This window comes from Dermacentor silvarum, chromosome 4 (genome assembly GCF_013339745.2).
Source record: "Dermacentor silvarum isolate Dsil-2018 chromosome 4, BIME_Dsil_1.4, whole genome shotgun sequence".
Taxonomy (NCBI): Eukaryota; Metazoa; Arthropoda; class Arachnida; order Ixodida; family Ixodidae; genus Dermacentor; species Dermacentor silvarum.
This window is the reverse complement of record NC_051157.2, coordinates 65,391,711-65,459,902: the sequence shown is the minus strand read 5'-3', so window position 1 is coordinate 65,459,902 and position 68,192 is coordinate 65,391,711. Positions and strand designations below refer to the sequence as shown.

The 68,192-nt window shown below is 48.0% G+C and overlaps 1 protein-coding gene and 1 long non-coding RNA gene across 5 annotated transcripts; one reads left to right on the top strand and one right to left on the bottom strand.

Moving 5' to 3' along the window:
• Window positions 1-8,212: 8,212 nt before the first annotated feature.
• Window positions 8,213-13,413, bottom strand: LOC125944713 (uncharacterized). Of its 2 annotated transcripts, XR_007466384.1 has the most exons (5): window positions 12,968-13,410; window positions 12,292-12,629; window positions 11,205-11,280; window positions 9,345-10,193; window positions 8,213-9,002 (listed from the first exon to the last, which is right to left on the bottom strand). It is a non-coding gene; the product is annotated as an uncharacterized LOC125944713 (long non-coding RNA). The 2 variants fall into 2 exon arrangements; XR_007466383.1 differs by lacking the exon at window positions 8,213-9,002 and having other exon boundaries at window positions 9,255-10,193; window positions 12,968-13,413.
• A 551-nt stretch (window positions 13,414-13,964) lies between these two features.
• LOC119450173 (PHD and RING finger domain-containing protein 1) lies at window positions 13,965-66,213 on the top strand. 3 transcript variants are annotated; one of them, XM_049665681.1, is made up of 13 exons: window positions 13,965-14,070; window positions 16,047-16,139; window positions 19,418-19,495; window positions 23,023-23,311; window positions 29,490-29,740; window positions 36,258-36,561; window positions 38,864-39,051; window positions 44,224-44,460; window positions 44,992-45,233; window positions 46,381-46,494; window positions 49,580-54,275; window positions 61,459-61,587; window positions 65,465-66,213. In XM_049665681.1, the coding sequence occupies exons 4-13, from the start codon at window positions 23,077-23,079 to the stop codon at window positions 65,588-65,590; spliced, it is 6,522 nt and encodes a 2,173-aa protein (XP_049521638.1). In that variant the 5' UTR covers window positions 13,965-14,070; window positions 16,047-16,139; window positions 19,418-19,495; window positions 23,023-23,076; the 3' UTR covers window positions 65,591-66,213. The 3 variants fall into 3 exon arrangements, with proteins under 3 accessions (XP_049521638.1, XP_049521640.1, XP_049521639.1); XM_049665683.1 differs by lacking the exon at window positions 13,965-14,070 and adding an exon at window positions 14,095-14,290; XM_049665682.1 differs by lacking the exon at window positions 13,965-14,070 and adding an exon at window positions 14,095-14,665.
• Window positions 66,214-68,192: the final 1,979 nt, after the last annotated feature.

Sequence of the window (68,192 nt, the reverse complement as noted above, 5' to 3'; positions counted from 1 at the left end):
TGCTTGCTTGCTTGCTTGCTTGCTTGCTTGCTTGCTTGCTTGCTTGCTTGCTTGCTTGCTTGCTTGCTTGCTTGCTTGCTTGCTTGCTTGCTTGCTTGCTTGCTTGCTTGCTTGAAGCTTGCTTGCTGGATGCTGCTTGCTTGCTTGCTTGCTTGCTTGCTTGCTGCTTGCTTGCTTGCTTGCTTGCTTGCTTGCTTGCTTGCTTGCTTGCTTGCTGCTTGCTTGCTTGCTTGCTTGCTGTTTGCTTGCTTGCTTGCTTGCTTTGCTTGCTTGCTTTGCTTGCTTGTTGCTTGCTTGCTTGCTTGCTTGCTTGCTTGCTTGCTTGCTTGCTTGCTTGCTGCTGCTTGCTTTGCTTGCTTGCTTGCTTGCTTGCTTGCTTGCTGCTTGCTTGCTTGCTTGCTGCTTGTTTTTTTTTTGCTTGCTTGCTTGCTTGCTTGCTTGCTTGCTTGCTTGCTTGCTGCTTGCTTGCTTGCTTGCTTGCTTGCTTGCTTGCTTGTTTGTTTGTTTGTTTGTTTGTTTGCTTGCTTGCTTGCTTGCTTGCTTGTTTGTTTGTTTGTTTGTTTGTTTGTTTTTTGATATTGTGAAGCCACGTCTCTAGAATACAAATGTATGCTTGCAAAGGGTAAATGGAACTGATGTCTCTCGCTGCCGCGAAAAATGCGATGTCATCTGCATAGACATGCAGATACACATCCTGGCTCAGCGGAACTCAACTCATAAACAGGTTAAATAGTACAGGAGACAGAACTGCCCCCTGGGGCACTCCTCTTGTCTGGTTCAACTTCGTTGACGAAAAGCTGTTCTGAAAAGAATGAAATTCTCTTTGTTTCTAAGAAACTCAAAACTCATGCCGTTGGACTGTTGAAAATTGTAGGACTGTAATCTGTCCAGCAGTAGTGGGTACTCATAAGCTTTCATAAGCTTATGAGCTATCATATCATAAGCTTAAGCTATCATAAGCTTTCGCTATGTCAAGAGTCACTCGACTCTTGGCCAATGCCCGTGAGTGGGTATGTGCCAAAGACGTTAAGGTCATCATCATCATCACTAATGCACTAAATTCTTTCCTACGCCGAGCAAGTTGGGTGCGGCTTTCCAAGTCGACATGCGCGCATCAAATGGAGAGACCATGCCGGAAGCCTATTTGACTAGGGCTCAGCGACGCATTTTAAGATATATTATCCATCATGGGGCTATGTAAAATTATTTCAATAAGTTTTACCATATTTGGCGTAAAAGAAAAAGGCATAAAATTGGCAAGACTGTAGCCAGCTCCCTGCTTTTTTAGGTAGCGGAATTATTTTGGCTGTCCTCCATTCTGGAAGGATCCAAGCACTTTTTTAGAGACTAATTCACCGTGTTCAGAAAGTCTTGAAGAGACATTACTCAAAACATTTTTATCATCGCATTGGAAATGCCATGAGGACCTGGGGTTGAGGCAAGCAATGATCTAATGATATTGGAAAGCTCAGACACAGTGATCTTCACAAAGCCATCCGCGACGGGAGGCCTTAAGGGCCCATTCGGCAAAAGTGGTGTTAAGCGTTGTTCTAAAACCTTTCCGATTAATTCTAAAGAATCAGACGTGTCGCATGGTGAAAGAATTACAGACGTAATTTCCTCTGGTGTCGGTATGAACATTCTATACCGAAGGCATCTGAACAGAGATCTTTTGTTGCTCGGCTTAGAGCGCAAATCATGATGTTTATATATATACTCCTCTTTGGCATTCGATACTGTTCTTTCGAATGCATCAGCTGCGAACTTATAATCCCTTCAGTTGTTGTTGTTGCCTCAAAACATGGCTCGTACCCACGAGGGGGATTGGCCACACTGGATGGACTGAAACGTGCACCCAACAACATACCAAAACGGGTAAAGGAAGACATTCAAAACGAAGCATTTGGAAACTAAATGATAACACAACTTTCGAGAGGTCCTATACATAAACTTAGGAAAACATAAAACTCTCTTCAGTTAATATTGTCACGTAGTAGTGACGCTGAAGAAAACAGTCGTAAAACTGTGTACGACGAAACTGGTTGTTTATTGGGCGAACCTGTGCCCACAAAAGCAAGGTACACTCAAAGCACAACGATAGCGGCGAACACAGTCGGCGATCGTCGAAAATCTGATCAGCGGCGAAACGCGTCGGCTTTTATACCTGAGTCATCGAAGGTTCCAGATTAATCCCTGATGCCCGCGTGTCTTCCAGAAAGTTCTAGACAATTCGCGTCGCTCATACAATCAGATTACATGGGCGTCGGTGACCACAGACGATGGATAGAAGCATCGATAACGTCCGAGAAGCTTCCAATGCAGGCGCGTCCTGCGCCGAGCGATAACGTTTAACATTTGTCAGCCAATGTTGAAAGCGGCCACCAGTGAAAGATAAACATGTGTACGTGTCAATACCCTCCCCCTTAAAAAAGCATCGTCCCGATGCTACAAACAAACACAAAAGCGAAAACAAAACCATGCGTAATAAACAAAATAAAAAAAACAATAACAAAATAACAAAGTACCTAAGTTTGTCAGCGGGCGTAGAAAGGCTTAAGACGCACCACGTGGATGACTTCAGGTCGTGCCCGGCGCCGCTGTGATTGCGAAATGCCGTCTGGCACGACCTCATAGTCCAGTGCGCCAATACGTCGGGTGATCTTATATGGTCCCGAAATAGCGACGTAACAGCTTCTCGCTAAGTCCTCGTCGGCGTATCGGAGTCCAGACCCAAACACGGTCACCGGGCTGGTACTCGACGTAGCGTCGTCGAAGGTTGTAGTGTCGGCTGTCGGTCCTCTGCTGGTTCTTGATGCGCAGTCGGGCGAGCTGTCGACCTTCTTCGGCACGCTGCAAATAAGTGGCAACGTCGAGATTTTCTTCGTCAGCGACGTCTGGTAGCATGGCGTCAAGCGTCGTTGCCGGGTTCCTTCCGTAGACCAAGTTGAACGGCGCCATGTGCGTCGTTTCTTGCACGGCCGTGTTGTATGCGAAGGTCACGTACGGAAGGATGGCATCCCACGTCTTGTGTTCGACGTCGACGTACATTGCCAGCATGTCGGCGATGGTCTTATTTAGGCGCTCGGTGAGGCCATTCGTCTGCGGGTGGTAGGCGGTGGTGCGGCGATGGCTTGTCTGGCTGTACCGCAGGATGGCTTGAGTTAGTTCTGCCGTAAAGGCCGTGCCTCTGTCGGTGATGAGGACTTCTGGGGCACCGTGACGCAGGAGGATGTTCTCAACGAAGAATCGGGCTACCTCGGCGGCACTGCCTTTGGGCAAGGCTTTTGTTTCGGCGTAGCGGGTGAGGTAGTCCGTAGCGACGACGATCCATTTATTTCCGGACGTCGACGTCGGAAAAGGCCCCAGTAAGTCCACCCCGATCTGCTGGAACGGTCGGCGAGGTGGCTCGATTGGCTGTAGAAGTCCGGCTGGCCTTGTCGGCGGTGTTTTGCGTCGCTGACAGTCTCGGCATGTCCTTACGTAATGGGCGACGTCGGCAGAGAGGCGAGGCCAGTAGTATTTTTCTTGTATCCTCGCGAGAGTGCGTGAAAAACCGAGATGTCCAGCCGTTGGGTCGTCATGGAGAGCTTGCAGAACCTCTGGACGCAATGCTGAGGGTACCACGAGGAGGTAGTTGGCTCGGAGAGGCGAGAAGTTCTTCTTTAGGAGAATGTCGTTTTGCAAGAAAAACGACGCCAATCCTCGCCTGAACACCTTCGGCACAATGACGGTCTTGCCTTCCAGGTAGTCTACAAGGCTCCTTAGTTCCGGGTCGGCTCGCTGTTGTTCGGCGAATTCGTCGGCACTGATTGGTCCCAAGAAAGTGTCGTCATCCTGGTCGTCCTGTGGCGGCGGTTCGACGGGGGCGCGAGACAAGCAGTCGGCGTCAGAGTGCTTTCGCCCGGACTTGTAAACGACGGTGATGTCGAATTCTTGAAGTCTCAGACTCCATCGTGCGAGGCGACCTGAAGGATCCTTCAAGTTAGCTAGCCAACACAAGGCGTGGTGGTCGCTCACAACTTTAAAGGGCCTGCCATAGAGGTAGGGACGAAACTTTGATGTAGCCCAGATGATGGCGAGGCACTCCTTTTCTGTTGTGGAATAATTTGCTTCCGCCTTCGATAGCGACCGCTGGCGTAACTTACAACCCTTTCTAGTCCATCAGTCCTCTGCACAAGCACGGCGCCGAGTCCTACGCTGCTTGCGTCGGTGTGGACTTCGGTATCGGCGTTTTCGTCGAAATGCGCAAGTACTGGCGGCGATTGCAGGCGTCGCTTCAGTTCTTCAAATGCTTCGAGTTGCGGCGTCTCCCACTTGAACTCGACGTCGGCCTTCGTGAGATACGTCAGTGGCTCTGCGATCCGTGAAAAATCCTTGACGAAGCGCCTGTAATAGGCGCACAGTCCAAGAAATCTACGCACTGCCTTCTTGTAGGTACACTCAAAGCACAACGATAGCGGCGAACACAGTCGGCGATCGTCGAAAATCTGATCAGCGGCGAAACGCGTCGGCTTTTATACCTGAGTCATCGAAGGTTCCAGATTAATCCCTGATGCCCGCGTGTCTTCCAGAAAGTTCTAGACAATTCGCGTCGCTCATACAATCAGATTACATGGGCGTCGGTGACCACAGACGACGGATAGAAGCATCGATAACGTCCGAGAAGCTTCCAATGCAGGCGCGTCCTGCGCCGAGCGATAACGTTTAACATTTGTCAGCCAATGTTGAAAGCGGCCACCAGTGAAAGATAAACATGTGTACGTGTCAATATTGAAAATATTAAGCATAACTTCCCCGTCCTCTTGCTTCTGATAATGATGATGACGATGGCCCTATCCTATACAGTAATAATTATTTTCTGAGGTTTTACGTTCAAGAACCACGATATGATTATGAGGCACGCCGTAGCGGGGAACTCCCGGATAATTTTGACCACAGTTGTCTAACTTGCACCTAATGCACGGTACACCTTAGTAACAGCTCTTGGCAGATACAAGGGCACAGATTAGCATACATTCATCGGGAACACGCGAATAATCAGACGCGGCGTCGTCATATTATTCCATGCAGTGCTTTACAAAGCGGCAAAATGAAAGAACACACAGTGTGCAGATGGTGCGTGACAAAAGGCTCGGTGCATTCCATCCTAATGCTACGTGTCGCTTCAGAAAGGGAGAAAGAGAACGATGAAGGTACATCATTTCTTGGAAGCCACAACAAATCAATAAAATGACGGGTTTTAGTCTGATACGTGAGCATCAAAAATTAGAATTATGATGGCAGGAACTATAAGGTGTATAGTATAGCAAAAGACTTCGTCTTAGACTTGCAATGTTATATTCCCGCTCAACCGCAGGGGGAGGCTGGGAACTATAGTTTGCATGGCTAATTCCAAATTGACAAACGGATTAGACTTACTAAAGCTCCTTTTGACAGCTCGGATTGAAGCCGCGCAAATCCGCACTTATGTGCGCAGGGCATGGTCGACGTCCTCGCATGCTCTTGATCGAGAAACCACTGGTAAACAGTTATGCCGTGGATTAAATTGAAGCCGCTCCGGTTGCATTCAAGCAGAGCGAGTTCGCAAAAGCAAACAATTGTATACATATACGCATCGTAGCATCCTTGTGAGTCGTGAAACCATTGCACTGCTGGGCAGTGCTTTGCGACACGATACGATACTACTCGCTGGGCGCGAGTGCTCAATTGTCCATTTTTGTTCATCCCGTTTCTTTCAGCTGCCTGTGGTATCGGTAGCCAGTATATATAGTAATAGGCCAATACTGGTATACGCTTCGGGCTGCGGCCAGTGGTATTGGTAACCAGCGGTATCATCTGTAGATATCATCCGCCTCTGACCGCGGCCAGAAACCGATACCACTGCCTTGTTGAGGCAAATGACCATGAATTTCGTGTCGTTTATTGATATGAGTGTCCCAACGCAACGCTTCCGCAACGTGGCACTCTGCGGCAAGCAGCTATCGGTTAACTGCCATACTATGTGTCAGTGTTCTAGCGTTTCTGACAATGTTATTCTTCGAGTATTTCGGCGGCGCACGGGAGCGTTACTCGGCATAGGGTGGGGGTACATAAGCGTTCCGCGAATATTATTGTGATAGCAATTATATGGACACTTCAAGCGGATTTCTGCCGTCTCCGTCGCCGGGAGGCTCCGTATAGATTCCAAGGGTGATAAAACCGTCGCCGCGCGCCGTATGCGCGAGTGAAAGCGCGCGGGGGACGCGTGCTATCACGGAGAGCGAATGCACGGCGGAAAGCAAACGCGACCGTCGCGCGAAAGGTAGTGGGGGTATGGGAGGGAGGGAGGGAGGGAGGGAGGCGGTGATACGCCTTTGGTGCTCTGGCACCAAAGGCGTATCTTGCAATCGGGCGTAAGGGGCACTTGCCACTCAATCTCTCACGCGAAAGCAAGAAAGCGGGAAGGCAGCGCGGGAGGGAGGGGGGGGGGGCAGCCTCTCCTCTGCCAACAACTTCTCTGCACAACTCCTCTGCACGTTGCCCGGCGGTGGCGGTCGCCCGCACCGTCTCTTATCTCCACACGGCTCTGACCTTTGTATGCACTGTGCATTCGCCGCTCAGTTTCCGTTGAAGCGATTGACCGTGCGAACAATTCGCTCGCTGCGGCGGCTGCGCTTGCTGCCAGCGTTTTGACAGTCGTTGTCTGCGGTCATTCGGTGTGATCTATTCTTGTTTGCTTGTGCGCGCTGACACCGCGCTTGTTAATTCAGTTAGTCCAAATGTGTCCAAGAGCCGATAAAACTACTATCCCTACTCCGAATAGCTCTCTACTAATTTGCTATCGCAATTGATGCTTCGCTTTTCGGGTGAAACTGCGAAAATTTTTAATATGCACGCAAACGGGCTGGCGTTTGTTGCATTTTTTTACCCGCGTGATAATCAACATATATGCACGTCCCGTGACATGATGCAAAGCTTCTAACCTTCGAGGAGTTCTCGATCGTCAACCTGCGAAGTGCTGAGCACGCGGTGGTATTCGGAGCGCCTCACGTATACCTTTCTTTTTGTCCTGACTGCCAATAGGGTCCCGGTCAGAGATAACTTGTCGCCTTGCTCTGAACTCCACTCTCTCCGACGCTGAGTACATCTCGCCGAAGCGCATTTCTTTGATCCGAAGTTCAGAACATTTTCAGATCGCTCTCCAGGCTCAGAGAACCGAGATAACGATGCAGTAAACTGAGGCAGACCGCAAGACAAATACACCATGGTGGATTTTTCTGTCATTTCACTCGCGCTTCCTGAATGTGGAGACGCACATTTGAGCTTAGGTTCGAATGCAAATATTGTTACTTTGTCCTTGGAAATGAGGACCGGATTGCGGTTATATTGCATTTGATGAATTTCAAGATGAACTCGATCGATAGTTGTTTAACTTCGAATATGGTATACGCTTCCAATATGTTGTTGTTGTTGTTGTTGTTGTTGTTGTTGTTGTTGTTGTTGTTGTTGTTGTTGTTGCCTCAAAACATGTTTATTTACCACCTTCTTCTTCTTCTTCTGCTTCACACTTACGTAACAATGGCATGTATGGCTTAAGAAATTTAGTTTGTTGTATTTTTGTTAAACGTACACCCTGTCGCAAAAAAGCGAAGGCCAGTCGACCATTGGTCGGCTGACCTTTGCCTTTTTTGCGATAGGCTGTGCATCTCGCATCGTTACCTGATTCACTTTTCAAAACACCTATTGCCAATGTGTGCCGCGTGCTTGAAAACTTTGCATGCGCCACCCACAGGACGAAGATGAAGATCGCGAGGAAGCACGAATGCGACCCCAAAAGAAAGTTCCCCCTGCGAGAAACAGAACTTGGTCGTGGAAGGACCATGGTGCCTACGCTCTTCCATGCTTAAACAAACTTGTGACATGCAGCTCGAGCCATAAAAAGGTTTCAAGTGGGCTCATACAAACACCTGAGACAGCAGTGTCGTCTTGAGCGGAAGAGAAGATGATGGAGACGAAGACAGGCGACGAAGACGAAGCCAGAGGCTATAAAAGCGAGTCCGCGTTGGCCATTAGCACCAGCTGCCCGGGGGGCGCGGCCGGGACCTGATGGAGGCCACGTTGGCAAGTATGTCCTTCGACACGCAAGCTACTTTCACTAATGTCTGCCTTAATTTCCTTTCATTTAATCTGTGATGTCTCATCGCAAGCTCTCTTCCGCGATGCCCCCGCGAAGCATGCCAAAACGCGATCGAGCCAACCGGCCCTTCATACTTCGTGCAAGCCTCGGCGCAGCGTACGATGTCCCGGACGACGCCTGCTGGAGAATGAACAGTCCTCGCGGAACCAGCCCCGAGCATTGAGGAGGAGGCCCCGAAGACGAGCGGCTTCAGGTGGACTCCACCCGTCCGCTTCTGACATGGCTTATCAATTCCAAGGGCACCGCAACGAGAAAAGGCCACAGCCACAAAAGGATTTCTCCATGGTCCTCCAACCACCCGCTGACCCAGGCGAGCTTGAAGCACGATCCTGCTGAACGGACTAGCCGTGTGCTACCTGCTTGACAGTCCTGGACACTGTGACGTCTCCTGGAACGTGTTAGGGGCGTTAAAGGGCCCGGCAATCCGTGTTCTACCACACACCATCAATTTTTCGAGATGTTCATTGCAATCACCGTCATGTCGCTCCACTATAGCTGGAGTCTAATAGAACCTCTCGGGAAGGGGAGGCCCCGAAGACAGTTGAGCCGACTAGTTTGGCTGTTACCTGCCCATAGCAAAGACGGACCTGTGGCGCAGCTTAAAAGCCGTCGGGCGGCTACAAGGGGCTCTCCGGCAGGCCTGCACTCACTGGGACACCGCACCTTATCTATTTTCCGTCACGTGATGTTTCTACCGATCATATTCACTGCAGACTCCTGACGGCCCTCCAGCTGGAAGTCTGCTGGAACCTGTCAGGAGCGTAGAAAAAGCCCCGAAGAGCAAGTCAGTCCTGACGGCCCCTTACAGCTGGAAGTCTCCAGGAACCTGTCAGGGGCGTGGAAGGGGGAGGCCCTGAAGACGAGCCTAGCAGTGGCTTCACAATGGCTCTGCTCGTCCGCTTCTGTTCATGGCCGCATTCCAAGGGCGCTGCAACACAAAAGAGCCGCAGCAGTTGAGCCGACCAGTTTGGCTGTTACCTGCCCATAGCAAAGACGGACCTGTGGCGCATCTTAATCGCCGTCGGGCAGCTACAAGGGGCTCTCTGGCAGGCCTGCACTCACCGGGACACCGCACCGTATCTACTTTCCGTAACGTCATGTTTCTACCGATCGTATTCACTGCATGCAGACTCCTGACGGCCCTCCAAAGCTGGAAGTCTCCTGGAACCTGTCAGGGGCGTGGAAGGGGGAGGCCCCGAAGACGAGCCTAGCAGTGGCTTCACAATGGCTCTGCTCGTCCGCTTCTGTTCATGGCCGCATTCCAAGGGCGCTGCAACACAAAAGAGCCGCAGCAGTTGAGCCGACCAGTTTGGCTGTTACCTGCCCATAGCAAAGACGGACCTGTGGCGCATTTTAAGCGCCGTCGGGCAGCTACAAGGGGCTCTCTGGCAGGCCTGCACTCACAAGGACACCGCACCTTATCTACTTTCCGTCACGTGATGTTTCTACCGATCATATTCACTGCAGACTCCTGACGGCCCTCCAAAGCTGGAAGTCTCCTGGAACCTGTCAGGGGCGTGGAAGGGGGAGGCCCCGAAGACGAGCCTAGCAGTGGCTTCACAATGGCTCTGCTCGTCCGCTTCTGTTCATGGCCGCATTCCAAGGGCGCTGCAACACAAAAGAGCCGCAGCAGTTGAGCCGACCAGTTTGGCTGTTACCTGCCCATAGCAAAGACGGACCTGTGGCGCATTTTAAGCGCCGTCGGGCAGCTACAAGGGGCTCTCTGGCAGGCCTGCACTCACAAGGACACCGCACCTTATCTACTTTCCGTCACGTGATGTTTCTACCGATCATATTCACTGCAGACTCCTGACGGCCCTCCAAAGCTGGAAGTCTCCTGGAACCTGTCAGGGGCGTGGAAGGGGGAGGCCCCGAAGACGAGCCTAGCAGTGGCTTCACAATGGCTCTGCTCGTCCGCTTCTGTTCATGGCCGCATTCCAAGGGCGCTGCAACACAAAAGAGCCGCAGCAGTTGAGCCGACCAGTTTGGCTGTTACCTGCCCATAGCAAAGACGGACCTGTGGCGCATTTTAAGCGCCGTCGGGCAGCTACAAGGGGCTCTCTGGCAGGCCTGCACTCACAAGGACACCGCACCTTATCTACTTTCCGTCACGTGATGTTTCTACCGATCATATTCACTGCAGACTCCTGACGGCCCTCCAAAGCTGGAAGTCTCCTGGAACCTGTCAGGGGCGTGGAAGGGGGAGGCCCCGAAGACGAGCCTAGCAGTGGCTTCACAATGGCTCTGCTCGTCCGCTTCTGTTCATGGCCGCATTCCAAGGGCGCTGCAACACAAAAGAGCCGCAGCAGTTGAGCCGACCAGTTTGGCGGTTACCTGCCCATAGCAAAGACAGACCTGTGGCGCATTTTAAGCGCCGTCGGGCAGCTACAAGGGGCTCTCTGGCAGGTCTGCATTCACAAGGACACCGCACCTTATCTACTTTCAGTCACGTGATGTTTCTACCGACCATATTCACTGCAGACTCCTGACGGTCCTCCAAAGCTGGAAGTCTCCTGGAACCTGTCAGGGGCGTGGAAGGGGGAGGCCCCGAAGACGAGCCTAGCAGTGGCTTCACAATGGCTCTGCTCGTCCGCTTCTGTTCATGGCCGCATTCCAAGGGCGCTGCAACACAAAAGAGCCGCAGCAGTTGAGCCGACCAGTTTGGCTGTTACCTGCCCATAGCAAAGACGGACCTGTGGCGCATTTTGAGCGCCGTCGGGCAGCTACAAGGGGCTCTCTCGCAGGCCTGCACTCACAAGGACACTGCATATCTACTTTCCGTCACGTGATGTTTCTACCGATCATATTCACTGCAGACTCCTGACGGCCCTCCAAAGCTGGAAGTCTCCTGGAACCTGTCAGGGGCGTGGAAGGGGGAGGCCCCGAAGACGAGCCTAGCAGTGGCTTCACAATGGCTCTGCTCGTCCGCTTCTGTTCATGGCCGCATTCCAAGGGCGCTGCAACACAAAAGAGCCGCAGCAGTTGAGCCGACCAGTTTGGCTGTTACCTGCCCATAGCAAAGACAGACCTGTGGCGCATTTTAAGCGCCGTCGGGCAGCTACAAGGGGCTCTCTGGCAGGCCTGCATTCACAAGGACACCGCACCTTATCTACTTTCAGTCACGTGATGTTTCTACCGACCATATTCACTGCAGACTCCTGACGGTCCTCCAAAGCTGGAAGTCTCCTGGAACCTGTCAGGGGCGTGGAAGGGGGAGGCCCCGAAGACGAGCCTAGCAGTGGCTTCACAATGGCTCTGCTCGTCCGCTTCTGTTCATGGCCGCATTCCAAGGGCGCTGCAACACAAAAGAGCCGCAGCAGTTGAGCCGACCAGTTTGGCTGTTACCTGCCCAAAGCAAAGACGGACCTGGGGCGCATTTTAAGCGCCGTCGGGCAGCTACAAGGGGCTCTCTGGCAGGCCTGCACTCGCAAGGACACCGCACCTTATCTACTTTCCTTCACGTGATGTTTCTACCGATCATATTCACTGCAGACTCCTGACGGCCCTCCAAAGCTGGAAGTCTCCTGGAACCTGTCAGGGGCGTGGAAGGGGGAGGCCCCGAAGACGAGCCTAGCAGTGGCTTCACAGTGGCTCTGCTCGTCCGCTTCTGTTCATGGCAGCATTCCAAGGGCGCTGCAACACAAAAGAGCCGCAGCAGTTGAGCCGACCAGTTTGGCTGTTACCTGCCCATAGCAAAGACGGACCTGTGGCGCATTCTGAGCGCCGTCGGGCAGCTACAAGGGGCTCTCTCGCAGGCCTGCACTCACAAGGACACTACATATCTACTTTCCGTCACGTGATGTTTCTACCGATCATATTCACTGCAGACTCCTGACGGCCCTCCAAAGCTGGAAGTCTCCTGGAACCTGTCAGGGGCGTGGAAGGGGGAGGCCCCGAAGACGAGCCTAGCAGTGGCTTCACAATGGCTCTGCTCGTCCGCTTCTGTTCATGGCCGCATTCCAAGGGCGCTGCAACACAAAAGAGCCGCAGCAGTTGAGCCGACCAGTTTGGCTGTTACCTGCCCAAAGCAAAGACGGACCTGTGGCGCATTTTCAGCGCCGTCGGGCAGCTACAAGGGGCTCTCTGGCAGGCCTGCACTCGCAAGGACACCGCACCTTATCTACTTTCCGTCACGTGATGTTTCTACCGATCATATTCACTGCAGACTCCTGACGGCCCTCCAAAGCTGGAAGTCTCCTGGAACCTGTCAGGGGCGTGGAAGGGGGAGGCCCCGAAGACGAGCCTAGCAGTGGCTTCACAGTGGCTCTGCTCGTCCGCTTCTGTTCATGGCAGCATTCCAAGGGCGCTGCAACACAAAAGAGCCGCAGCAGTTGAGCCGACCAGTTTGGCTGTTACCTGCCCATAGCAAAGACGGACCTGTGGCGCATTTTAAGCGCCGTCGGGCAGCTACAAGGGGCTCTCTGGCAGGCCTGCACTCACAAGGACACCGCACCTTATCTGCTTTCCGTCACGTGATGTTTCTACCGATCATATTCACTGCAGACTCCTGACGGCCCTCCAAAGCTGGAAGTCTCCTGGAACCTGTCAGGGGCGTGGAAGGGGGAGGCCCCGAAGACGAGCCTAGCAGTGGCTTCACAATGGCTCTGCTCGTCCGCTTCTGTTCATGGCCGCATTCCAAGGGCGCTGCAACACAAAAGAGCCGCAGCAGTTGAGCCGACCAGTTTGGCTGTTACCTGCCCATAGCAAAGACGGACCTGTGGCGCATTTTAAGCGCCGTCGGGCAGCTACAAGGGGCTCTCTGGCAGGCCTGCACTCGCAAGGACACCGCACCTTATCTACTTTCCGTCACGTGATGTTTCTACCGATCATATTCACTGCAGACTCCTGACGGCCCTCCAAAGCTGGAAGTCTCCTGGAACCTGTCAGGGGCGTGGAAGGGGGAGGCCCCGAAGACGAGCCTAGCAGTGGCTTCACAGTGGCTCTGCTCGTCCGCTTCTGTTCATGGCCGCATTACAAGGGCGCTGCAACACAAAAGAGCCGCAGCAGTTGAGCCGACCAGTTTGGCTGTTACCTGCCCATAGCAAAGACGGACCTGTGGCGCTACTTAAACGCTGTCGGGCAGCTACATGGAGGTGCTCTCTCGACGTTCCTGCGCTTCATCGGAACACCTTGGTCATCGGAAAATGTCCTCGAGCGACAACGTGCCTTCCTTAGTCCTCACCGCGCCTCCCGGACAGCTGAATAAAATGTTAAATCACCTAATGTGCCTGTTCGTGTCACACTGCAGCGCCTGGTTTGGAAAACCGGCTGGAGCTGCTTTTAGATAAATCTGCTTAAAAATGAGGAGTTTCGCAGTTGCTGATGTAAGCAGGGTCGGGAAGCTTAAGGGGATCTATATTGCACACTTGGCATAATAAAGAACCAATCAAGACCTGTTGCACTTGTGACCTGGTCTAAATAAAGAACCAACCAAGGCCTGTTACACTTGTGAGCTGGTCTAAGCCATAGAATAAAGAACCAACTGTCTAAGCAGGGTCAGGCAGTTACAGGGGTTCTATATTAAAAAGCATGGTTTGGCTTGGCTAAACCACTTGGCTAAAAGCTAGTAGTTCTTTAGCACACCCATATAATAAAGAATCAACCAAGGCCTGTTGCATTCAGTCCTGTGCCAACGTTGCCTGTGCAAACAAAATTCGGCATCTCTTTAGCTCTTGTAAGCAGTGGTTTTGGTTCCGCTTTCCAATGCAAAACATTTGAAGTTCGAAGACTACTGGCGCTATCTATTGTCGCGAAACCCATCACATCCGGGTTTTTCTCGCAAGCGTTGCTGGGAAGGGCTGAAGTTATGGACAATAATGGCTGCCATCTCGGCAAGCAGTGAATGTCGCGCTCCGCATAAAGACTTCTGTCGCACCTTTGCCATGCGCTGTTTGGTAATCATTTATCAGTTTCTCTCGCAGCGTTACGCGCTCGCATGGATGCCTGTACTGCTAACCAGTGCTCTTTCTGTGGTGCTATATCGGGTGCTGACGGATCTCTTTTCCGAAGCTGCCGTTGGATGAGGTGCCGGGAGCTCCTGCGTGCTTGTCGTTTCCCTGTTGTTGCATCGCACAGTGCGAAACATCGGCCAAGATCTGCTCTCGGACGCATTCTGTAACTACAGCCTTCTCCTTTCTCATTGAACACGAGCATCTGGTTGGCCGAACGTCAGCAGAAAAAAACCCTTACTTTGCTTACCGTGTCCACGATAAGCCTAACAATCAGAAACTTCAACTCGCAATTTGACTCGCCACGAACATCTCATGTCCGATGTCTGCGGCTGTTTCAACCTTGGTGTGCTCTTCCAACAGTGGTTCCCGCTCTACTACAGCGCACGAATTGGCAGACGTATATTTTAACCTGTCGTGCTTCGACCGTCGTTTCCCACCTTTTTTAGATATTTGCTTTGCTTGGGGGAAGAGTGCTCTGCGTTGTGTCTGTCTAGGGAGCATTTTTGCGCCCCGTGAACTGTTTCGCCACTGCGATCAGGTATGTAATAAAGCTGCGTTCCATGCGATCTTCTAATGGCAGCCTTGAGGCCGTCGTATCATGTGCAGCACCGAACCCGTTTCCAGCACGTCTCCTCCGCGACATCGTATTGGGATCTTGTATCTCGGCACTTCTATAGCGGCATCGCTTCGCGCATGAGTTGCTGGTGCTCTGCGCTGCTACCTTGCTGGAAATAAGCTAGTCGGCGAAGCCGTCGTGAACTAACAGATCGTCAAAGCAGCGTGCGCGACACGTCAGTTCGCTGCTTCGCTTGGCGTGCTTATCGGCGGCAGCCGTTATCGCGATCGAACCGCGATTATTCAAGTCGCTCGGCGTAGTAACCCAGCGGTGAGTTTTCATTAACACGGGATAGCCAAATCGGGATCCTGTTTAGTTTAGTTAGCTGCTGCAGAGGCAGAGCTTTAATTGACTGGTCGGCTGGTAAAGTCAGTGGTGTGACCGCTGACCGAGCTTACGTGCTAGTCCAGTGGACCCCTTTCGTCCTTTTGAACTGGTCTGTTGGCTTTCATTATTCGGAGCTTTCCCTGCGAAACACGTCGTCACCGAGCTGTAGCCGTTGTCTAAGCCCTGCATACAGCGTGTTTAAGCATCCCAGCGCTAAGGCGATGTGGTCGTTATGTAAAGTGTTCTTCGCCGAATATGGTATATCGTTTAACAATCGCATACCCTATATTGATGCGAAAGAGTAGACAAAAGTCGCTTCTCGCACTGCACTCGAGTTTGTGCAACTCCTACCCGAGCTGTTGTTTTTCACATTGCAAACGTTGCACACTTGAACCAAATGCCACTGAGTAGTGATGATCCTCTGTTCTGATATTTATGCCCTACAACTGCTTTGCACACAGTGCTGCGAATGCTCAGTTCAAACACCCATAAGTGGGTATGAATAAAAGAGATGAGCATATATGTTGTACTGTGTACATTAAATGTTATGTATTGTCATACCTGGACAGCACACTGGTTATCTTGATTTCGATTTCTATATATTAAAAAGCATGGTTTATTACAATACACACTTGGCTAAAAGCTCTCTGTATAAATTAACAGCACGCCTGTTGCATTCAGTCCTGTGCAAAAAAAAAAAAAAAAAAAAACTCTCTGCATCTCTTTAGCAGCCACAAACTTTTGTGAATGATGCGTTTAGGTTCCATAAACTGCAAGGGTTTTGTCGCAACCCGCATTAAATGCATTAAGCTGTTAGCAGTACTGTTTTAAATGGTAGCTAAGGCATTCATGACAGATGCCTTAACCCTAGCCACCTTTTTAATTTTTAATGTCTCTCCTTAACAAAGGCCATGCAGAATGTAAGTGTACTTTGCTGTTGTATGAATGGTACAATGTTCCCTTATATTTTGTGCAGGCTTGTTCTGAAGACATGGTTTTTGGTTCATCTAGCGTGCTTGGCTGTTGACTACTGCTGAGATCAGCTAGGTTTCGTCGGCTGGTTCTCCAAGTGAGTGCCCTCTGCTTTTTGCGTCATAAACAGGTGTCATATTGTGCTGCGTTGAACTGGGATATTTTAGAATTTCCAGACTTTTCGTAAGCGTAACTTGACCTGTGTTGAAGCGGCCTTAGCAGCTATTGTTTTGTTGAGCACTAGACAATTTTAGGACAGTGCTTAAGCCATTTACGGGGATGCAGGCAACACAGCTATGACTCCACTGCACACGTGTGCTCAAGTATGTACCGTGCTTCCAGTACGAAGGTACGCACACAACAAGCATCAGTTGTACCTTCTCTTTCTGCTCCTTATTGTGTTGCACTAAAAACGCAATGCATTTTGAAACACTGCATCAGCCAGCCTGCTGATTTTTTGTTGAGGTTCTCTAGGAAGCTCTTGGTAGAGTGTTCCATGTTGGTTAGAGCAGTGAATTAAAATGCCGTGGCATTATCTGGTAAACAGAAGCAAAAGTGCTTTCATTTCTTCTTGGGCCTGACAGTGTCAAAGCAGGCAAGTTGTCCCGAAACTGGCAGCACACCACTGCTGATTTATTGCACTTAAGATGAACCGAAACCAAGCAAAAGCCTATTAATACCATATGCAAATGTTCTTGCAAATATGCAGAAAGAGCAAGAAGCCAAGGCGAATTCAAATAGAAGCTGGTGCCTCGAGTGCTGCCATGCTGTCAGATTAGCTACACAAGCTACGAAAGGTCACAGTGCTAAATCAAAAAGCAAGCTTACATACGTTACCTGCAAATCACCATTGCATTCTCATCTTTGCTTGCTCCCTCTCTGTTAGTTCCCCTAACCCAACACTGAGTAGCAAGCTAGAACATAGTAGTTTAAGCCAATCTCTCAGCTTTTCTCTCAATAAATCTCTCTTCATTCTTTTCTGTGCATGTGTACTTTAAACCCACTATTTTGTATAATTCACAACGGCCTTGTATATACCCTACTAAAGCTGCCTGGTACTACAGTCAAGTGCCTCTACAACGAAATGACCTGTATAATGAAGGCATAAATCTGCACCGGTTGTATTGTGAGCTGTACGGTGAGCAACCTTTACAATGAAGTAACCTGTATAACGAATGATCTCGGAGGCCCCAAGCACGTTCATGTAAAGGCGTTCAGCTGTACTAGTAGTACTTTCTAGGAACTTCCTAGTAGTTAGGTAGACTACTAAAGCTATCTACCTGCCAACTCTCTGATTATTTCTGTAAGCTGAGATTTTACGAATGTTTGGTCAAGTTTGACAAAAAATAAATTCAGCTTGCAAAAAGCTTCACCTTGTTGGACTCCTGACTTCACTATTGAATGACTTCTGATAGTGAAAGGGCAACATAAGGTACTTGCTTTGAGTAAGTTTATAAACAAGTCATTGTGATCTAAAAAACAGTGTTGCTTATCAGTTTTTGCAGTTGCAAGTTTGCTGCTGCCTGTGGGCTGCATATAGAGGTGTAAATCGTCGTTTTAGAAGCAGCGCACACATATCCCGCAAAAGGGGTTGGCTCAGGGCAAGCTTTAAAAAAAAGAGTGTGCCATTCCAACTTGCCATCTTCCGGTGTTGTATTCGCAGCATTTTTACAAATTTTAACGTTCACAGATTAGCAGGTATGCTAATAAGTACGTTCGACAGGCCACTTCCAAGCACTCTGTCCGTGCGCTTTAGATTCAACTGATAAAAATTGGGTGCACCGGCTACATTCAACTGGTTCATTTCGATGCCCCTCCTTAGTCTTGGAGTGCTCTGCCACACTCGGGACATTTCTGCTGGAGTGCCTGCGAGATCTGGCCAAATTCTGTTCACGGAAGTACCCCTCACTTTTCTCCACACCGCTGCATCAGTTCGAATGGCTTGTGTTGTACCTGCTTCATGCGTCTGTTTTGAGACTACATGACAAATTCGGCTTGTGTGGCAGTCCTCTAGCTTGATTTTCGAGTGAGTGTTTGATATGCTGATTCCGGGCCTGGACAAAACCTGGACCTCCTGGAGTATATAGCATTCCCCTACAGCTAAAGCTACCGTCAAGTCTTGGACAGGTACTCATATAACAGGGACTTGCGTAGCACAAGGTTGCAGGTTCAATTCCAGGCCACAGCATCTGCATTCTAATGGAGGACAAAAGCATCTGTGTATGTTAAAGGATCACTGGCATGACATTTATAACTTTTTTTTTTATTATATGAACATTGTAGACCTCAAAACGCTAGCAAAAATGACTGGCAAGCCTTCAAGTGCCCTAAATAATTTACTGTAGTGGCTTTTCTACGAACCAGTTTCAGTTTCATTTCGCAAGAGGTGTATGTGGAGAAGCACCTTTTTCTTCCTATTTCCTATCCTGCCTTTTGCTTATTACCACTGGCTCTGTTTGAGTTCTATCACATTGATACTGTTTTATGTACAAGCTGTAACCTCCTAAGGCCCACAGTTCACTTTGTGTCACGGAATTTTTCCATATTTATAGGTTATGCTATTTTGGCTGCCAAAAAAAAAAAAAAGTAAAACCACATTTTATAGTGTTTCGAATCTTTGGTAGTGAGCACAGCAATGTCCAATATACAGTATTGGACATAGCCGATATTGCAAGAAGCTTATTGCACTAAGTGCCCAAATATTAGTTTCTACATATTCCTTCAATCATAGGAAACACCAAGAAATTGTTGCTTACCTAAGTACTTATAAATCCTCTTACTTTTGCGGTGAGCGCCAAGATTTTGAAAGTTTCTGCTTTGGTGAGAAACAAGTGCACATGGATCATACCCTCCAGGTGGCAGCAAAGGTCCCAAAGCAAACAAAAAAAAAATCGTTTTTCATCAAGTGAGTGGTGTTTCTCTAGCTGCTGCACCCAGCCTTCTAATGTCCAATATAGTATTGTATAAATGCTTTGTTACTGGGTCTCAGGAGGGTAAAGTGTGGCATCAGGCAGTCATTGTGTCAGTCAATCCTAGCAGCCTGCAGTGTGACTGTGCTGTCCAGACATTCTTCAGCATCGGCAGGCTGGCTGACTTTTCTGACAGTTAAAGCAATGAATCTGCATTACTCTAGATGTTGCAGTATAGAAACTGATGTTTGCCATGGCGAAGTCAGGGGGCTCAAGTCTGGAAATTTGTCGCTTTTGATTCTCTGTATTGCAGGCTGCTCTGTTATACTCTGCTTGCGTTTAATGTGTTATTAAACCTTTTTTGATGCTAGTTGTATGCTTGAGTATATTTTAATATAAGAGTGTGAGACCTATCATGTATATGCTGGCGCAGTGTCTTAAGTCTATTCACATTTGTGTATTTCAGGAAGAAAACAGCATGCCCTCTTTGCTGACACTTTTCTGCAGAAGTCCATAAGGCCACTGCTTGATACAAGAAATGCTTGTGAGTGCAGAACTGCTTTCTTTGTTCTTAGAAAGATCTGCTACTATTAAGTGAATGAAAATGGGAACCTAGAGGCCCAATTTTTGTTAACCACAAGCATATGAAGCCAACAGACAATGAAACCAGGGAAAACTTAGGATTAATTTTTAATTGGAATGTAAAAAGATAAAGGACAATAAAAGTAAACTTAAATTAAAGCAACTTGCTGCAGGTCTGATCAGTACCCGCGTCCTCGCATTACATGTGTGATGCTCTTACCAATTGAGCTACCTTGGTGCTGTTTTCCCATCCATTTTCATGGGTATTATGCGAGTTCTTGATATAGGGGGGGGACCTCAGAGTGTTAGCCAGCGCAACAGCTCACGGCCATGGTAACTGATGTAGAACATCAGCCACCAGAAAAAGCAATTTGAATGAGAAAAAAATTCATTTTTTTTAATTTGAAAGTCAGCGACAAACAATACGGTTTCATGCTATGCCAATGTTATCTTCACATTGGCAGTACGAAGGGAAGCCAGCCACGCTTTCGAGTCCATTCTAGCCCATCGGCTTACATTGTTGCCTGTATAGTGGGACAACGCTAAAATGAAAAGCGCTAGCAGCAGGGCATGAATGCTTCGTCTGCTTCTTGCCTTCAACACGTCTCCGAAACTCGAGATTATGAACTTAGTACTAAACATATGGGAAGACAGCGCACATGATGCCATGCCGTCTCGGCATGCCCACTCTGCATGGGCAGCAGATTACCTCTGAAACGACACATGGGCTGTGTATGCGCCCAGGCGTGCTGAAAGCCATGAGCAGCCACAGCCACGTTAGAGAAGGAGACATGGAGACATGAGCATCACCAGAAATTCGTATCACTTGAAATGTTACAAAATCTGGAAATTAAGAGTGGACGTAGCCATGAAATGGCTGACTTGCTCAAAATTTCCAATTTTCAAAATTTTTTTCCCCCACAATCCTAACACCTTGCTTTGTCTCATGGTGAAATATTTTTAAAAAATGCACATGGGAATGAGAAAATTGCACTTTTTTAGCGTGTTGTCTTCTAAATCGCAAAGAAAATCGGGCTTTGGGACGTGCTATTACACCGTTTGTCGCACGAGTGCGGCTTCCCATCAACGCCGCGCCGCCATCTTTGTGTTGCCATAAGCACGAGATATCGGAGTTACAGATAGCCGCAGTGCAGTATTTCTCCACGCAGAAATAAAAACAACAAAAGCGAGCACAAGAAGGGAAAACTAGTGTCGCAATTCATTACCGCAAACACGTCGCACACAGGGAGTGCTCCTATTGGTTGACGCGAACTTGAATCACAGGTGCTCTTGTTTTGCGCACATTTTGGCAGCAGTGAGCTGCACATTTCATGCATTCCGAAGCCGTCATTTCCATTTCTGCCTCGTTATTTCGAGTTTCTGTCATAGGTGCATCCTAGCTGCCGCTTGATGGTGATAAAGATATCATTTGCACAAAGTAAAGGAATCTGCTTATGTTTCTTGGCGGCAGCGTAGCTACTTCGTATCGTGCGATCTGACAGATGCAAAGGTAGAAACATTTCGAATTGTCATTGGGCGTTGAAGATGACGGAAGGCTTGGAATACTAAGATACGTCTACCCATGGAAGTGCATGCTGCCGATTTCACTGACATGGCAAGACTGGGTCACGTGTGATTGCTGACTTTTGACAAAGTCACAAGGTGTTTGATAATGGCCAACAAGTTGCATAATCATGTAAGAGCAAAAGTTTTTTTGCTTCATGCATGACTGTGCCGGCTTACCAGCACCAGCTCAATTGTATCACCTGCTGCGGCGCTAAAAGCAGCTCGCAACATTAAAAATTTAGCACATTGTATGCGGCAAGGGCCGGGACTTGTGAAAAATACATTCGTATCCAACATGATCCTATCACAGTGATTCTACTGTATTGAAGTTCATTTTGTCGAGGTTTAACTGCGTTTGGTGAAACACACAGAATGGTTGATGCCATAACATGTGCAGCCTTTTCATGGTGGGATCTCAGTCACTACAAGATTCATTGGCTGGCAGACCCGATTGAAACGATAATGCAACACAGACAGAGTAAATGGCGACAAGAGCAGCGCCTACTTAGGAAAGCTCGAAAGCATATGGGAAGATTGGGCTGATTAGCCACTGGAAGACATGCAGATCATATGGGTTACGCACGTTCACACACATATTCATGCAGTTCAGAGCTTTCTGTCCACACTCAAGTTTAAGCGCACAGATGAACTTGGTATGAATGCCCGCAGACCTTAACGCCACTTCAACAGCCGTCAGTCAGCCTATTAAGTCTAATCAGTGCTGCTTTGTTGGAAGTTGGTAATTAAAGGTATATGTTGGTGCCAAATTGGTGCAGACGTATTCAGAGCCGCCTCACAATATCCAGAAAGACGACAAATTGCCTCATCAGCGAAACCAAGGGTATGAGATAGCACCAGTGTTGTTCACACATGGCTGCCAACTTTGTGACGTGCTGTACAGCGGCCTCTTGTTCCTGCCGACCTTTGTAGAGGCACATCGATATATTTTTGTAGCTTCAATCAGCCCATCACAAGCAAGCTTTGGATTTACACAGCAGGGGTGACAGTGTAATGTGACTAGTGTGCTGAGAACCTGGCTGCATGTATTTGCGCCGACGAAGAGGGAGGGGGGGGGGGGGGGGGCTGACGCACAAACTTGCTGTGATACTCCCAATTTCAGAATTTTTGACTGGTGGCAAATCACGCCGAACCGAACAATGAAAAGGCACCTGCTATTTACTGCAGGTGCCAACCGTGGTCAGCTATTTCATCTGTCATGTAGATTGGCCTTACGATAACCCACCTGCTGTAAAGATGGGAAACCGCCCATCTGTATATTAGAGGAAAATTGAAAAGTGAAACATTCTAAGCAAAATAAAAGATTGCAATAAAACATTAGTCCACTATTAAACTGAGAATCTCATAGATGTTCAATACATCGCTTACCTACTTCTTCAGCTTCAGAAGGCAGAACGGCACTTGTTCTATTGCTAAAAAAATATTTTCCAGACCTTCGTGTACTAGAACTGAGCTCTAATCAATGCTGGCACACTAATTTGGAGTTCCCTCTAATAAGACTAGACCGTACTGTACATTTTGATTTCTGTGTACCCAAGTTATTTATAGCTTGTTACCATAGCATGTTGTTATGCAATGCTAGGAGACCTGAGCATCTAAAGCACTGTCATTTCTTCCGCATTTGTAAGCATTAAATTTTGTGATAAATTTGCTGATATTCAGCTGTCTTTTATGATTCGATTTGATATTCAGTTTGAAATCTACTATTCGGTAATTGCACACCCCTACTATGAAGCCATTACTGAAGTTTATGCTGTGGAATGATGACCTAGCATTGTAACACTTGCCCACTTGGATGTCATTTGCAGTGAAGCATACGCAGACATGTGGCCATGCATGCCACATGTGTATAGTCTGTGCTGCCAGTACCCAAAGTCTGAACTGACTGTTCCTGATGCTTTCTAGGAGGCAGACTCTACCATGGCCAGCTGAAAAAATCCACGCCGAGGGGTGATTGCCATGAGCTCCGACGAGGAGGAGATTGTTCCGCAGCGCAAGCGCAACGCCAGGGTGATTGTTGACGAGGAGGAGGAGCAGTCGTCGTCTGACAGTGGCTCAGAGGGAGGCAGTGGCGACGAGGATGAGGATGACGAAGAGAGCAGTGGGGAGTCCGGGTCGTCCTCAGACGAGGCCGACTCTGCAGCAGAAGACGAAGGTGGTGGCGGCGAGTCGGAGTGGGAGGAGATTCCACAAGGTAGGCGTTGGTTTCTTCTATTGCGTAGCTGAGTTATGGGGAAGCTGTTAATATTTAATAGAGGAATTATTGCTGATGCCTTTGGGTCAAAACTTAACTGTAGTCAGTTCCACAGAAGTAATTTAGTGTTGCACTGGACCATACTGTGCATATAAATTGTGCAAATAGCCATGTACAACACCTAAATTAATATCTTAGTGGCCAAGCAAAATTACCTGCTAAAGCGCAGCTCAAGACAGAAATCTCTTCTGTATCTCTGTACCGCAATCTCTTTTGTATATTCTGTCATTGCCACTCTCATGTAGAATTGCGGTGTGTCTTCATGGCAGTGCGGGTTGTCGAATTTCTTGTGCAGATAATACACTAAAATAGGATGCATTCATCATGATCATCAGCATATATTTACGTCCACTGCAGGACGAAGGCTACTCCCTGCGATCTCCAATTACCCCTGTCTTGCGCTAGCTGACAGGGGTAATTCAGATTGTCAGTAAATTACAATTTTTATCTCTGATGTCAGCATGTATTAAATGTATGCTTATACAGTCAAATCTTGATAAGTCAAACTCGAAGGGGCCCGAAAATTTTTTCGAATTAAAGGAAGGGCTTATTCTTGAAGTATTCGTGCACCATAACATGGGGATGCATTAACGGTGCAAGTCGTGAAATATCGCAACGCGCAAGCACAGAGCGAGGGAGGACCATGTAACTGCCCATGCTGGCCAACGCTAGCTTCCCGATAACGACAGAAAACGAAACTTCAGGAAGCGGGCTAAGCTGGCGCCGGGCCGGCGGCGGGTGCGCGTAGAGACTGTTGAAGGTGTGGGAGGAGGGCGGGAGGAAAACAGATTTGGCCTCGGCAACCAACTCCGCCACTTTGGTGGCTCCCCTCGCCCTCCCTCTCAACCCCCTCACCTTTGACTGTCTACGTGCGTGCCGGCGCCAGCTTAGCCAGCTCCCTGAAGTTTCGTTTTCTGCTGTTATCGGGAAGCGAGCATTGGCCGCAGCGTGGGCAGTTTCGCTGGCCGGACTGGGCCTTCGCCGCAGCCGCAGCGTTTGTGGGTTCTTATTGTCTCACAGGAGACCGACCACTGTGGGTTCGAGCTTAATGAGCCACAGGGCCGCGTCAGCCGTCGCCTCCAGCACTGCTGCGCGCGCGTTCAGGCCGCGAGAGGCTACCGAGCGATGCATGCAAAAACACAGTAATGCCCTGAGTTAACGGAAACCGTTTATTGAATCCGTCGGCACCATACTGCACAAACGCCCGCGCGGCGAGGAACCAAAGGGCACCAAGGGCGAAAATGCATAAACGGGCGCCTATAGCACGTCGCTGCGTGAGCACAGGCTCAAGCTGGGACAGGCCGCTAGGAAAAGTCCCTGCGGCTATGCTACTTGCTCTGGCAATAACCAATGGGTCAACTCGCAAGAGCTCTGGCAATCTCCTTCGGCTTTGGCTTTCGTCAAGTGCAGCTCGGCGTGGTACGACCTCGTGCAAGCACTAGGCACCGCTCGTTGGCTTAGCGTCAGGAAAGGATCAGCACAAAGTACGCGCTCCCCGCACGGGCAAAGGCACCGTGCGCGAGCTCAATTCCTAGTCACAAAGGTGTCGGCGGACGAGAGGAGAGCATGTATGTACCCTGCGCTGGTCCCAGAGATAATAGACCCATGCTCAGTAACTCGCATCCGAAGGCAGCCACGCGTGATGTCAGCGCCCCGCTCTCATTGCAAACCACCGCGAGTGGAGCGCCACCGCTGAGACCGGTTGGGAATAGGCCCTCGTTGATCTCCTCTCCCATCGGTGGGCGCACCTCGTTGAGAAGCGTGCTCGCTACCGCCCTTGTCAGCGAGATTTTCCCGCCAAGCCACATTATAACCGGTATTTTGTCTCACGCGGCTGCAATGTAAGCGGTATGCGTATACATGGACTGAAAACGCGAGTCTGAAAAGGACGCGTTGTAGCCAGTTCTGCACTATGAACGATTGCATTATAAGTGGTCTAAAGTGCAGGACCGGATATAGTACGGTCTTTTCAGACTCCCGTTAATTTTCCCATAGCACTGCATGTATCCGCATACCGCTTACAGTGCAGCCGCGTGAGACGAAGTTATAATGCGGCTTCCGCGGGAAAATCTCGCCGACAAGGGCGGCAGCAAGCACGCTTCTGAACGAGGTGCGCGCTCCCGGCCGGCGCATGCATACATTATTCAATGTAATTAAACTCGTTAATGCGGACTTAATTGGCCGCACATCGGTTAATTCGGACTATTTTCGGAGCGTGGTGAGCGAGGAGCGCCGCAAATGTGCGACGCAAAAGAGCAAGAACGTCGCTTGCGTCCAACCGAAACGAAGCGGCGGAGTCCACATCGCCACAGCCATCAGTTGAACTCCTACGTAAATGACAGCAACGCCGGAACGCTACGAGCCTATTTGTGTCATTAAAGCCTATATTCTTGCGTTTACCACTGCGCATAACACCGCGTTGGCCGCGAGCTTTCATAACTGCGTAGTTGTCATCCACGATCGCGTCGATAGCGGCCGCGGTTTTACTCGGTACGCGCGTCGGCCGCTTGCCTAAAAAACTTCGTAGTTGCAATCGATGATCGCATAGATAGCACCGCGGTTTCGGCTGCAATTGTTGCAGCGAATGGTAGTTAATTCGCCCAGACTCGGTGCGTACGTCGGGCGCGTGCCTTCGGCACCGAAAAGTCGCCGTTCATAATCGCGTCGATAGCGGTCACGGTTTTTTCCGCAGCGGTTGCGGCAAACAGTAGTTTCGTTTTGACTTGGTGCAAAGCTGTCGAGCTTGAAGACCACCGGCTACATCGCGATTATGTTTTCGCCAGCTCACTGGCGAAAACGTGATCGCGATGTGCGCGCGATCGATAGTACAAAGCGTGTCTACATGCTTGGTCTACATGTTTTCCATACGTGCAGGGCTTGAAAATCATTGTTTTGGTTATAGTGCGGTACCGCTTATAGTGCAGATATTCGCGACTCCGCCGACTTACATTATAAACGGTCTACACTGTATACTGTAAATGCTTTTTACGTAGGTGTGCCTAAGTGAGTTCACTTCCGACTCTTTAATTTAGCTAGTTTTAATTGTGTTTCGATGATACGAATTTTGGCTAATACGAATCTTTTTCGTGACCCCGTGAGATTCGTATCATCGAGATTACACTGTAACCAGTAGAACATACACTTCAATGTCACTAAAGCATTGGCAGACTAAACTGTAGTTGATGTCTAAGCGTATTACAGCATGCGACGCTGACATGCACCGGTCTGGTGGGGCCCTAGCAGCTTAAGACATGCACTGTCGTTTCTGTGGCTTCGGTAAGCTTACAATCACGCTCCTCGATTTCAGCCTGGGTCAGCAGCTTCTGTAAGCGAAGCATCTTGCCGTGATGTTTTGGCGGTGGACATGGCTTTTGTACCATGAAAAATGTTCAAAAGAGAGATTTTTTTTAAATCGCATTTTTTATTTCTATAACCATTTTTTCTATCTGGTTCCAAAATATTATCACTGAAAAGCACGTTGAAGTGCTCTAAAGAATTTGTTCTATCAGCTAAGGTGGTAAGAACTCTCATGAAAATCACGAAAAGACAGCGTTTTTCAAGCCGCAATATCTCTAGAACGGCACAACCAAGTGCCGCCATCAAAGTCTCATCAGAAAGTGCATTTCTCCGTCTTCAAATTTGCTGCTTCAGCTGTCTCCTCCATACGGAAAGAAGTGCACAAAAAGCAAATACAGTATAGACCATTTATAACGTAACTGCTTATAGTGCAGGACCGGATATAGCGCGTTCTTTTCAGACTCCCGTTAATTTTCCCATAGCACTCTATGTATACACGTATCACTTATAGTGCAGTTGCGGGAAACGAAATACCGGTTACAGTGCGGCTGCCTGGGAGTACGGAAGTCATCGGAGATGGCGAACGCTCCCCTCAAACGGGCGCCCCAAGGAGTGCTCGAGGAAGAAAGAGACGAAGTGGAGGAGAAGGGCACGTGGTGCGAACGAACAGGCAGTGAGGCTGAAACCAGAATCTTGAGTGCAAGTCGTGAAATATCACAGCGCGCATAGCGAGCGAGGGCCACGAAACTGCCAAAGCCGGACAACACTCGCTTCGCGATAACGGCATTAAACAAAACTTCAGGGAGCGGGCGGCGCCGGCACGGCACGGGGAAGGGCGCACGCAGAGACTGGAATGTGAGGGAGGAGGGCGGCAACTCCGCCTCGGCAACTCCGTCGCTTCGGTGGCTCCCCTCACCCTCCCTCGTACCTCCCTCACTTTCGACTGTCACCGTGCGCGCCCGCCGCCGTGCAGGCGTCGCCCGCTATAGCCGGCCCGGCGCCAGCTCCCCGAAGTTTCGTTTTCTGCCGTTATCGGGAAGCGGGCGTTGGCCGGCCTGGGACAGCGCCGCTGCTTCCCTTTGCGCCGTAGCCGCAGCGTGCAAGGTCAACACGTGACTAGAAAGTAGAGGGAGCATAAAGGAGAAAGAAGGGTTCACTGCCATTTTCTACACATGGCTACGGTAGCGTGGCTGAGACGGTGGCACGTAGACGCATGTTCCGGCGCAACGCAGAATTGGCGACCTTGCCATTTGAGAGAGGGTGAAATTTCCGCCGCATTTTTTTTTTTTTTTTTTGTTCGCGCGTGAGGCGCCGCCGCGTGATTTGGTTCGAATTAACGAGATTCGACTGTAAATTGAATGCAAACGTTCTAGCCGCATTCCTGGACTATCGCATTCGCGTGGCGGCTCGGTGCACATGTTTTGCATATGTGCGGGCCTTGAAAATTGTTGCTTTGGTTATAGTGCGGTACCGCTTATAGTGCGGATATTCACGACTCCGGCGACTTACGTTATAAGCGGTCTACACTTTAACTGAAGGTCGTTCTGAAGTCTCCAATTGATCGCGCCCGTCACGGTACTCCAGCGCGGTTCACCATTGGTTCGCCGCTTGCTCCGTAGGGACGTCGTCTGCTCTTTGCACCTCGCGAGCTCTTGGCGAGTTTTGAAATGGGCGCGACGCAGACATTGCAGAAGCGCGGCAGACCCCTCCGTTAGTGGACGTCTCAGACCCACGGCTAAGCATAACGAGCATCAGCAACGCGCACATCGCGTCCGGAAGGCTTGGACGCACAGTTAAGCGTTTCGACCACTGGTGCTTCGGACTTCACTTCCAAGTTTACTTCCAAGCACATCGTGCAAGAAATGCTCGGACCCGCAGCTAAGCCTTTTGGCCATCGGTGCTTCATCAAGCACATCACACACGCAATCCTCGGGACCCTTCTTGACCATGCACATCTTGCGTACTCTTTGGACCCCCGGCTAGACACTTCGCGCATCGGCCTCTCGGACTCGGCGATCGAGCACATCATGCGTGGTCTCCTCAGACCCGCGGTTAAATTTAAGGTTTTTAACACAGTGATGGGAAGCTAAAACAAAATCAAGCTGGTGGGCAACGCTGGAATACGATGCCGCCAGAGTGAAACCCGACGCTGGCCGAAACCGCGCTGCCTGCAGTAGGGAATGGTGGTGTGTTTGGGTTTAGCGCATATTAACGCAGGCAGTACGTTTCCTGTGCCACACGTGCCATGAAACAGATGGGTGAAGATGCTTATCGCAATACAATAGGGTTGGTGGCGATAGCTGTGAATGGCGGCATGCAACAACCTATTAGGAGATTTTTGCTGGTATCGGAACGGGAAACCGTGTGTGTGGTGGCATTTGCACGTAACACGAGTGGGTGAGTACTGCGAAGAAGCTGCCGTTGCAGGCGCCGTTGCTCATGCCTCGCACCTTTTCTTGTTCACATGGGATTTAGCGGCCAGAAGACATACCATATGATCGCAGTCCAGCGATATACTGAATGTTGGTGCTGAAATACAGTGTTTTTCGGGAACATATTAGCCGGTAAAAAAGAAGCGTAACCATATTGGGTAATTTTTTGCGTTCTCAGTGGCAACGTTGGCATCGGGACATCATACGAAATTGGGTTGTATCAACAAGGTTCTACTGTGTTTTCGTGTCAGAAGCAACTTCACCGTGAGGTTTGACTGTATAATAATGTGTAATGACGTCTGCATGCCATCCCTCTAGAACGGTGCACTTTTGTGTCATTTGAGGGTTCCGATGGCTGCAGCTGCTCATTCGTGTGCGCTTTCTTCCAGAGCTGCTCTTGGAAGGTTGCCAGCAGCAGATGGTGGCCACAACATTGGAAGCAGCATCGGCCAAGAAGGCTGTCCATGCTGCTCTGCGCAAGGCAGCCGATGCTGCGGCCGAGGCTAGCGACAGCGACCTGAGCGACGCACAGGCAGAGCGATGCGCTGTTTGCCTCAACCGTTTCTTGGGACAGGAGGTGGGCACACCCGAGAGCTGTGACCACACCTTCTGCCTCGACTGCATACAAGAATGGGCCAAGGTGGGCATGGATGTCTGCATTCGCATTGTTTTTTTTTTTCCATTTGCTTGTTTCACATTAGTTTGGATGACAAAGCATTGTAGAGGGTGTGGATGTCAGTAAATCCTTATTTTGACTTGTCAGTTTGGAAAATCAAATAACTAGGACTCGCCGCCATTCACCATCTCCCTCCAAATGTGTGTTGCTCTGTGGCATTCAAATGGTATTTCGGTTCTACAGCAATTAATTCAAACAAGCCTCGGATCTTGGCAGCTGTAGAGCACTAGTAACAGGCATTGAAAAAATTATGCTAGAGACCAGTTTAAATGATGCAATGAAGAACACATTGCTATGTTCACAAGAACCATGGGAACGCTATGTGTATCCTTTCTGTATTTTGCACCATGTGTGTGTAGGTCTCACTTGCAGATAGCTTTAACCCTTTGAGGGTTTTTGCCATACATGTATGGCACTGCTGATCCGTTCCACACGGTTTTCGACGTACACTCGAACCTCATTATAACGAAGTGGGATATACCAAAATAATGAATATAACGAAGTACCATATTTTCCAGTCTATAAATTGCAGCGTTGTATAAAACAGCAGTTTTCTCGAGAAAAAAAATACGTTATGTAAGTCGCACCAGTGTATAAGATGCACCCGTTCATTTGGTAAGGGATTAAAAAAAAATTAAAGCGACGTTTCACTCCGTGAATGCGGGTCACGTGCAAGCTTATGGCGAAAAAAAAAAACGTATGTAAGTCGCACCAGTGTATAAAACGCACCTGTTCATTTGGTAAGCGATCTAAAAAAAATTAAAGCAACGTTTCACTGCGTGAATGCAGGACACGTGCAAGCATATGGGTGCCATATATTTCCACTCCAGGCACATTTCTGCCATCGTGGTTGCCGCTATGTTCCGTATAAAGTACAAGGGCACTAACATCGTCCCCCCACGCCGTATGCTATATGTGTGAGTGAAAGCGTGCGGCGGTGAGCCGAATCGCTCACAAGGGAGGAAGGGAGGGGTGAAGTGTGGAGCGGCTTGTACTCTGGTAGCAACTGCGTAGATTGCACAGCGTCGCGCGCCATATCTTGACAGCGATCTGCATATGCGACGACTTCAAGGTCAGTCGCCTTGCAGTTAGCCTGTCGTCACTTGCGTTGCTGCTCCGTCCTTCTCGCACGGCGCTCGGGAACTCGATCACAAAAAGAACCCGGCACCTCGATAGCACGCAGAGAACCTGTAGCAATTAAGTCAACCAGCGCGCTTCGTGTAGCCATAACATCGAATCCAATTATGACGGCAGTTTTTCCGGAGAAAAAAAAAACGTACATAAGTCCCACTCTTCTATAAGACGCACTGACGAAAAATTCAAAGAAAAAAACTGGTCTTATACACCAGAAAATATGATAAATGAAATTCCCCTTGAAATCCTCGTTTTAACGAAGTGACACTGTTCTTCCGATGGTTATAACAAACTAAATTGATCTCAGAAACCAAAAAATACCCGCCCGTTGCGTGCCAAGTGCATCACTTTCTGCGGGGTTCAGCACTTGTTCGCCGCGACAGTTCAAAACTCCTGCGCCCCGCGTCAAATACGTCGTTGAGCAACACTGGTCTTTCTCACTGCCGCGCGTAGCTGAGCACCTGCGCATAAGCCCTAACTCACTATCACACTTCTCCACTGACGTCCCTCTCTTGCGCGTGCCTGGCTGTGCCAGCCGCGCAGCATTGTGCAAGTTTAGTGTATTCACTTCTGCGCGCCGCGCAGGCAGGCGAAGCTGGGCGTGGCCTCCGAGATGTCCCTGGCGCAATCTTAGAGGGGGGGTCACACGCAAGCCTGTGCGAGTTGCACCATGCTACGCGCCGCAGTGCGAAAGATTAGTGCATTAACTTCTTTCTCTACGGCGCGCCACGCAAGCAGCCGCAGCTGGACCTGGCCTCGAAGACCTCCCAGGTGCAACCTCGCGGGTCAGGCCCAGGCCCTCGCTTCTTCCTCTACCTGCGGTGCGTCGCATTGGCATCAGTGCAATCTCGGAGGGCGCGGCGAAGTTCGCTTGCCTCCTCGATCACACTGCGGAGCACTGTGTTTTATGCCACGTGCTGCTGGACCGTGATGAGCCAAGTGGAAAGCGAACGTGAAAGACTGTCACAATGGAACAGAAGGCCGCTCTCTAAAGGCTGTCGTGTCAGGTGCTAAGTCGTGTGTTGCGCACTCCTAAGATTCTTTTGTTGTTTTATTCAAATTTCATCGCATGGCATGGCTGTGTAGCGGTCCAGACCGCAAGGCCGTCTTCTCATTTCCATGTTTACAATTGTGCACCCCCATTGGCCATATATTGCAGTAAGTGGTAATAATGGATATAACTAAGTACAGTAGAACCCCGCTGATACGTTTTACGTTTTTCACAGGACCGTTTAAAAAAAACGGAAGAGCCAGGAAACGCTAGAGCTGGGAAACAGGAAAAATTGAGAAATGGAGGGTAGTATTGAACTGTGCACAATTTTATTTTAATTCTTACGTGTGAAAAAAAAGTCGTCATTTCACCCGAAAGCCGAAGTATCGATTGCGATTGCAAATTACCATATTTTCGCGATTCTAAGCACCCCCCTCTATTTTCGCGAAAAAAAATTGGTAAAAAAGTTTGCATGCGAATCTATGCAGCTGCCTATTTGATAAGAAGAGCGCGTTTTCAAGGCCGCCAAGCGAGCTTGCTCACTGTCTTCGAGTCGGAGCGGTCAGAATCCCGAGGTGGCACGGCGTTCGCGGCGCGATCTCTCTGCAGAGGCGCGCAGACTCGTGATGCCCGCGCGTGACTCGTGACGCTCACACGCCGCGCATAGCCGGAGTCGTCGGAGTCTCGAGGTGGCACGGCATCTGCAGCGCGATCTCGTCGCACAGCCGGACTGCAGAGGTGCGTGGACTCATGACAACCGCTGACACCACGCTTAACAAGCATTGTGTCAGCGCTCACACGCAAACATGAACACATCACACTCTATAAGCGCGGACACACGCTGTCAACGCTGGCGTGAGGAAGCGCCGCTGCAGCAGTGAGCGAAGTGACCTTCGTGCTGTTGTCTATCGCTTCAACGCAAACTAAGCGCCAAGGACACACAGCACGCATAAAGCTACGAGCCGCCGACGCACCTACACTGCCTAGACTCTGCCCCCAACACAGATCGCTTTCAAGATACGGCCCGCACGCCGCCGCGGAGTCCGCAGTTGATGCTAGAGTACAACGTCACTCGCTATCCCTGCCTCCTTGCTCCCTCACCGGTGCCTCAAGCGCAACGGAAAAAGGCGCTCTCCCTCCCTGCTTTTCTTTCTTGCTTACGCAAGATTTAGACGTGGTTGTCAGCTCCCCTCGCACGCTTTCACTCGCACATACAGCATATGACGCGCGGCGACGACATTATCGCCCTTGGACTTTATACGAAAGATCTATGCGCCAAAACTAATTTTAGAGCCACAAGCGTCATAGACACCATCTTTAGATAGCAAGTATGGATCTCGAAGGCCGGAGACGGCCTTTGAGATCCGTACTTGCTATCTTTTGCTGACGGAAACCGAAAATATACGTCATAGGTGTCGCCTTCGGCACTTTGGACGGCCAATGCCATCGTCAAGCCACCAAGCCAAGCGACATGAAAAGTCAGAATGGCCGCTCGGGCCGGCGCAGGGTGGCAGTTCACAATGTGTGATGCGGGAATGCTCCCGCAGTTGCGACGCAACAGCGGGGTTACCAATGCATTGGGTTCTATGGGAGCTGGGCCGGGACTAGCCGAAAACGACGTAACAGCCGGGAAAATGCAGCACCCGGGAACGTAACAGCGGGGTTCTACTGTAACTGATATAACAAAGTAATTTCGGCTCCCCTTCAGCTTCGTTATAACGAGGTTCAAGTGTACATGTACGACGTGAATGTTATGTTTAGTGTTTTGCACGTATTCGACACCAATGGTTTTTGAGAGGTGTTGCCATCTCTATGGAGTCACCCAAGGTAATTTGAAGCTGTGTTTCTGCTTACCGGTGTGCATAACTTGTTTACTTTTGAGCACACGGTCAAGTGGTCGCGCACATGTCATCTGCTACCTCCAAGGCTTGCGTGGAGGAGATGCTGTCATTCTTTACAGCCGATCCCATCGCGTTTCCAGTAGTGCAGTGCAGCCAAAGTTCAGAGATACAAATCAGTTTTCATTTTCTTTGCCTTCAGTTGCAGTTCTCCTTTTGGTGGTTTGCATATTCCCGTACACTGGGGTGTGTGCAGTTGTGATTTCAGTATGGTCGCCTGCGGTGCCTCTTTTCGTGGCAACTGCTCAGACGGTTCTTCTTACAACTCACTTTTGATGCATTTCTTCTTGTGATCAAATGTGAACAGTAAATTCGGTGACAACAAATTCATAGCCATAAATTTTGTTACACTTTTCTTGATCTGTTGCAAGGTGTGGTCAATCAATAAAGTTCATTTCTCTCTCTTTTACTGTATAGTGCATTTGTGTGTATACTGTTGGTGCGAGTAAAGTGTTTTTCAGACAAAATATTGCTTGCAATAAATTTTTGCTGTATTCATGAGTTCTCAATCGTTTAATACTGGAATTTGCAATAAAAAGAAATATTGACCACAGGCACATGGTTTGTGTGAAAAAATTCCACCCCCAAAGGGGTATGTTAACGCAAAGTGATAAAACAACACAGGCGCAAAACAGACACGTCATTGTCTCTTAGTGTCTGTCTGGTATCCTACACTCTTAACGTGCCGTTATCAGAATGCAAGATCAGCTGGCCCAGCAGTTAGTCTTTCTGAAGTTGTTTTGGCTGCAAGGCATGCAGCGTGATAAATGCCGGAGACACCATTACTGCTGCAAGTAGAGGCTCTTGAGTGTGATCTGTAGGCTAATAATAAATTTGCTGACTACATTGCGATGGATGATTTCATTCTGGTTTGTTGTAGCCTAAGGTACCATTCGTCTATGGCCTGTCTTCGCTATGACCAGTGTCAATGGCAATGTAACTTGCTCACCAAAGCTAAAACTCCTGATTGTACACGTTTTCACATTTACAGTGGAACCTCGATGATACGATCACGGCTAATACGAATTTCCGGATGATACGAATTTTTCTGCGGTCCCGGCCGAGCCCCATTACTTTGCAACGTGCAAGAAAACGGTTGTTACAAATCGATTTTCGACCCGCGTCGGTTGATACGAATAAATGCCGCCCCACCGACGGCCACGAAAGAGAACAGCGCGCAGTCACGCGCTTTCTCCCTTTCTCTTTTGGTGCGGAGGCGCGGACGAGACGCCGGACAGCGCGGAGGCCGCGAATGGGCGCGAAGAGTTCGAAGTGGTGGCGCTTTTGTTGCTTTTGTGCTTTTCCTTCTTTTCCGCGTGCCATCGGGCGGAGTGGCTGCCGTGCTTCGGGCCGCGTTCTTTTTTGCGCCATTTTGCCTAGTCGCGGCAAGCTATGTCTACCGAGATACGATCTCAGCTGATTCGCGCGGCCGTACGCCGAGGCGCGGGAGCCTCCGTTGGCGCGTCTTCCGTCGGCTGCTTTATCGGTGCCGATGGCACAGGGCGATTGTAGGTTTCACTGCTGGAGTCACACGGTGCAAGATAACGCGGCACGTAATCCACAGTGCAAGGTTGCGCTCATTCAGTCGGGTGCGCCTCCGCTTCTCCCGCTAATTGCCGTATTTTTCTTGCCGTAGGAGCGCTTCCGTATTCCGAAGGCGTGCTTCGTCCAAAGTTTATTCGCCAACGAGCGACGATCCATCACTAACCTGGGAGTTCTCCGTAATCCGAATTCTGTGTGTCAAGTAAAGACGCCGGCGTGGTTTACGAAGCAGACAACTGCGGTTGCCATCTTGCCCCTGCCACAGCAGCAACCAATGGAGGCCCGCTTTTATCAGAGGGCCCGTGTGACTACCTATCGCAGACCCGCGCTTCTTTGGTCTTTGTGCGTTTGTTACAAGTTGGCGACGACGGACGAATTAAGAAGCGAAACGGCGAAACTTTGAGCTTTCGAACGATACCAAGATGGCGGCGCTCGGTGGCGGGAAATACGAGATATGGCTCCGTGTACTGCGGTGATTTTGCGCAATTTAAAGCTGTTTTCTCGCCCTGCGCACTGACGAATTAAACTTTTTCGGGCACTTTCAGTGCGTTTTCAGCCAAACCATTTTGATGCAGCGTAGATTAGGCGTTGCAGATACCCAACGCGTGGTTTTCAAAAATCGATTTTTCTCGGGATTTTCGCGATCTGATCCCTGCATCCCCCCTTAATTTAGCTAGTTTTAATTTTGTTTCGATGATACGAATTTCGGCTAATACGAATATTTTTCATGACCCCGTGAGATTTGTATCATCGAGATTCCACTGTATATTCATTTGTTCCAAATTCTTCGAAATTTGTAAATATTGTAATTTCAACTGAAGCTAACACCAAATATCAATATTTGATCAAATAATGTAACATATCAAACATTTGCGCAAGCCTAAATTCTTGTTCTGGGCCTGTTGCACATGCGCAGAACATGAACACATGCCCCGTGGACCGGTCTGTGTTTCGGCTCATCTTGGTGCGAAAGGGAGACCGAGTGGTCCACCAGATCTCGGTGCCAGTCCCTGGTGAGGGGGAAGCCCAGGAGCAGCAGGAAGAAGAGGACTTGACATACTGTGAAGTGTGTGGTCGGTGTGATCGCGAGGATCGGCTGCTTCTGTGTGATGCCTGTGACCTGGGGTACCACTGCGAGTGCCTGAGCCCCCCACTAGACTCTGTGCCCATAGAGGAGTGGTACTGCCCCGACTGTGCACCTGACCATGCCCCGCAGGAAGGTATGCCTTACACACATTATGTTGCACGTGTCAACACTTTCAGATCACTGTGTTAGGTCAGCTGACGTACCACGTGCGACCCTTTACTGTTACCTTTTGCACTTGCTCGGAAAAAATTGTAGGTTCCTCCATGCAGGAAACAGGCAGCAGTCAGTGTAGCCTCTAAGATTGTGCAGCCCTTTGAACCTTTCAGGCTAAGGAACAGTTAAACTTCAATATAATAAACGCACATAGTATAACAAATTATCCAATACAAAGAAGTAAATGTAAACGTTTCTTGCCAATATCAGCATGTAATGAATGCAGTAGAACTTCATTCATACATTTTGGTATAACACAAGAAAAAACGCAGTAACCAAGAATACGTGCGACCCGAAGTCACTGAAAAAATTGCCACGCTCAACTGTAATTGATATCTATATTGTAATGCAAAGGGTTTGAATTGTTGCAACACGAGACACCAACGTGGGCCTGTGGCATGAGATGCCAACGTGCGTCAAGCTAGTGGGGCACGAGTGGCCCGAGGTGCTTTCTTGTTTTCATATTGCACAATGTATTCAGCTGGCGATGGCAAACCAAAATGAAATCGACATGGTGGGTGACACCAGAATATGATGCTGCCAGAGCGAAACATTGCGCTGAGTTTGCACCGCCTGCAGCAGAGAATGGTGGCGCTTGTGGGTTATCGCCTAAAGGCGTGCAGTGCCACTTGCCAACGTCAACATGCCACAAGCACTGAAAAACATATAGGCGAAGATGCTTATCGCAATAGGATTGGTGGGCGGTAGCTGTGAATCCGACGACCAGTGAGAAAACTTAATGCTACCAAAGAGGAAACTGAGTGCACGCCTGCATTTTCATGTGACATGGGCGGGCGAGGACTGCAGCGAAGCTGCCATGCAGGCGCCTGCTACTCTGGAATGTGCATACCTTGCATCTTTTTGTTTTCACGTGCGATCTAGCAGCTGGATAACGTATCACAATTGCACTTTGGCAACATGTTAAACGTTAGTGCCGAAAGATCTCGTTTTCCGGGAACAGAATAACAAGGAGTGTGTGTGAATACAGAATAGTTGATTTCAAATCGAATATTAGAAAAGCTATCTCAAAATTTAATGCTTACAAATTTTGGCTATGAAAATGTGGTGGTGCAAAAGCTCTCCTAGCATTGCTATCAGTAACTTAAATACATAAGAATGAAGATATGCAGTGCAGTCTACTCTTAATAAAGGGAACACCAAATAAGTATGCCAGCACTGATTACAGCTCAGTTCTAGTATACGAAGGTCTGGAAAGTATTTTTTTTTTATCAATAGAAATTCTGTTGAATAGAATTAAGTGCTTTTTTTTTTTTCCTCTGAAAATAATGAATTAGTGACATTCTGTTGTACTGAATATCAATGAGGTTCTCAATATCAATGACATTCTCAGTAGTAGACAAGTGTTTTGCATCAATATTTTATTTGTTGCATAGAAAGTTTTGCTTTTCAGTTCCCTAAAATACAGAAGGGCTATCCCAACTCTACAGCAGGTGGGTTATAGGGGAGGCCAATCTATGTGACAGGCGAAAGTACCACGTATCGGCTGACTCAATCACAGCTCCGTACAAAGCCGGTGCCGACGGTTATAAGCACACACCGTCCGTGCTGTTTCATTGTCAGGTTAGGCGTGACTTGCCTCCGGTCAAAGATCCTAAAATCTGAAGGGTTGAAGGGTCACGGCAAATTCGCATGATGCTTATCGCCGTCTGAGCAAATGCATTCAGCCAGCCATGACACTTTCGTGCCTGCCGTGTAAATCCAAAACTAGTTTTGTGACGGGTTGCATGTTACATTTCTGCTTTGTTTAGGAGCTTTAATGTCATTCCTACATTGGTTTTCTGCTTTAGACACATGTGCCGTTGTCCTATTACAGTATTGTGTGAGAAAGCTGTAATTTTTTCACTGCTACAAAAAAAATGGGTATGTTGGGTAACATTTACGGTGCCGTCGCATTTATTTCTTTGTTAGTAGCAGTGGTGCATGTCAAAGGGACGCAACCTTATACTTGGCGATTAGTGTGAAGTTAATGCCTAGTTTCTGCCAGATACGTGTTAACGAGCTTTCACTGTACTTAACATTTCATTAAAATTTATGTCATGAATATATTTTATCCCATTCAGTAAAGCATTTCATTGTACGATTTCCATTGCATCCTATCTGCTGATTTTTCTACTGCTGCACCTAGATGGAAAATTCAGGTATCCAACACTCCTCCAAGGGCTGTGGTGTAACTTTTTGTGCCTTCTTGTCTCTTGTCACAGATGAGCCGCTGACTGATGATATGATGGAGGAGTTCAGAGAAATGCTGGCATCACGGTTTCGGCCCGGCCAAGTGGGTGGTCTCCGCCGAGCCATTGCCCGCACACGTGCCAGTGAAATTGTGCGCATTCGCATTCAGCGCCGTCGTGCAGCCATTGACGGGGAAACTGCATCCTCACCTGAACCCTGTGTGAGTAGTAGGGCTCGTACACCTCCTTGAAATCCTTGAATTTTGAAAAAAGAGATTTAAGGGACCTTACAGTTTCTTGAAGTCAAATGTGCTCCTTGAATTTCTTTAAAACTGGAGTTGTGGGTGATTCAAGGTAACAAAACTCTGCATCAGCACTATGCCAGGAGCGCTATCGGGAAACGATCTTAGATATTTTAAATATGTTGCTACTCGATTCAGTGTGGCGTGCCCACAGGCACCAAGAAAGGCTTGTTAATGCGATTAGCATTGTTTAGATACCCAACACATTTTCTGGTGCGTGAGGTATCCCGTTTTCCCACCAAACTGGGTCACTGTGTAGTCCATGGTCTAACGGGTCGGACATCGCGCTGCTGTGTTGAGAGAACCGGGTTCGAAACCAACCGTCGGACCAACTTTGGTCACTGGGTATGAACCTTTTTGACAACAACTTGGGTCACTTGATATGTGCTGCTCTTCAGTGTACATCTATGACACTGGTTTGGGTGATGGGGTATGTGGCACTGGGAAGGCACCGTTCTTCAATGACAAAAAAAAAGAATTCTTTAAAATTCTCTGGTGCTTGACAGAATTGAGCGTGCATCATATATATTAAGCAGGCAATAGTCGTACAGGCGCCACGCACAAATTTTGCAGTGGGGGCGGGTGGCTAGATAGCGCAGTGTGTCTAGTGGGAAGCGCGAGAGAGGAGCCCAGCCGCATACACGCCTCATATGTAACATTTTTGGTGTTGCCAATACAGTATGTCACTGCATTGCTTCAGGTCCAATTGCATTAATGTCGACACTGATTGTGAGGTTGGTTCTGCCGGAATTTTCAAAATTACCATCGCGATTGTGCGGCTAGACGATGCTGGATCAAGTGACCAAGCTGAACCACTATTCTTATTGTTTTGTTAACTGGCTCACACTGCAGCCATCCATTTTCGAATCCTAGATTCTAGAAATGCTTGGTGGAACCTAAGTTTCAGCAATTTGGCTTTAACACAACGAGTATCTTTGGATGAAGCCTGAGACTACTAACCATCATGCTGGAAGGTGATTGACATCACTGCCGTGGGAAAGTGAACCTTGAAAAACCACCTGAAGAAATGTCTAGCTCAGGGGTTCTCAACTACGTTCATCCCAGGGAACCCTGCTAAGCTCCATAAAGTGCCAAGGAACCCCCCCCCCCCGCCGAATTAACCGAATGTCGTATTATCGAGGGTATCAAGAAAACAAGCAAATGCTTCACTACGTCAACACGCTTTTATTTACTCAATGAATCGTCAAATCTTGTTTCTATTTAGCACAAGACCAGTGCGGAAGCTGAAATTCTCTTCATTGCATGACTGATTAGCGCTAGCAGCGGCGAAGGCCTCGCGACATCCTTCGCGGCGCGCGTTTTCATCTGAGACGCGCTTTGCACCAACGGGCGCACATCCCGATTATTTTTTCGCCACTCAGCTGCTCGCCAACAAATTGTCCGTCCATCGCGATGTAGCCGGTGCTTTTTATCTTCGACAGCTTTGCACTGAGTCAAAGCGAAACTACTGCTTGCCGCAACCGCTGCGGACGAAAGCGCGGCCGCTATCGACGCGATCATGGACGGCGACTTTACTGTTAAGGCAGGCGGCTGACACACACACCAAGGCAAAACGAAACTATAATTCGCTGCAAGAAGTGCGGACGAAACTGCGGTCGCTATCGACGCTGCCATGGGAGGCGACGACGCAGTTGTGAAGGCACGCAGCCGACGCGCGCATCGAGTGAAAACGAAACTACTATTTGCCGCAACCGCTGCGGACGAAACTGCGGTGGTTATCGACGCGATCAGAGATAGCGACTACGCACTTACGGAGGCACGCGGCTAGCCGCCAACACGGTGTTACGCGCGGCGATAAACGCAAGAATAAAGGCTTTAAAGGCACAATTAGGCACGAAGCGCTTCGGCGTTGCTGTCAGTCACGTGCCGCGTACGATTGTCGCTGAGGACCACGGCGATGCGGACTGCGCCGCTTCGTTTCGGTTGGTCGCTACGCCGTTATTGCTCTTCTGCGGCGCGTATTTGCGGTGCTCCGCGGATTTTTTTTTTTTTTTTTTTTTTTTTCCGCCAACGTATACGTCAGTGCGCACGCTATCGGCACCTACCCTATCTACAAATAGGAGAAAGGCGGCAAGCTACGGCCTCCGAGATTCAAGTGCGAAAGCTTAGGCGCGCTGCCCGTTCTCAGAGGTTGGGTGGCTAAAAGCTGCTTGCGTATTTATTGCGCAGTTCGCGCGTTGCTGTTACGCGCTGTGATGTGCTTTTTGACACTCGGACATGGGTAATGGAGGTTCTTTGGATCAAGCGCACCTCGTGTTCGCCGTTTTAGACACTTGTCGGGAGCGGGACCAGGAAAAATTTATCAGTGGCTCGCGGAACCCCGAGCAGGGGCCTGCGGAACCCGTAGGTTCCGCGGAACCCACTTTGAGAACCCATGGTCTAGCTCATGAGCTGCTTAGCTGCAAGAAATTACAGCTGAGAAGGAGATTTCACTTTTTTCCAGTGAATGCTTACAAATAAGGTTTGTCTCTCCCTCCTAGAATTTTGGCCTTTCACATCCTTGAAGTCCATGAATTGTCCTTGAATTTTGATTGGAATGTTCTGTACGAACCCTGGTGTAGTGTTTGACCCCATTTCTTGTTGGTCTTGTATTGTGAGTAGGGGTGTGTCAATACCGAATAGTAGATTTCGAATCGAATATCTAATTGAATCAAGAAATAAAATCCAAATATTCAATATCAGAAAATGTTACACAAAATTTAATGCTTACAAATTTTGGCCAACAAAATACGGTGCTGCGCATGCTGCGTAGTCTCCTAGCATTGCATAACAAGAATGTATAGCAGGCTATTAGTAATACCCCTGTCACACTGGACGTTTTATTTTAATTCGAACTGAATGTCATTAGCATCGAATGACATTATTCGGCTATTACACAGCGATACTTAATGCCATTAGAATCAAATTACTTCCGCAATCGAGTTCAAGAAACTCATTTGGTTTTGCACTTGAAGCTAATGTATAGACTTTACCCCAGAGACAAAGTAAAATGTGACATTGAGCATTTGTGATTTGAGAAACGTTTATGTAAGAAGGTAATTATATTGCGTGTTTCAAGGCGTCTGTCATTTTAACGGGAGAAAATCTGTACGGCAGGTTGTAACAATGTTTTTACTCTCCACCTCAGTGGAAAGAATTATTTGTTGGAAAGAATTATTTTATGCAACGATTACCAAGTGACGCTCCTAAGTGCGCTACACATGCTTGTGCGTGCTTGGGAGCAAGTGACAGCGCTAACAATAGCAGATTGCTATCGCCACTGTGGCTTCAGCAAGCAAGTTCTGCAAGCAAGTTCTGCAAGCTGACGAGCCACCTGTACTCGAACATGGCATCACCGCCCCCATGGCGGACGTTTTAGAAGACGTTTGCTTTGCGGACTACGTCGATGTGGACGCAAGTGCAGTGGTGTGTGGTGCGCTCACGGATGAAGACATAATTTGTCAGGTAAGAAGTTCAGGACCTGTCGCTGCCAGTAACGATGACGAGGAGGAGGAGGACAAAGCACCAGTGCAGCCCCCTGCTGTGGAAGTCTTGGCCGGATTGAGTGTCGCTCATCTCTTTCTAAGTTTTGAAGAAGGCGAAGAAGAGGCCTTTCGCCACATTCGCTCGTTAGAGCAAGAAGTGCTGGCTGTCACCTTCAAGGAAAAAAGGCAGACCGCGATCACCAAATTTTTCAAAAAATAAATTGCTGACATGCCCTACTGCTTTCCAATCGCAGTGTACTGTTGTTTTTCTTCACTTTCGTTAATTCTAACTGAGGCAGCTTCCCCTTTCGGTTTGAATTAACGCTTTTACTTTTTAATTGGTCATAATGTAACAAACATTTGCCTGTGTGCACATACAAAGCAAGGTACATAGCAACTAGCCGGTTCACCCGCTGCAAATTAGCGTCGTCGTTGAGTGCTGCCATGTCACAGTCATATTGTTTGTGGTCAATTGATCGGCTATGACTACTAAGCTGACTAAGCCTTGTCTTGGCTTATGGTGGCCAGACATTCTGAAATAGGTTTATATGCGTGTTATTTCAGGGAAGCGAAGCCCCATATTCACCATATTTATTCTATTATAAGGCGGTCATGAGTATGAGGCGAGGGTGCAATTGGGGACCCAAGAAAAAAAAAAACAAAAAAACTTGAGTATGCACACCAATATAAGGCGATATAAAGTAGCCAACGGTTTATGGAGATTCAGAGCGCGGATCGCCTGGAATAGTGAAATACTAACACAGCCAAAATGGAAAATGGTGACCTTGAAAAAGCGAGATGGGGGGGGGGGGGGGGGAAGGGGGGCTTCAACACGCAGAGTGCGGGTTATATGCAAATTTCGCCTTTAGGTGTGCCTTCACGGCAGTGCGAATTTCTCTTTATAGTGTGGCTTTGCGGCATCATGGCACGCGCTGCCGTAAAGCCACACCGAAAGGCAAAACTGAAGTATAAGGGGGGGGGGGTTGACTTAGAGGCTAAATATTATGGGAAAAAACCCCTCCTTATATTCGAATAAATATGGTATTTTAAAATAAATAGATTGACTTTTAAACACTCACACATACCGTGTTCTTCTTTTCTTGCAAATTTTTTTCACAATGATCGGCACTGATATCATGACCGAATGACATTAATTTTTCCTGCGTAGCACCACCATGGGTCGAATGGCATTCCTTGCACCGAATATCATTCGAATCTAATGACATTAAAATGCCCAATCTGACAGTGGTATAACATAGGTACATAGAAATGAAGATGTACAGTACAGTCTACTCTTAATAAAGAGAACCTCAAATTAGTATGCTATTACTGATTACAGCTATGCTCTTTGTATTAAGGTCTGGAAAAAATATATATTTTTTTTATCCATAGAGTTTCTGTTGAATAGAATCAAGTGCTTTTTTTCTCCTCTGAAACAAATGAATTAGTGACATTCTGTTGCACTGAATACTGATGAGGTTCTCAGTTTAATAGGGGACCTGTGACAGCATAGGCTGTGGTGCTTCACACATTAAGGTGATGTCATACTGGTGTTTCCCTTTAAGCTCTAAAATTCTCGTTCATTCTCCCATCTTGTCAATTGCAGCAACGGTCATCATCAGCCAAACAAGCACCAGCAAAGCGTTCCTCAGCACCCAGACGGCGGAAAGCGTCAAGTCGCAAAACGTCGAGCCGCAAGACGTCTAAGCGCAAGCGGCGCAGCACTGGCCACCGCCGCAAGCGCAAGACCAAGGGCAACTCAACCAAGCGGCGCAAGGCGACGACTGGCAGCAGCCGCAAGACTCACCGGAAGGGTAGCAAGCGCAAGAGCAGCCGACGCACTGTGAGTGCCCTGCTGTGTTATGTCTTCTCCTATGCGTTGATTTTGTCTTTGAGGCCATCATTTTGTTGCAGTCAGTAGCTCTTTGCTTTTAGCATCTGCTGGTTGTAAGAGCTAGAGAGAGGGTATGAACACCATCATAATCTTTAATATTATTGTCACATTGTAGTAACGATGAAGAGCCAAACACTTCAGTCTTAGCTTCCTTTAAAATGCAGTCTTATCTGTATTTATTGATGAACAGATAACTAACTTAAGCAGATGCTATCAAAATCTTGTGTCACGGAGGCTTGGCGAGGAATATTAAGGTTGCATAGCCTGCCATTTTCCTATTCATTCCCGACCTTACTGTCTTCCCCTACCCCATCGGGCTGATGATTGCATGTTTTCAATAGGGGTGTCTCACTTGCATTATACTGCTAGGTGATGCAACAAACTGGCCTACCTAACAAATTGACGTTAGCTAATTGCTGGCATTTTGCGATTACGCAAGCACAATAACCTTTCCGTTCCCTTTCGGTCATCTTATTGCAGACGCGCCGGTCGCGTCTGTCCTCACGACCTCTGGCCTGTCCCCCATCAGTGCGACAGCGGATTGCCGATCGCTTGGGACTTGCACGGCCCCCACCAGGCCAGAGCTTGCCGCTCATGCGCCGCGTCGACCTGGGCACTTCTTCCTCCACTTTTGCTGCGGGCTCACAGTATGTGGGCTCAACTTATGGCCCTTCCTTCTCCCTGTTTGGGGATCGAGATGAGCTGGTCTCGTTCGATGACAGGTGAGGGCTGCTGCTTATTTTAGAAGTTTCAGAATGCTAATCTTGGGCCAATATGATGTGCACCAGGTATGCATGTTAAAATTGGAGTTCCCTACTACGGCATGCCTCATAAGATGGTGGTTGTGGGACGTAAGACCCAATAATTTAATATTTTAAGAATCTTTGAAGGCAGAATTAGCAACAACTAAATGCTTGGAAAAGTGAGACATTGATGTTCATGTGGTCATTTGTATATCTGTAAATAAAATTGTAAAGTTCTCTGTCCGTGCTTGAAAATATAGACGTTGGGGGGGGGGGGGGGGTAGTAACTGACTGTAAATAACTGACTTATGTGTCATTCGAGCACCAAGTTTTTTTTCTTTGGTAGAATACCTCGTCCTGCCAGAAGCAGCCATATTTAAACTGCTGCTTACCGCGTAAAATGCCGTAAGTGTCTTTGCACTTCTTTTTGAATGAAAGCCTAGGCTGCCTGTTCAGAGTACAGAAAAATACTCGACTGGGCTGTTCATAAAAAGCATTGTGTAGCGCCTAAGTAGTTTTTTGCCAAGTTCAAAAAAGGGTTGTATGACAAGGAAGTCTAGCACGGCTGTGGACGACACGAAGGACGCCGACAGGAAGACACAGCAGCGTAGGTTTAGCCAGGCGCACCAGCAACAGCGTTGAGCCCGAGCCCCACTTCAGTAGCGCTGGCGATCCGGCTGCGGAGCTCTACACGACGCACTTCTTCTTCCTTACAGTTGCAAGACCCTTTGTATGACTTAATCAGCTTTTCGTTTGGATATCCTAGTGCAGGACAAAGATAGGCTTATTTGCATTGCTATTTATCCTACCTTGACAACAGTGCGAGAGTATTGCTGTTTAACTTTAATGGTCCCTCCTCAGGCATTTAATTTGCCTGCAATACTAAACCCCTTGTTTTTCAAGTTTTCAGCGTGTGTGTCTCACTTGTAAGCTTGCAGGTGTTCTTTGGGCCACACAAACAGCAATGTGACTCCCTTGTCACATGTGATGTAACATCTTGCTCCTGTGCTTTATGTTAACTGTACAGTTGTATAGTTTGTTACTGTCCCTAGTTTTGGCAGGAATTCCCAAGTGCGTCATTTTAGAATTTTGCCAGCCAACATATCCTGCTCTCTCCCGGTCTCAGCTACGACGAAGACAGCGGGGGTGACGTCATGGTTGCCCGACCAAGGTTACCACGACAATCCTTTACCCAAGTCAAGAAAGCCACCTCAAGACCTGCATCATCATCACTGAATCGGTAAGAAAACCTTTTCCCCCGGTATTTTCCTTTCCATAAACTTCCTTTCACTCTGTATTGTATTTTGCCACGTATAGGCCGCACCCCCACTTACGACAACCCAGAAAGAAATAAAAATCTGCATGTATAACTCGCGGAAATAACTGCATACAACAACGCTCACATCTTTTCAAAAACAGTCTCCATTCGCAAATGCACGACTCGTTCATGTCGTATCTTCGGCCAGTAGCTCTGTTGCCCCAAATAATCTGCAGCTACTGCTGCACTGTAAAAGAATGACCATTAAGTGCAACTCATTGTGATCCTAGTTCTAGTTCGCTGGCATTGCGTGCACTGTTCGCTATCTATTAAACGCAAAATAGCGGCCTGTAAAGAGGAGGAGAATGGCCGACCACGAAGGAGGGGAGAAAGGAGCTTCAACATGCAGGGATTGGGTGAAGGTGGGGCTACCTAGGAGTTGACAAAACTTTAAAGGGACACTAAAGAGAAACAGGAAGTTCAGCTGGAATAAAAGAGGGACCTTCAGGAATGCATGCAGTTTTTGTTGGGTGCAAAAATATGAGTTATTAGCGGAGAAATTCTTAAACAAAGACGAAATATCTCTTCCTCAATTTCTCTCACCCCAGATTTGGCGCTGAAGCAGTGTCGTCACAGATTGCATTGCTCTCAGCGAATCAGAATGTGCCATGATACGTCACCGCTTGCGTAAACGGCCGAGGCGCTGGATGCATCATGGCTGCATGCATGGTCGCTGCGTTTGCGTTCGCCGCGATGGATACCGTTGCTGCCGCTGAACCTTGCAACGAAGAGCTTGCCAGGGAAGCAGGACTGCATTTCAGCGATATTCACTGAAACGGAGCGCAAAACGATCCTCCGTGCTTGAGCGGTAGGTGTTTGCGCGTGCGATGGCGGTGAGAAAGCAGAGCTTTGTTTTCGTCGATGGAAGGCGAAGCGTGCGGTCCGCCAGGCGACGATGTTCCCGACAGAACAAGCGTAGAAAGTTGTGCACGTACTCAGTATGGTTATTTCGTGGCTTTATTTAATGACATTCAGCACGCACCGAGCCGCCAGTTTGCTGCTGCAGGGGCACTGGTAGGGGGTTTGATGAAGGCCGCATTGAGCGAACAGCTGCTCGAGAAAGAACTGGCCTCTGGGGCACGCCAAGATACTTTCCGAGGGCAAGATTATACACATAATCCAAGGGCGAGAAACGCAGAGAGCACACCATGGGTTTCTCTGGCTCTTTTGCCGTTTTATCATCGGCAGAGCACTGAGCCATTGCGAACGCTGGGGAGCCGGGGCTCTCCGCGCGACACCACATGAAAGGACACAATCGAGTCAACACTGCCACTGCCCCTGAACAAGTGCCTTGGGCCATTTATACAGCCCTCAACACTACACACACAAGGCATTTTCTGGCTGTTTCCCGCGAAGTCAAGGTTTTGCGAGCCACGCAACACGCAACAAAACACCGTAGAGCGGAACAGGCGCGCGCGACGATGCATTGACCAAAAACGAAACTACGAAACTATCACGGCCGCATGTATTGCCATGCCATTTTTTCTTATTTAATTTTGTGCTAAACTTGTACTTTCTCGCTTGAAACGGTTTTAAAAGTTGGCAAATGCTGTTTATGTACGTTTAAGGTGTATTTCATTTTGCGTTTTATTAACAGCGATAAATCGCTCTCGACCAATCGCGACCGGCCTGCATTTGTAATCTCCGACGTCACGAACGTGTAGTGCAGGAATTTCGAAGGGGCGTCAGCACCTATCCTTCAGTTTTTCGCTATTTTCTCGCTTATTAAACATCTGTTTGCAGTAAGAATGGTATGGCTGTGATCGTGAAAGCATAATCTACCATTTAAGCTCAACTTCCGGTTTCTCTTTTGTGTCCCTTTAACGACGGAGAACCTTGCCTTGAGGTGTGGCTTCATAGCAGCACTGCGCTGCTGTGAAGCCACACCTCAAGGCAAGGTTCTTCGTCGTTCAGTTTTGTCATCTGCCTTGAGGTGTGGCTTCAGAGTGGCACATGCTGCGATGCTGTGAAGCCACACCTCAAGGTGAAATTTGCATATAACTCGCACCCTGACTTTACTGTTAAATTTGTGTAGTTTTTGGTGCGGGTTAGCGCACGAAAATACGGTACTTATGGCTCACTGTATTGAATGCAGAGGCCATACTTTGGAATGAGCATATCTTTTAACTCACCCAAATTTTCTGTAACGTTTACGAATTTGGACTTGCTTCATGAAAAATAAATAGTGTTTGCAAAAAAGTTTCGCTCATCAGTTGCTGAAACTTTCTTCTGAGTGTTGCAGAATCAAGATCACATAGCCGTATCTGCATGTCACAAATGACCTGTGATGCACATGAAACTGCTTGAGGGGTGAACCCAAAACCTGCTGATGTCCTCGGCCGTTACGAAATTTTAAGTAAATATTCATTTTAAATGGAGCAGGACAGAGAGCAAAAGTCTGCCATAGAATTTTCTGCTTTGCTGGTGACCTAAAAAACAACGAAATCAAAGTACCATGTAGGGCTAGTTGGTGCATAGCTGTCGATGTTTGTTATGTCAAATGTTTGAATTGAAAAAAAAAATGAAATGGACAAGTAGAGCATCGCATCCTCCTTATGGCACTCTTTCTATTTGTTTAACATTCCCTAACATTTTGTGCCACAAATATTGACAGCAATGATGTAAATTTTACCATTGCAATTGATTTTTTTTACGGATGGGCTCGATTGTTCAGATATTTTCGCAATATTTTCCGTGTACGAAAAACGGTCGGCGTCTGTAAACCTGTTCATAGTTGGCTGCCAGTCATTGCTTTATTCTGCATGGCAGTCTGAGTGCAGTTTGAGGCTTCATTGAGCAGCCATAAGCCTGCCTCCTTTAAGGCCTGCATCCTGTAAGACATCAGGAAAAAAAGAAGGGTGGGCCTTACACGAGTAAACACGTAATTTTCCCATCAGATGTAGCTTCAATACATATAACGAGGTTCAACTGTACCCTGGCACATTCCCACTCGGGAAGTGCTGCTAAACCAGTTAATCACAAAGCTGCGTGTACCCACTGCTTGCAGGGTACGTGCAGCTCTGGCCAAAGTTTCTCCACCTCCAGCTTGCGGCGACCTACTGGGCAGCATCCTGGAGATGCAGTCTGTGTTCCATTCCAAAGGAGGTCTCGCGGGGGCTGTTGTGCAACGTGATGGCTCTCTTGACCTGCGCGCGGTGCCTTCATCAGCACGCAAGTGCCCCCGAAGTCCTCCTGGTTCCCCTGCTGAATCCCCAGCTTCTCCTCCGCCCTCAAGCATAGGTGGCCATTCAACAGGCTCAGCAAACCAGACTCCCAGCAGACGAGCATCAAGTGGGGGAGGCTACACTTCGAGCTATGATGGTGCGCCGGGGGGCAACGGCACAACACCTAGTCTGCATGATGACCATGCGCAACGGGAAGGCTGTGGTAGTTACCACAACTTGATGGTTCCATCTCCACCAGATGCGTATGTACGCAAGAATGGCCGGGACCGGACTAAAAATGGCCCAGTGGAGGAAGACGACGACATTGACATCTATAGTGACATTGACGATGGTGATGATAGTGGTGGTGGTGGTGGTGGTGGTGGGGGGGATGGTGTGAATCATAATGGAGATGATACAGAACCTTCAGTGAATGGTGAAAGCCCAACGAGAGTGTCTGCAGCAGCGTCCGTTGGCAGAGAGAGTGTGCCACGACGTGTCCCAGCAGGCATTGTGGACCATGATGAGGAAGCATCATCGAGTGAAAACGAGCTGGTCATTGATGAGCAAGAAAATGCTGCTGAGGTGCCGGAGGATGAAGTTGCAGATGATAATTCAAAAGCAGCTGATGAGAGTGAGGAGGAAGGGCCCATCCTGGAAACAGACAATGTGAGGAGTCCATCACCCGAGAATGACGGGGCCACGTCACAGGCATCAGATGAAGAGGGTGGCCTGGAAATAGTTGAGAATGGGAACTCAAGTGATGGTGACCAGCGTGAAGATGAAAGTAGTGGAGCCAAAGAGGGCGATGATGGTGGAGAAGAAGCAGGAGATGGTGAGGAGGAGGAAGAAGAAAAAGCAGAAGTGCAACCGTTAGCTGAAGAGGAAGAAAACTCACAGATGAACACTGAAGAGGAAGAAGCAGGTTCCATGCCAGTGGAAGACACTCCAGCGTCCCCCACAGAAGAGGGCCCCTCATTCGTGCGAGATGCGCCTGCATCTCCCCCAGCTGAAGACTGTCTGTCATCTCCACTAGAAGGAACGCCATCACCTCCCGCTCCTGTTGACATGCCGGCATCACCATCAGAAGATGTGGTTCCTGGCGCTTCACCAATTGAGAGTGGAGAGGAATCCTCAGCACCTGTCTCTCCTGAAGCAGCGCCAGCAGATGAGCAAATGGCAAAGCCTACAAGAGGAGGTGAAGACGGGCAAGAAAACGAAGACAGGCAAGAAAACGAAGACGGGCAAGAAAACGAAGATGGGCAAGAAAACGAAGACGGGCAAGAAAACGAAGATGGGCAAGAAAACGAAGAAAAGGTGATTGCAAGTGTCGATGAGGGTGAAGAAGACGACACCCAAGACAACTCATCCTCTCCAAAAGAAATTGAGAGCCCCGAAGCCGAGCCAGAAGAGGAGGAGAGGGAGGAGCAGGAAGAGAGCAGCTTGACGGTGGGTGGACCAGGCGAGGACATCGCTTCCCCGGTGCCGCAAGAATCAAAGGAGCAAGATGATGGTGGTGTCCTCCTTGGTGACCTCCTAGATACTGAGGATATCTCCTCATCCGAAGAAGAAGGCCTCATTGAGGATACCAGCAATGGCATGGAAGATATATCAGAGCCGGGTAGTACAGATGGCTTGGTGGACAACCTGGAGGCCATTGTCAGGGAGCAGGAGGAACCTTGGCGATGTGACCAGCCGGGGGAGGAGCAGCCGCAGCGTAAGGAGCGGAAGAGCAAGCACAAAAAGGAGACCTGTCATCACCGGAAGCACCGTCGTCACCGACGAACAAACAGCAGCAATGAGGACCGTGAAGAAGGTGAGATCATTGAGGAGAGCTCGCCATCCTCTTCGAGCCGGCGACGGAAAGATGTGGAGCCACCTGAAAATGACCCGGCTGAGTTGGCACCACGTATCAACATTTCTGAGTTGCCACGGATCCCCAAGATCAAGAGGGGCGACAAAGCGGCGAGTCATGCTGCTGATAGCGAATCTAGCGTTGGAGGTGATGGCAAAAGTGTGGTGGTGACATCGCATGCGGAAGTAAAGCGCACCAGTGTGTTGGGCCGGGTAGACTCGGGCAGTGATATCAGCTGGAAGAAACTGTCTAAGCACTCACGGGAGCGCAGCTATCGAGACGGAAAACAGCGGGATGACACGGTGTTGTTCAAGGAGCGCGACATCAAAAAACGTGAGAGAGAGAGTCGTGTTGAGCGCTCTGACAATCCAGCGCGGAAGGACACTGAGGCGAGGGCAAGCTCCCCCTCGCCACCGCCAAAAAAGAAGGAACGGCGCCCCGACCGGGAGCTCTACGTTCGCCCTGACAAGAAGCGCGACTGGAACAAAAAGGACAAAGAAAAGGAGAGGTCATCACACAAGGACGGCAAGTCGTCGTCATCGCACAAAGAACACAGAGACAAGTACAAGGAGAGAGACAAGCATAGTAGAAGTGGCAGCAGCAGCAAAGAACGGACCCGCCACAGTAGTAAGGACCGACGACGGAGCAACTCGAAAGAACGCCGTGAGCACAGCCACAGCAGTCGCCACCATAGAGACCACTCGGACGAGCGCTCGTCGGAGAAGTCCTCCAAGCACAAGGATTCACGTCGGGCAGATGACCGAGAGTCAAGACGCTATGATGACAGGGACAGTAGGGATTCAAGGGAAAAACGAGACTCAAGAGAAGCACGGAGCTCTCGGGAAACACGGGATTCAAGGGATGATGGTAGTAGAGGAAGAGAGTCGAGAGATGTGAGAGATTCTAGGGATACGAGGGAGTCAAGGGAGTCAAGAGACAACAGGGAATCAAGAGATGTGACGAGGGACAGCAGAGAATCGAGAGAGAGCAGGGAATCGAGAGAGAGCAGGGAATCAAGGGAAGGCAGAGAAACGAGGGAGTCACGAGAAGTAATTAGGGAGCCACGGCGAACTGAAGAAAAGATTAAGGTGGTTGTTGAGAAGGACTACTGGCGTGATAAGCACGAGCGGCGGAAAGAACGGTCACCCAGCCCTTATTTGGAAGAGGCAGAAGAGCACACACCCATCGAGTCAAAAGAGGTGATTGCCAAGGGTGACAGCATCATAATCAATGTAAATTTCAACCGCAGCAAGAAGGAAACAAAATTGGCGACTGTGCCATTGAAAGATACCGATGCACTTCCTAAACCTAGTGTCAGGGACTCAAGGTCACGTAAACGTGAGGCCTCACCTGCCACACCGCAGTATGGAAGTGACAGTGACGCTAACGAGAGTTCGTCCAAAAGGAGACGCCGCCATCATCGGATCGGCCATGACGGCGGCAGGGACGAAAGTGAAGCGAGTGAGCAGGACGACGACCAAGAGGCGATGGAGCGGTCACCAGCATCTCCTGCATATGACTTCGGCGATCAGGCATCAGCGTCTTCGCCATCAGGGAGTGATGGCTTTGCAGATAACAAGCCAAGCACACCCCCAGAGGTGCACGCGTCACCCCCATCGCCTGCTGCCGCGGACAAGTCGCCGACATCATCACAAGCGACTCCTCAGGCACCGGAGCCACCATCACCGCCATTACCCCAGCTGCCCATCCTGTCAAGCAGCTCCGCCATACAGCTGTCACCGCGGTCGCCCCCATCGCCACCAGAGGACAACAGCTATGACCCGTGTGAGCCGACCAAAAGCCCAAGCCCCCCGCCGCCGCCGATGGCCTCAGTTGCAACGGCTACTGAAACCGATCCTTGCCCACCCCCTGAGCCTGAGTTGCCACCACTTCCGCCAGAACCAGAGCCACCGGCACGCACTACCATGGCAACAGCAGCGTCCTTGCCACCGACTCTGCCCTTGCCGTCGGTGACAGTTGCAGCACCCGTGAGCGGCCCGCCAGTGCTCCCTACCATGGCGGGGCTGCAGTTGCAACCCCCGCCACCATTCTTGCCGGCAAGGCCTCTTACTACAGTGGTGGGAAGTCTGGCTGGTCCCTGGGCTCCAGCTGCGGCGCCCATGATCCTTGGCCTTAGGGCACCGTTCGTGCCACCGGCGCTCGGTGCACTTCTTCCCCCACCAATGGGCCTCATGCCACTGAGGCCACCACCTGCGCCAATCGTGCGGCTTACCGCCCCGCCCATAGTCACTGCTCCGACTACTCTCAGTCTGCCCCCTGAACCGGCGTTGCGGGGGACAGAGCAGACGGGTGTCGTGGACATGGATGTTTCGACACCACCGCTGTACTCCCCCACGGACGTTCCGATTTCCCCTCCGGAGCCTGCTGCGATGCCTCCTCAACCAGCACCTGTTGTGCAAAAAGCATCATTCGACTCCCTTCTGCCAGCTGAGCGGAAAAGTGGCAAAGGCAGTTCCAAGTCCAAGCGGCAGCACACCAGCAGTAGTTCACAGGATGCTAAGCATGTTGTGCACTTTGTGGTCGACAAGAGCAAGGGTGGTTCATCGAATGTGACCCGGAGCCGGTCGGAGTCCAAGTTTAGCAGTCGCAGCATGGACGAAAGCCAGCTCCAGATCCTCGACGAACTGCCCAGCTCTGCTGTTGAGATGCAGGTCAAGGACAAGGTGAGTGCAACGGCTGAAAAAGCTTTTGACCTGTCATATTCAACATTTGAAAGTTGGCATTCGTGAACTGTGAATTGGCATTTTCTGCTTCTTCTTCCCCCAAAAGTGTCTATAGAAAGAAATAAAAATACAGTAAAACCTTGTTAATTCGGCTTTCACAGGACCGAAAAAAATGTCCGAATTAACCAAATGTCGAATTATCGAGGGTATCAAGAAAACAATAAACAGATGCTTACTAAGTCAACACACCTTTATTTACTGAATGAATAAGAAATTCTGTTTCCATTTTGCGCAAAAGCAGTGCGGAAGCTGCAATTACCGCCATCTCGTGATTTATTGGCTTTCGTAGCGGTGACGGCCTCGCGACTTCCTTCACAGCCCGGCCGCGGCATGGGCCTTCATCTGAGACATGCTTTTCACTACGGTGCACACATCCCGATTATTTTTTCGCCAGTGAGCTGGTCCAGTCGCCATCCATGATTGCGTCGATAGTGGCTGCGTTACCGTCCGCAGTTATTGTGGCAAACGGTAGTTTCGTTTTAACTCGGTGCAAAGCTGTCGAGGATGATGAGCACCAGCTAAATCGTGGTGGACGGGCGGTCTGTTGATACGCAGTTATGGTGGCACGCGGCCAACGCAGTATTGCATTAAATAATGCATGCACCTGCCGGGACCAGAGAACAAGTCCGAGTTATCCAATTTTCCGAATTAATTGGGGTCAAATTAACGAGGTTTTACTGTATAATGAAATTCTCAACATAACAAAATGTTTTACATTTTATTACTTCTTCTCCATTGAACACCATGTACACAGAACCCCGCTGTTAGGTTCCCCGGTGCTGCGTTTTCCCAGCTGCTATGTCGTTTTTGCACATTCCCGGCATAGTGCACATAGAATCCTATGTATTTTTTTGAAAACCTCCACTGTTGCATCCTAACTGTGGAAACATTACCGTATAATACGTCGCAATCTGGCACCCCAAACCCGCCCAAGCAAAGAGCGCCAACTGCCATTTTGACTTTTGACGAGCCTTCGCCTGGCTTGACTATGGAACTGGCTGCACGGAGCGGCACATAAGTGGGAGTCGCCACCACTAGATGGCCATCTAGTGGTACTGCCGAAATTGGCATAGAGTTTCATGCAATAGTTACTAGAGGCAACTCTGGCGCTGCGATCGGTCAGCCACCATAGGAATGATGGGACGTACATGGATTTTTGTGATCCTGGTACTTGTGGATTCAGTTGCTGTTGTGGCTTTGTTTATTACGCTTTATCTGTCTTCATTGTCGTAAATTTCAAACCAATCTATACTTTTCTAAATGCAGAATACTCTCACTACTAGGTGTAGTGGCTCAACCTGTCGAGGTGGCCAAATTGAAATGCGCCCAGCGTCTCAAATGCCGACTCGCCCGCGAGAAATTTATACAGGCGTTTTATGCCACCTGTTGATGCATGCATCCGTGGCGTAATGGTTTCGATATCGGGCTTCTGTGCTAGAGGTCCTGTGTTCGAATCCTGCCGTTGGACAATTTTAATAATGTATACTTAATCATTTATTCACAGTACTTTGTTGAAAATGACGAACATACAAAGTCGTGGAGCCAGAAGAACAGAAGGACAAAGTTTAGGCAAATCCATGTACTTACGATAATTTCCATGCTGGCTGAATTGCAGCTCCTGCAGACACTTGCGCCAGAGTTCCCTCTAGTAATTACTGTATGAAACCCTGTGGAACTTGGAACCATGATCTTTGTCATGCCTTCTTGATGGCGTTGCAAAAGCGGAAGGTGCTTTAAAAGCCCCTTGAGGAAAAGCTCAGCGTACTCAACGCAGTTGACAAGGAACCAGCATGGAAAGGAGGAAAAGAGAACATTGCCAAGGGCCTCGGACCACCACCCTCGACACATCACGGCATCATCTCGAAGCGGGCCGAGATAGAAGGAAATGTCACACTTTTCGCCGGAAAAGCTAAGCAGGCTCATGGCGTCAAGTGTGGGAACCTCGACTAGGCACTACTGTCGTGGCTCAAGCAAGCTTGTGCTGCCAGTGTGAACTTCGACCGAAGCATTTTACGCGAGAAGGCCATGGAGAAAGCCGACAGGCTGCACATTGTGGACGTTGCGGCGTCATGTGGCTGGATTGACCATTCCTGAAAGAGGCACGGCATTGCTTATAAGGCAGTCAGCGGAGAAGTGGCGGTTGTAAACTTGGACTCGGTGGATGATTGGAAGGTCATACTTTCCTTGGTAATTGAGCGGTATGAGCCTCGCAACATGTATAATGCCGTCGAAACCGGCCTCTTCTTTTGGGTGCAGCCATCAAAGTCGCCAAGCCTGAAGGGCAAAGCGTTCCTCGGATGCAAATGCAGCAAAGACCAGTTGACCATGCTTCTTTGTTGCAATAATGACAGCTCGGACAAGCTAAAGCCGTCAGTGATCAGAAAGTATCGGAATCCACGGTGCTTGAAGAGCACTCGCCTACTGCCATGCCACTACAAAAGCAACAGTCATGCGTGGAGGACTTATTCTTTGTTCGAAGAATTTTTTCAGTACTTCGACAGTAAGATGGGTTTGCAATGCAGGAGTGTTCTCCTTTTTATTGACAACTGTGTAGCCCACCCGAGACCCGCTGTTTGTTCGGAACATCAAGCGTGTGTTTTTCCTGCCGAACACGAGATGCCATTTGCAGCTGTTGGATAAAGAAATTAAAGTCACAACCTGCCTTAGGTTCCCAGACGAGGGGACATCATAAAGAAATTAAAGCACTCTCATCGGAAGTATATCGTAAGGCTCTGTCTGGCACGTAGTGATCGTGGACGGAAGCCTGCGTCCATCTCCGTACTTGATGCAATGCACATCTACCGCACAGCACTGCTTTGCGAAGTATGGATTCTGCATGGACGGGGAGGTGGAAACGGCCACGGTGCAAGATAAATAGCCTGAGGAGTCAGCAGCAGCCGCTCATGACCAAGAGCTCAGTGGGGCACTGGATGCGCTAGGTGCCATCAGAGTCTCGTAAAACGCCTATGTCGCGGTGGATACCGCCGTCATGAGGTCAGAGTGCTAGTGCATTGCCGAGATCGTTGCGAACTCGGTCGCGAGCGACGACGCCCATGCCTGCAAGGATGACAATGAGCACGAGGCACAAGATTCCGGAGATTTAACAGATCCAAGCTTTCCAGAAGCTGTTGCAGCTCTGGACCTCATGCGCAGCTAGGTTGCACCTCAAAGCGACGCTGACAGCAATGCGGCTTTCCAGGTGATGGAGAAACGCGTGGTGCTGTCCAGTGAGCGAAAGAAACGTCAAGCCCCCATTCTCGATTTTTTAAGCCTTGAAAGGCAACTTAGTAGAAATAAATGGTTTCAAGTCAGAACTACACTGTTTTCATCCGTTTTTGGAGCTTTCCTCACTGCTGCATTTTCCTGGCTGTGAGGTTTGTTTCCTGTGGTTCACTGAAAAATGTATGAAAGGAGTGCCACTGTATATTGAACCTCAATGTAATGAAGTGCGTTTATACACGATTTCAATATAATGAAATTTTTCTATCGGCGCGAAGGAATACCGTAACAATGAATGTAAGCAGGTTGGCACACGTCTTTTTATAGCCTGGTCATAGCTGCTCATGACTGTCAACCCAGCCCACTCACCCTGTTTTAAAGGTAATCTGCCACGTATGCAAAGACTGTGCGAGCCGAAATGGTGTGACATCATGGTACATTGTCTTCTCGCGCGTTTAATGCTTGAGGTTGCATAATCTCGAGTTTCAGAGACACGTCGAAGTGAGACACAGACCAGTACACAGACCCGTCGACCAGACACAGACCCGCTGCTGGCACTTTTCTTGATAGCGTCGTCTCACTACAGGAGACATTATAAGCCGTGGGGGCTGAGTGGATGCGAAAGCATGGCTGGCTTCACTTCTTACCACCGATGTGAAGATATCGTCGACATGGCATAAAACCATATCTTTTGGCGCTGACTCTCAAATTCAACAGAATCAATTTCTTTCTAATTCAAATTTGTTTTTTCTGACTGCCTGATAATTAGGAAATTTTGCAGCCCCTTCCATGTAAGAAAGATTTATCAGTGACTGTACTTGTTTGCATAAAATGTCAAATCTCAATGTGCGACCGGTGCTTTCAGAACAAGTCCCATCCCTGTATGTAGAGTCGAATCAGTGGTCACTTCATCTCCAGCGATCGTATAGCAGTTTTACATATTATCTGAAAATACACGCGAACATCGATCATACTTCTTATTCAACAATAAACTATGTGACCACTGCCACACTCTTCCATAACTGAAAGCCATTCTCTTTGCGTGTGAGGAACCTCAGTGAGGAAATGGGTGTTCCAGTTCTTGAACAGTGCCCTATGGCTCCAGCGGAACTGTTACCTCCATGGCAGTGGCAACTCATAGATTGCGATACATCGTTTGTAGAGGTCACTAGACACGCACCAGAAGCATACATTAAAATGCATTTCCTAGAACTCCAATCTAAATACTCGTGTACAGAGTTTTCCACAGACGCTTCCAAGTCACATGCTGGGGTGTCTTATGCAGCCGTCGGCCCATCCTTCTCGGAATCCGGTGTACTCCACGCGGAAACGAGTATCCTTACGGCTGAGGCCCATGCACTGTTGTCGGCTGTGAAGCATATAAGGAAATCAAAACTTCAAAAAGCCATTATATCTACAGATTCCCAAAACGTCGTAAAAGCCGTGAAATCGCTCTGTAAGCACAAAAATCCTGTCCTCATTGAGCTGTATGCCGTTCTGTGTAGAGCGTACATAACTAACCAGCATGTCATTATATGCTGGGTGCCTGGCCATAGAGGCATCGAGGGCAATGTTCTAGCTGATGAAATGGCCACGTCAACTACATCGCGAGCGCTTAACCCTACCGCTTTAATCCCTGCCAGAGATCTCAAGCCCTACTTGAGAAAGAAACTTCAAAGCCACTGGCAGCGCTTGTGGGACGCCAAAACGAACAATAAGCTCTACTTTGTTAAGCCACAGATAGGTCCCTGGCATCCCGTTACGAAAATATGAAGAACTAATGTCCTATTCTCTCGTCTGAGAATAGGACATACGTACGGCACCCACAATTTTCTCTTAACAGGAAATGACCCGCCAACCTGTGGTAGATGTGGAGAAAGGCTTACCGTGCTCCACGTCCTCGTGGAGTGCAGGGAAGCCGAAAGAGAGAGAAAAAGGCACTTTCCTCTAGCGTACCGGTACCGTCTCCCTCTCCATCCCGCTATGATTCTTGACGACGAACCTCTCTTTAACGCTAAAGCTGTCCTGGATTTTCTAAGCGATGTAGTATTGCATGTTATTTGCCCAATAGTAGCGCATCCTCTCTCCAGAGGATGTCGCCGCGATAGCAGGTTTGCATAGCACGCGCCTTCAGGCCCTTGTGTTTCAAAGGGTCTGTCAAGGCAGTAGGGCGTTTTGAAAAGTTTTATCTGTGATATATATTCGTTTGTCTTATTATCTTGCAATTTGTCCTTTCGTGTTCATAGTGCACCTCATTAGCGATTGCCATAATTTTATTAGATATATATTTTACGCATTTTACAGCGATTGTTTTTTAGGCCCTTTTACAGCCACGACACATCTACCTTTCGCAATTCATTGCTCCATTGTCAACTCATGAACACTGGCCTGGCGCTCTTTGGCCATACCTGGCCCTTGCTTCATTAAACACCATACATCATCAAATCTCAATGTAACATAACGTAAGTAAATACAGTTGACTTCCGTTAATTCGACCCAGATGGGACTGACAAAATTCATCAAATTATCCGGTGGGTCAAATTAAGCAAAATGCAGAAAAACTGCCAGAACACACTGCTGATTCATTTGGAAATATTTTCCCATATCTAGCATGCCCCCAAATCAAATGCGTGCCCACTTTCTATGTGTTCAAGGTAGAAAACTAATGTAGAAATTACATTAAAGCTCCTAAACAAAGCAGAAATCGAAGCTCACTCAATGTTTAAGCAGGCAAACTTTGCTAGAGTCTGTATATGTGTTGCACAGTGGCTGCCCGTTAAGTCAGCTTTGCCGCATTATTTAAGTCAGCTTTGCCGCAATACATCTGTGTTATGCAATAAAGCATACAAAAGCTGCAAAGGCAGTTTTGGTATTGTGTCCAATTGCAATTTTCTGCCCAATTTTCTTGAAAGAAAAAGGGTTCATGTTAGAATTGGGTGAATACAGCCACGGTTATTGTTTGAAAAATCTTATAAAGGCAAGCCAAAAATAAGAGTTTTTGACGGGAGATTGATGTGTGTTCAATGCATTCACTGTCCGTCCCCTAAGCTCCACCGAGACAGATGCTACCATAAAGGGGTCACCAGAGGAGTCAGGCATGTGCGCGTGTGCTGGGTCAAGTGCAAATTATCTGGTGAATACCAATTTTAGGATCAAAATAACGGAAATTTGGTCCCATAGGAATTTATGGCCACCGACCGGGACCTTTAGCTTGGATTGAGTTAACCGAAAAATTGAATTAACCAGTCTAGTTAATGGAAGTCTACTGTATGCTGAAAAGAGAGGAGTGATGGCACCACTCAGTGTTGCCCGAATCCAAGGCAGTTTGAGCTAACAGCACCTCAATCTGGCACAGCATAGGTCATAACATACTGAGAGCAATTGCACAGCCAGCGTCGTATACAGTGCATATTTAATGCTGCATAGAGGTGATGCGTAATCAGCCTGTGCTGGTGGTTAGCATTATACTATGCTGGATGCTGCAAGGTATGTGGCAAATAAAGCCGTCAAATTCAGCTGTCTAATGGGAAAGTACATTTTTAACTGGCATTTCTGTAGTATGGTCTAAAGAGGTGCTTTCCCACAAGCCTTTTCGGAAAATTGATGGAGGACTGTAAGAGCAAAGGATAGACAATCCGAGTTCATTCTCTGAACACTGCTAAATTGATCATCTTTCAATAACTTGGGCCCTCTGTCTACCTTAGTAGCAGGCAGGGCTTAGTTTACTATTTTAATTATTGTTATTTTTACTAATTTTTATTGCCCAACACAATCCTTATGTCTACCTTAGTGCTTGATGTTGTGTGCCATTTCTTTGTAATTTTCTTGCTGGATAAACGAATCTTAAGCCTTTGGTAGGTCTTCTTCTTGTGCCTGGATTATAGGGTCTCCTCGTCTGTTGCAGTTCCTGAAGAAGCTTAACAGGCAGGAGCGTGTGGTGGACGAAGTGAAGCTGGCACTCAAGCCTTACTACAATCGCCGCGAAATCTCCAAGGAGGAGTACAAGGACATCCTAAGGAAATCTGTTCCAAAGGTAGGGGCCCAGACCTTTAGTTGCTGTGCTGCATTCAACTATCTCAGCCAGTTGCTGGCTGAGTGTCTGGCTCAGTGGCTATGACATTCTGCTGCACCACAGGTATAATCTCGAGACCCGCCACTACGTGTCTGATAGCGCACAAGTTGCTTTGGAATGTTCCCCCCCATGACTTGGTTTGTCTTGGCTGTAGTAGTTCAATGATGTTAAGGGTCTGCGAGAAAAAAAACTTAAAGGCTTAAAGAAAGAGGGTTGGCAAATGTCCTGTGCAGAGCTAACTTCAACGCCGGCCAACAGCTGAAGGACCTTGGCGTGAGTGCATTACAGGCCTTCAGAGTTTTAGACGCCAGCTCTTTTGTTGGCCCTGTATCCCTTGACTTTTGTGGTTTTTCATCGTATTGCCTCCCTTTTCACTAGCTTTCCCAAAACACAGATGGTTTTTCTCTGCTTCTCAGGGCATGGTGCACGCGTGCATATAAGTTAGAAATACGTACTAGGCCCCGCCCTGTTAATGGTCTCGTATATGAGACATGCATGGTGGACGAAGCGAGGGCCCAAATCGCCACAGAAATGTCAGAAACAGCTCTAAATGGCTGCCAGTATGCTTATTTAGCGTCTATGTGGTCATACTGTAAGCGAAGACGGCACATGCACGCATGTATAAGTAAGGAATGTGTACCATGTCCTGTGACAGTGGCCTCTTTCAATTCTTAGTATGCAGCATAACAAGGACCAGTCAAGTTTTAATTATATTGGCAAGGCCAATCTTCAGATTGAAATAATGGAAGCTTGGGCCAGTATAAATGTATGGGCACCTGCCGGGACCTTTGGTCAGGATATAATTAACTGAAAAATTCAATTAAACGTTGAATTTGCGGAATTCTACTGTACTGCAACCAACACTAATGTGACAATGAATAAATATAAGAAAGTAAGTATAAAAATTTTCTTGCTGATACTAGTGCCCAACAAATATGTGCTTATAATGAATGTTGGATACAGTGAACATATTTTCGTGTCAAATGTGACTTTGTTATAATGAGGTTTGACTGTATTGGTTTCAGGTGAAGTAGCATTATACCTTTGCTGCAGGCACCTCATGTGGCAAGGTAGACAAAAGTTATAGGTTAAAATACACTAAAGCACCTGCTTGGTTTCAAAGATGTAACCCAAAACTGTAACGATACCAGTAACTCAGAACAATCAGTCAGCCTGCAGGCAACTTGTCATAAGAACTCCAAGGCACACACGAGCCTCCTCTCATCGATAAAAAAGTATACAGAAGTTAAGTAATAGCTGAAGTACTCATAATATCTACATATTTGTCATAATAAGCGTGAACAAATTGACGCTGGACATCTGCAATATCAACATGGATATAACAAATTATTGGATACAACCACGTATTGAATGTAAAGTTATGGTGGCCATACTTTGGTTTTATATTACTATAATGATATTGAAAATGCAGCATTCTATGCAATATTGGTTACAGCAAAGTGATTAGTTCCTTGCTTCTGGCTCAGAATATGTGTTATGATACGAAAAACCTTGAATTGTCTGTAACCGCGACGGCAGCAAAAGCGTCCGCTCAGTAATTGGCCAGTGTGACAGACCGGCTGCTCGGCAGACATTCAGCAGCTGCTTTCATTGGCCTCTTGGGTACTTGCATTGCCAGTACATAGCACCATGCTTGCCCTTCTTTCACATACACCCTATTGCAGATTTGTCTTTGTCAATATTACTGTGTGTGTTTATAACGAATATCAGACATAACAAAGGCATTTTTAGTATTGGGCGAAACTACAAGGTTTGACTGCATGTACTCCTGAACAGTACAGTTGACTACCATTAATTCAACCTCGACAGTATTAACAAAATTGATCAAATGAAACAAAAACAGAAAAATTACGCCAAAACACACAGCTGATTTATTTAGCAGTTCTTGCGCGATTCTAACACATATGTCCCCAAATCAAATGTGCACTCAGTTTATATTGGTTCGATGGAGAAAACTTACGTAAAAAATGTCATTATAGCTCCTAAACAAAGTAGGAAGCGAACATGTACTTGATTCTTCAGCAAGAAAAACGATGCATGCCAGGTTTACCTTCACAGAATGGAAATTTATTTGCTAAATGTCTATCGTCATCGCTCTCAAACAGCACTTTATCGCTGTCTATGAAGAATCAGAGCATGTTGTCGTACGGTCCATAGAACGCTTGATAATTTGCATTTAGCAAACGATTTCCTGATTGCGAAAATTGCAATCAGGATGGTGGTCGACGCCTAGACTAACCACTTCGCTAGTTCATCTTGCGATGCATGCAATTTTCCGGAACACCGAGAACATGTGACGCGACTTGTTACCACTAGCTTAACATGTAAAAGAACATCTGAATGTGCTTTTGTAATCACACTACAAGTGGTATGTCACAGCTGTACAAGAACTTGTCCTGTCGCCATCCATGGCTGCCATCTTGTGATGGCAATGGTGATGATGCCGGCTAGGCTATTGCAAGAGCTGCAAACGCAGTTTTGGTTTCACATTGGATAGCATCCCACAAGCAATTTTCAGACGAATTATCCTAGAAAAAAAGGTGTGTGTTATAATAGGGTAAATACTGTAATAATTCATTGTGAGCTACCTTTTTCACTTTAATATCTTCCTGGGGCAGGCAAAAAATAGCGTTTTTGATGGGAGATTAACATGCATTTGGTGCATTCACTGTACCCTAAGCGTTGCCAAGATAGATGCTGCCACTATTGGTGTCACCACTTTGGTCACTATTGGGGTCAGAAGCATGCGTGTGGCCAGCCAAGTTCAAATTGTTTGTCAAAAGCCAATTTCAGATTCGAATTAATGAAATTTTGGACCCATGGAAGAGTGCATGGGCACTGGCCGGGGACGTTTGGTTGGGATCAAATTAATAGAAAAAATTTAATGAACCGGAGTCAAAATAATAGAAGTACTATACTGTACATCGGTGTGCTCCGGCTCATTTCTGGGAAGCTGCTGCAAGAAAAACCTTGGTTCAATGAAAGGCACTTTCCTCGGGTTTGTAACCGTCCTAGAATATCCTCGAATATCACAATGACATATTCATCAAAATTAAAACCTCTTTTCGTTTTTGGCTAAGCACAGCTGCAGATTTTGGATACTATTCCTGACACTGCCTAATTCTGCCTTGTTGGCATTTTAAGCTAATCGGAGAGAAGGCGTATTTGCTCTCAGTGAATCAGAGCTGACAAGGTGGCTAATTTCACAGAATGGTGCAATTTGATAGTGTCTAAACATCTCTTATTCACCATCTGGCTACAAAATTAGTGCAATCCGCAGGTTGAGACTATCAGATTCTGTTAGCAGTGTTGTGGGGGCTGATAGTGGACAAATAGGTCGCGTGTGATGGTTCACTCATTAAGTTCTTTCCATGTGCCTGTCTTAATCTAGCTGCAAAAAAAAAAAAAAAAGCTTGCTCACTGTTAGCTACAATATTGTCATTAGCCTTTCAAGCATGATTTTGCCTTAGTCCTTGAAAATGTTTTGTCATGCCTTGGAAGTCCTTAAAATGCTGTGATTCTTGTGCAAAAACTGCTGCAAACCCTGTTTTTAAATTGCAGGTTCTTTCTTAGTTGGCATAACTGATTGCAAAAAGAATGCTGAGCCTTTTGTTGATTGAGGATAGCAGTGCAGCATATTCGCGAAAAAGTCCTTAGCAAGGTTACATGTGTTGGGGACCTACTTAAGGTCAATTTGCATTTCTTTTTTCTGCCACAAACAGTTTGCATTGATGCAGCCATTAGGCGCCATACAAACTGGAATGGTACACTATAGCGACGTCATTTTATTTCTCTAATAAAAAACAAACAACTGCAGATCTGCCACAACAAAAAGGGCGAGATCAACCCAATGAAAATCAAGGCATTTGTCGAGGGGTACATCCGAAAGATCAAGCACCATCGCAAGAAACTTAGCAGTGAGCACCGGCACAAAGCATCCTGAGCAATGAGTGACTGCCACCTGGGGCCCTCGTTGTCGTCACCGTGAAAGGAACGCTTCGCCTCGCGAAGTGGGTGCCGGAGTTTGTGCCTGGCAGCACCCAACAAGTCATCATCATCACGCGGTCGGGCGGCCACTTGTCATCGCACGTCTGCCAGCTGCGTGTTGTACAAACAAAGGACCGTCACCCATCCCCTTCCTCCCACGATTCATTACGAGCCCTCCCTTCGCCCACTGCCCACCCAGTCCAGCCTCCAGACAAGCCAGCTGCAATGACTGGTCCACGACCAGAGAAACCCACATTGTCACCCCAGATCTTTCGGCAATGGCTGCATCTTTAATACGTTGTAAAGGAAGACGAAGCAGAGAAGAGACCGCTGTGTGCGCATGTCTGCAGTGCAATCGTGTGTGCGTGTGAAATGAACTGTGTTTGACGTACAACAAGTAGCAACTGCTGTGCACACAGTCTCTCTTATCACGTGCCCAGACCTTGTGTAAATATAGCGCGTGGGTCATCTGCTAAGATTAAAAAAGACTAACACATTCAAAAACTGGCCATTGCTATGTGTGTGTGTGCACGTGTATGTGTGTCCTTTTTTGTAAAAGATATCTGCTCAGCCATGGAAGTGTTTCACTGTCTCTCCGTGTCACCAACATGTTGGCTTGCTCTCAGGTAAGAGTGCAACAGCCATTCAAGGCAAACAGCTGTATTGAGCTGTATTAGTAAACTAATAAATAATTAATAAATAATAATAATAATTGGAAAAGGCACAAGAAAGAAGGTGGGGTGGCAGTGCCGCCTTGAAGTTCATGCGGCAGCTTTCCTTTACATATGGATGTTCATGGCACCTGTTCAGGCCTGGTTCAATTGCAAAGCAATAGCTTATCTTAGCTCATTGCTCAGTTTTGTGCCATTGGTGCCGTCCACAGTGGTCGGCTGATACCAGAGATAATGCAGTTTACAATTCTCATGGGTATGTGCCACTGGGTATGTTGTCATACGACTGGGTATGTGCCATCATCATGTCGCCATCGTCACATAGTCATCATCTTATTCTTGTCGTACTGTCATCGTCATATCGCTTTCGGTACTTCTTTATCATTCCATTGCAATCATGCTGTCACCATTCAATCGTGACTACGACGCCATTGTCATGCATTCATTGTCACCATCATCATGAAGCCATCGGGATCGTTTCCAGCTTCATCATCCTATTCTCATTATACCATCATCGTCATGCACTCATCGTCATCCCATTGTCCTCGTGCCGTTGTCTCCATGCTGTCGTCGTCATAGCACCTTCAGCTGTGCCGATGTATGCTTAGAAGCTGGAAAGCGCTCAAGCATTGAATACGAAAAATGAAAGTGCTATGAAACATCATTTACGCTGAAATGTCATGGATGAAGCAGGACATTCAGACCTCCAAGCAATTCGGCAAGCTCGTGATAGGGAGCGAGAAAGCGTAGCCTGCACCACAGCTAATGCTTAACTATTTGTGTTACACAGTCGTAACCGTAACAGATGGACTGTACATATGGTACTTAATTTTCAGGTAAAATGTGATAATTTTCCATTTTTTTCACCCCAAACAAGTTTTATGAAAATCTGTTTCAACCTGATTTCTGCCCGAAGTTTTCTATTTTCTAAAGGATAACAATAAATGCAGGTATTGCAGAACTAATGAATGCTGCCCACCTTGTGTGAAAAAGTGTTAAAAATATATCAAATTAATATTACTATTAAATTATAAACATGGTATATGGCTCCTTTTTGCTTTACACTCAAGCAAAAGCAGGCATATGTAATATATTCAGCGCTTGCAGACTTCAGTAAACGAAAATTTGTTGCTTGTTAGTAGCCGTGTTTACATTAATACGACAATGGTAAATTGCATTTCCTACATGTTGCATACATGCAAACAGTAGTAATGTGCTATTGCTCTGCATTGCAAACGCTAGCGGTGACCTTAAGGGGACATTTAACCCCTTCCGTGCCCTCTATTTTAATTTTTTGTTGTAAACTCTAAAAGTTGTAGAACTCTTTCCCTACTGTGGGGAAAAGGGTTTTTTTCGTAGGTTACACAACTTTTTTCTTTTTCTGTGGGAGCTATTGCACTGAAAGTTTTATGCAGTATGTGAAAGCAAAGCAGAATCAATCCGCTTTTCGGGCATACAACTTCATAATAATTAGATTTAAGACATAAAAAAATATAAATTGCCAAAAACAAGATTGTAGAATAGAACTCAACAAAACTTGTAAAGATATGCTTGTATCTAAAACAATGATCAAATCTTACAATATGCAAGATGTAGCGCTATCTAATAGCTACTATCTGCGAAAAAATAAACGTTTTCCTTGAAAACTACTTGCGCTATAAAAATTTAACTGGAAGTCCTACAGTTGGGCGTGCCACGTAGCAAAGCAGTTGCTCGATGTGAAACATAGGGGAGCGTGCAAGTCTTGCAGTTATCTCTTGTTTTCTGCTGCATTTTGCTGTTGTAAAATTTCTTGCAGTTTCAATACGTCTCCATGTTAGTTGGCTAGCGCTGAATGGCTTCAGTTCATGAAGTACGAACTAGCGGTGCATCCTCAAGTTTCGGGTT

Coding starts and splice junctions, on each gene's coding strand:
- LOC119450173 (XM_049665681.1), top strand. CDS start 23,077: ATGAGCTCCGACGAGGAGGAGATTGTTCCGCAGCGCAAGCGCAACGCC. Junction 29,741..36,257: donor GCATACAAGAATGGGCCAAG/GTGGGCATGGAT, acceptor GCACATGCGCAG/AACATGAACACATGCCCCGT. Junction 36,562..38,863: donor TGACCATGCCCCGCAGGAAG/GTATGCCTTACA, acceptor CTCTTGTCACAG/ATGAGCCGCTGACTGATGAT.